We start from the raw sequence: 71789 nt of genomic DNA, 5'->3' as shown, positions 1-71789 counted from the left end.
CCGCAACTGCCGACGAGGATAGTATGTACATTGAAGTATAGTGTGGAGTTTGATTCTTTAGCCGAATATGCCCCTCTATTGTGCGGGGAAATGGAAGATAGGGGTTCAGCGTACGTGATGGGATTAGAGCCAGGGTTGCAGGAGGCTTGTATAGCAGTAGCGATGCAGTTAGGTATGGATATAGCTCGTATTTAGGCTTATGCTCAGGGGTCAGAGGATCGTAGGCGCCAGCGAGAGGCTATCTCGGAGCAGAGTAGTAGTCAGCCCAAGAGGGCTAGGTCAGAGGGTCAGTGTAGAGGTTCCCGCAGCGAGAAGCGATTGATATAGTGCACCTCTACGGTTTCGAGGATTTCGGCGGGGTAGGGAGACTTCCTTTAGGCGACGGTTCTTATGCATCGGGTTCTCGGCGGTGGGGTCGGGGCGGGAGGTGATGCCCCGCTCCTCGATGTGCGACTTGTGGAAAACGTCCTATGGGACGGTGTCGTCGGGGTGTATGCTTATACTTGTGGTGATCCGGGGCACTATGCTAGAGATTGCCACGAAAAGTGGGTAGTATTGTTCACCGAGTCGGTGGCAGCATCGTCACCCTCGGTGAGGGCCCCAGAGATAGGACCCCCGGACTTCTTCCCGCGAGGTAGGGGGCGAGAGGTGGAGCATCTGCTCCGGTTAAGGGCCGCATCGTATCTATGCTTTAGGTGGGAGACCGGGTCCAGAGACACCGCAGGATGCACCACCAGGTACACCCTTCTTCAGATTATTTATTGATGGATTTAAGCTATATACGAACTATCCGTTACCACTATGACATGATGTATTACAACATAAGCTAGAATACAAGTATAGGAGTTAATGGGGTAAATCGAGACAAAAGACTTAGTGAAAAACTTAGTTGAAACTTTAAGGGGGGAAGTGCCCATAGCATAGCAAGACCATAGCTATAAATCGGAACTAGGGTAAACGATTAGAAGACTACCCTTGATATGTAACCTTTTAGTTATTATAACATGATATTGGCGGTATTAGATACGATTAATTTGACTTTAAATAGTACCGTCATGCTTTACTCTATTGTTTAACTATCCATAAAACTTCTATAAGTTACATATTTCTAACATTCGAGGACGAATGTTCCTAAGGGGGGAAGGATGTAACACCCCGAAAAAATTTTGTGTTACCGAAACTGCAGACAACTTAGTATGGGCTCAGGGGAAAGTAAAGATATACAAGGATTAGGGATGAAGATTCTGTTATATATGTATAAGAATAACATATAGATGACAGTGAAGGTCATATGGTGTAAGTTGGTTAATACGTTACTTGACAAATAGCCCTCGTAACAGTAAGTTAAGGTGGGGCCCACATGTCGAGATTTTATAAAGGGCATGTGACAAGTTATATGAATAATACATAGGAAGTTTAGCAAGTCTTAAGAGGGATACTTAAGCCAAATATGAGCATAAGCACTCCAAAAGGATGATTTAAGGATACGTTTTCGGGTGATCTAGATTTATGAGGCCAACACACCATTATACGTTGAGAATTTGGGAAAGCACAAAAAATGAAAGTTGTAGATAATTGAAATACATTTCCAACCATAGGTCGTGGGCCTTCATGCGACATAGGGATAAAAATTTATGGACGTTTTAAGGCGGAAAGGTCAAACTAGCAATGGGCTCGGCCACCCGACTGTGTCGGTCGAGGCCCACTTCCTTGGCTATTTAAGGAAAATTTTCACCCATTATCTTCCCCATTTCATGCCAAAAGATCTAGAATATTTTAGAGAGAGAGTGAGGAGAGTTAGAGAGATAAAGCAAGGGTTCGATCAAGTTCGAGGCCCCGAATCCCGAAGCTCGTGAAGGATAAAGTGTAATACGAGTTGTCGTCGTCATTTCAAGCTAAATATTAAGCTTGGGGGATGATATTTTCGTGGTTGAGCTGCTGCTAAGGTATGTATTATTTTTCTCATCTTTGTTATTGAGATGATTACGTGGAGATTTAACGGATTAAAGTGTTAGAAATATAGTTATAATTATCGTATCCGAATATTAAGGCGTTGTGGTTTAGGGGTTTTTGGATAGAATTGTAAGATGAGTTTAGTCATATTATTGTTGTAAATTGTTAGATTTGTTGTTGTTGTTAGTTATTAGCTTAATTTGGAATTGTTGGGTTGGTAGGATTATAGAGGAGATGCTTTGTCCAAATCTAGTTAGGCGATGTAATAAATGATTAGTTAGAATAATCTTGTTGGCCTAGTCTTAATCCCTATATTGTTGATGGTATTTTAGTTGACTAAGCTCGGGAAGGGACTCGAGGATTAGCTTGAGGCGTAAATAAGGTATGTAAAGGCTAACCCTTCTTTCATACTTTGGCATGATCCCTTTTATATGACTCCTAAAGAACGTAAAACATAAGTACTCTATTCTTAGTTGGATTTGGAGTCGATATCCAATGTCTTGTTTCGTTCATGTTATACTCTTGTTGATAATTCGAAGGAAGCTTCTGCGACACATTATACTTACATGTTCACTACAAAGCAAATGGTTAATGAAGGAAACTTTAAAACTTGTTCTCAAAATCTCTCCAAAGGGAGTTGTAATAAAAACCACTCTGAAAGGGGTGTAACGTTTTGTAACTTCATTACATATTCATACTGTATATCATATGTATTGTTATTGTTCCACCCGATCGGCCGGATTATGATACTCTTAAATGAGCAGAAGCGACGCCGAAGGCGCCACCCTAGCTAAGCGAGCCGGTGCCCGAAGAACCATCATTATGCCGAAGCGCCGTCCGAAGGGACTATTGTGTATTAGCCGGAAGCGGCTACGAATAGGATATTCTATATTTATATTGTGTATGCTAGAATTTGTGTAAGGGACCATATGACATGGTTCAAAGTGTTGTTCCAGGTTACTCCCGTGCTTCTTTCTAAACTTGCTTTACCGTTACGCTCTTCCTTGTTTTATGATTCGGTATCGCCTTACATATTCGGTACATATTCCGTGCGACCCCCTTTCTTCGAGGGGTCGCGTTTCATGCCCGCGAGTTCGTGACGCGGTTAGACAATCCCGGCCACCTAGGAGGAGTCCGCATTAAGAGTCAGACAGCTCCACTTGCTTCAGAGATCGTTCCTGTTTTGGTATAATTTTATTTGTATACATTATGGGTACGACGGGGCCTTGTTCGTCACTTGTGCACGGTTATACTCTTCTAGTAGTACGCGACAGCGTGGGTGTCATGGGTCTTGTTTGTGCTTACGCCGGCCATTGTTTTGTTCTACGAAGTATCGGCGACCTCGTTGGCTTGCCTTGTGATATGTTACATATATATAAGTGTGTTTTGAGATGTTTTGAGTTACGGATGGACTTTGGTATTCTATTTACGGCTTTCAAACTTAGTTAAATAGACCTATTAATGCCATGTTTGAGTACAGGTAACATAAGTTGGGTTATCGGGCAAGTCAAGCTCGGTCACTCGTCATGGCCCTAGGTTGGGTCGTGACAACATCGATAGGGTGACATAGGCAAAAGCAACCTTGTCACTTGGCACAACCAAGACCACAGGGCCGTCCATGGCATTAGGCGCTGCGAGGCTTGCCATGGGGCCATGGGGCGCATCCAAGGGGTCATGGGGCATGGATGGAAAGCTGCCCATGATATTCTCCCCCACCTGAGTTAGCGACGTCCTCGGCGCCTTACTTGCAAGATGCTCATCAATCAGGTTTTTGTAGGCTTTGAGGCTGGTACCCCTCTCCCACGTATTCTCTTCTGCGTCATATCCCTGCAATTTCACCAGGAACTCTTGATGATCTTTCCTTGGCGCATGTATGACTCGATCATTGATGATAGCTTCTGCTACCCTTTTTTCAGTTGCTTGTGGGCCTCGAATACTGGGTATTGTGAGCTGGCTTCTTGATGAGTCCTTTGTGTCTTCACGAAAAGGCTTTAGAAGACTGACATGGAAAACAGGATGAATCTTCCACCAGGTCGGGATATCCACCCGGTATGCTACCTTTCCAATGAGCCTCTCAATGGACAGAGGTCCAATGTATGTTTGCAATAGGCATGGGTCATGGACCCCTGCAAACAGGTATCTCTTTGGGATCTTCACCATCACCTTGTCCCCAACCAGATATTCCACAAAGCGACGATTTTGATCTGCATGTCTCTTCATCCGCTCTTGCGCTTTCACAAGATAACTCCGCACTATCTCAAAATTCTGCTTTCATTCTTTTAAGAAGCTAGCCGCTCGTGGAGATTTTGACATATTAAGAGCATTCACAGTGTGTGGGATAGTGGTTGTTTCCCGATAACAATTTCAAAAGAGCTTTTGTTTATGCTAGAGATCTTTTGTGAATTGAGACACAGTTAAGCTGCATCCAGAAGCTTCACCCAATTCTTCTATGAGACGGTAACAAAATGCCAAAGATATTCCTCCAACATACCATTAAACCGCTCCGTCTGGCCATCGGAATGTGGCTGGAAACTTGAGCTGTGACTCAGCTTAGACTCGAGGCACTTGAAGAGCTGAGTCCAGAAGTTGCTAGTGAAGCGAGAGTCGTGATCACTAACGACGTCCTTGGGCAGACCCCAGTACTTGACAACATGGGTGAAGAAGAGTCGAACTGTATCTTCTGCTGATATATACTTTGGGGCCGCAATAAACATAGTATACTTAGAGAACCAATCGACCACAACCAAGATAGTCATGAGATATCCAATCTTAGGTAAGCCGGTGATGAAATCCAATGAAACGCTTTCCCAAGGCCTCCTTTGGACCAGTAATGGCTCTAAAATACGCCCTTGTGTTAAGCGGTCAGACTTGTCTTTCTAGCATACTAGGAAAGTCTTCATATACTGAGCAACATTAGCTGCCATCTGGGGCCAATAATAAGCACGGCGTAGCAATGCCATGGTGTTTTCCTCTCTTGGGTGGCCAGCCCATAAAGTATCGTGGCATTCCATCAAAAGAGTCCTTCGTAGAACCCTTCCTTTGGGAACATAAAGTCAGTTCCCTTTTGCCTTCAAGAACCCATCTTCCATATAGAATTGGCGAGTTTTTCCTTGACCTGCTAGGTCGACCAAATACTGTGCAGAAGGATCCTTGGTGAGGAGGTCTTGTATTTGATCTTTCATGGTGGTGGCCACCTCACTCCCCCTAAGGGTGGAAAGTAGGCACACCGATGCTAGATTAGCTTTTCGACTTAGTGCATCGGCAACTTGGTTGGTCTTCCCACTCTGGTATTTTAGGTTGAAGTGAAATTCCGCTAGGAGTTCTTGCCATCTGTCCTGACGACCATTTAGCTTTGGTTGGGTCATGAAATGGCTCACAGCAGTGTTGTTTGTCTTCACCACGAATAGGGTCCCCAGAAGGTAGTGCCTCCAAAGGCGTAAGCAGTGGACAATAGCCAACAATTCCTTTTCGTGGGCGGCATAGCATCGTTCCACATCCTTCAACTTCCAACTGTCGTATGCAACCGGGTGCCCCTTTTCTAATAAGACTATACCCAATGTATAGTCAGAGGCATCCATTTGTACTTCGAACGGTTTTGTCAAGTCAGGCAGAGCCAAGACAGGGTTACTAAACATAGCCATTTTTAGTGAGTTGAAGGCTTCTACTCTCGTTGGCGCCCAATCCTAAGGCGTGATCTTCTTTAGGAGTTCTTCAGCGGAAATGCAATTAGAGAGTAGTTCTTGACGAACCGTTGATAAAAGTTTCATAAACCAAGCCCTCAAAGCGTGGATATCCTTGGTTGGTGGCTAGTCTATGACAGCCTGGATCTTTTGTTGGTCTATCTTGATACGCCCTTCTTCGATAACGTATCCGAGAAAGTCAATCTGTTTTTGGGCAAAAGAGCATTTAGATAATTTTACATACAATTCATGCTCCTGCAACCGTGTTAGGACCTTCCTCAAGTGCTCCAGGAGTTCGTCCAGCAATTTGCTATACAGCACTATGTCATCTAGGTATACCACCATAAATTCATCAATGTATTCCCGAAAGACTAGGTTCATCAGAGTGCAAAACGTGGCTGGAGCATTGGTCAAGCCGAACTACATGACCAGGAAGTCGTATGACCCATATCTTGTAATACATATCGTCTTGGATTCGTCTCCCTCTGCAATGTGGACTTGCTAATAACCTAGCTTCAAGCCTATTTTGGTGAACACTGTAGCACCGCCCAATCTATCAAACAACTCTGCCACTAGTGGTATGGGGTACATGTTCTTCACGGTGATCTTGTTTAGAGCCCGATAGTCCACACAGAGCCTTAAGGTACCATCGTGCTTTTTTTGGAATAGCACTGGTGACCCGTAAGGTGACTTAGAGGGCACAATAATCCCCGTGTCTAGTATTTGCGTCAACTGTCTCCGAAGCTCGGTAAGTTTGGGTTGTCACTTCCTGTATGGCGCCTGGGCAGGTGGCTTCGCACTCGACACCAGTTCGATTTCATGATCCATCGTACGCCTCGGCAGAAGCCGCTTTTGCAGATCCTGCGGCTTGACATCTTCAAATTCTTTCATGAGCTCCTTCACAGGCATAGGAATGGGCCCTGAAGAACGCTCAATCTCTTTGATACAAAGGGTAGCCAGGAACGTGGGTTCATGTCTGTGGACTCCCTTCTTCAGCTGCAATGCAGAGATATTTCCTAAGGCCATCTTTACGGTTGTGCATGGGACAATTCAAGGTTTGGCCCCGTTTACTCCCATTATCAGTATCACATCCGTGTAGGGTGCGGAATGGTGTGAGTTTGCCTTATGAATTCCAACCCCACTATCAATTCAAAGTCATCAATGATTACCACCTGCAGGTTAAACTTGCCTTCATAAGGACCCATTTTTATCAACAATCCTCTAGCTAGTCTGCCCACCAATTGAGGTGGTGAGTTGATAGCCTTGACGCGAGCCTTTCCCTTTCCAACAACTAGGCCAAGGCGTTCTACCTCGGTGAAAGGCAGATAGTTGTGCGTAGCGCCTGTGTCTATCATGGCTTTAATAAGTTTTCCATTTACTCTCAAGTCGATAAACATCAGGGTCTTCTTCTTTTTAGGAGGAGGCCTCTTGCCTGCCTTTGTCTTTCTCTTCTTAAAAGTTGGGCCTGGGTCCTTCTTTTTGCATATATCTAAGACTGGTGCTCTCTAAGGCATCAGAAATGGAACAAACAAGTGTATTGAAGGCACGTATCGGTTCTGTCTTATCAGCATCATCCTCATCGGCGTCTGTCCCATCATCCAGAATTTGATGAGCATTTATATGTGCCTGTGGGCTTTCATTGTTCTAATGCGGTCCACCGCAATTGAGGCATCCTGAGGGGGGCTTCCTCCCCCAATCATTATTATGAGATGCAGCACTAGTGTTGCCTGAGGAGGGACTCTTGGATTTGGTTGCACTACGGTCTCCTCCACTTCTGTTGGGGCCAGCATTTCTAGATTGGCCCCCCTTAAATCCCCCACGAATAGGTTGTTGAGGTCTATCCTTTCGAGCTTCCACTTGGTAGTCACCAAGGCATTCCGCAGCTTGGATAACTTTGGGCAAGAAATCGACCCTCTGTCTTTGTATTTCCATACGGGTGTAGGATTTCAAGCCTTCCATGAACATGAAAAGCTTGTCTTTGCCACCCATGTCCCTTATGTTCAGCATGAGTGTAGAGAACTCGCGCACATAATCTTAGACAGACTTCATTTGCCGGAGTTCCTGAAGCTTCCTCTGTGCATTGTAATCCCGTTCTCAGGGAAGAACTGTAATCGTATGGCTGCTTTTAGTTCTTCCCATGTCTCAAGAGAATCCTCACCAGCCTTGATGGCTTCATACTTTACACGCCACCAGAGTTTGGCATCACCTTGTAAATACATGGCAGTAGTCGCTATCTTCTTGGCTAAACAATTCTCCCACAGCGTCGAAGTACTGCTTGATGTCAAAGATGAAGTTTTCTACTTCTTTGGCATTTTGAGCTCCCTGATAGGGCTTTGGCTTAGGAATCTTAAGTTTCTGGGGTGCCGGGACAAGGTTTGCCACTCCCCCAATAGGATTGCCTCCTCCTCGGAGTAGGCCTTGTAGTGCAACGTTGATAACATTAAGTTGATTAGTCAAGTTGTCAATGGTTTACTGCATGGCAGTCACCTTATCTGCCTCTTGTGCCCTGTAGGCTAGATCCTCAGTCTGTTGCGTGGCAGCCGTTTGGACGACTCCATCTGAGTCGCCAGTAATATGTACAATGTCTTGCTCGGCCTGCCGCATCCTGCAGTCTAGCGCGTCCAACCTTTCGGTCACGGATCGTAGTCTGTTAATCGCAGTTTCCAAAAGCAAGAGGCGGTCTCCATGGTTCACCATGGTCAGAAAATGATGACAATAGCAATGTGTTCCCTCATCCGATGTCGAGCCGAGGCTCTAATACCAACTGTTACGCGGTGCATTCCTGAGACTTTTTGGAAGGGTGACGTAAGGCTAAGCAACCGATGTTTCTTTAGTTACTATCCGCCAACTGGAGTCCCCTCCTTTCGCTAGACGAGAGTTTCAGTGATGTACGGGAAAACCAATGTCAAAAGCAATTGAGAGAACAGAAACGTGAGTGAGAATAAGAATGAAAGAAAGCTTGACTGCATTAATGAAAACTATTACAACGAGAGCAAGCGGTATCGAGGAGGAGAGACACCGATACAAATAATTGATTGCTTGCTTGAAAGTTTTTTGATTGCTTGATCCCCCTATATATGCTTTAAAAATAAAAACCAAAGTTACAGGACTAGATATAACTTTGCTAGAGAATCATAATGCAAGTACAAAGTAAACTACCTCACATTTACATCAAAAGGGACCCAAACCGTGAAAGTCCCACGGGCACCCCCGTCATGATAATGTCGTGCGGCAGGGCGCCGGCACGGGAACGCCCGGCGCCGTCGATGGGTACGCGTCAGTACGGCCGATAGTGGGATGCTAGCGAGGGACATATAAGACACAGTGACGTGCATAACCTTGTCACTGGGCGCAACCAGCACTATATTGCGCGCGCGCTTACGGGGCGCATCCGGCGGGCCGCGGGCCGGAAAGCCGCCCATGACAGGACTCATGGCATTCTCCTCTGACGTTCATTGTGTTTATATTAATTCGCTTAAACGAATTCCTCGTATGTTTATATCAAATCATGCAATTTAATCTAAAGAATTAAAAATTAAAGTAAAATTACATCACTTTTGATTAGATGATAAAAGTTTATACGCAGGATAAATGTCTTATATTGATTGACTAAGTGCAAACACAGGGTACGAGTGATTTTTGTTCCCTATTTTATACATCCAACACATAATTATGAAAGAAGTCAAGTACCGAACTGAAAAGAGAAATCAACTCAAGATTATTATACAATCTTTTGAATCCTGACACAATTGATGTGAAACATTGTATAGCTTTCTACTAACAAAAAGCACCCTATGTAGTAAATTTAAAGAAAATTATAACAAAAACGAGAGCATTGTAGAGAAAATTGAGACAAGATATAGAGCCATTCAACCTTGTGTATTTAACTTTGTACATGACCTCTATAGGTTATCTTCAATCCACCATAGTCCATACGTCACAATAACAAAAATAAAGAAGTATTAATATCCACCTAGATGCTACAAAATTAATCCTTTGGGTGCTATGTACAAGATTACACACACGTGAGTTATCACTTCTTTAGCTAGGAGTCATGGACATGAAGATTCACGAGTTATGGACAAGCGATTTATGGGTTATGGGCGTGAAGAGGGGAGTTGTGCTGTATGAACATTAACAAAATACTATATTTATAACACCCTACAAGTTTTATAAGTATTCTTTTTTTAAACCATATGATACCCACTGATCTTATTAATCCGGATTCGCGTCAGGTAGAGCCTATTAAAGGGAAAAGCAATCTCCATTCCCAATGTCGAACCTGAGATTTTTGGTTAAATATCCTGAGATTTTTGGTTAAATATTTCTGTACCCTTTAAACTTTTTTTGTTTTTTGCTCCCAAAGAAATTAATTAATTAATAGAAAGAGTAGAAGACACAACGTGTCGTAAACAAGCTATAGAGATTTTAGAAATGCAAAGGAAATGAACTAACCAGCAGAGAGAAACACATAAGCAAGGAAGAAACAGAAATGAATAAAACAAAGGATAGAGGAGTAAGAAAAGTTAGTTTGTCATTGGTTTAACATTGTCAATAGCGATGGTTTTCGAGGATTTTCAGTTTTTTTTTTTTCGTGCTAGCAACTCTTAGTTACCTAGCAGTTTTGAAAGGCACTTGGGGTTTTTTGGTATGGAGGAAAATATTTTTTGTTTCATTTTTTTTCCATGTTTGCTTGGTCACGAATTTTAGAAAATCTTTTCTAAAAATACAAGTCCCTTAAAAGTTAGGAAAATGGCTTCCACATTGAAAGTAGGAAAACAAGTTTCATTAATCGCCTTCAACAATAATTGCCTCCTCCCAACTCTCACTCCACCCCCACCCATGCACACCACCCACACCCCTAGCCCACCCTCACCCCCATAGTGTTTGCTTAGATAATATATAAATGCTTTTGGCACAATATTTTCTCTTTACTCACAAAACACAAGAACATAAATAAGAAAATCACTTATTTTTCAGAAAAATACTTTCCAAGAAAGCATTTTCTAAAATATATTCCGTCATACCAAACACAACTTTAGTTGAAAATTATACTAAAAACTATATACATAAGAACTTTCTAACAGCTCCTAAGCTCCTAACTTTCTCAACGTGCACCGAATAACTCCTTTTGCTCAATGTACTGACATTAGTTACACAAAGCACAGAAAGATCAGCTCCTAAAACATTAGCAGAAAAAATGGATAAAACAGAAATAGGATGCATAAAATGGAAAGTATATTCTGACATGCGGAATTTTAAAAAATAAAATAAAAAATACAACAGGTAAGTCCATTAATTTTGTTTCTCAAACAAATCCATAACCAATAAAGTATTACATATCCTTTTGTTTAGTTAAACGGAAAAGGACCAAATATATGCCTATACTATTGTTAGAGGGCCAAATATATCCCTCGTCATACTTTGGGTTCAAACCCTTGCCGTTATATTATTGGATCAAATATGCCCCTCCTCCGTTAAAGTTGTCCAAGGTGGACATCCAATCCTACGCGGGGGTAATCGACATTTGACGAGGCGGACGTTTACGATGCTACCGCAAAGACCCCTAACTCATTTTACCCCTCCCCACTATTTGTTCTTCCACTACTAAAAAATCCTTCCCCTCCAACACCATTACCACCACTGAATGAAATGTATTGTTGTCAGCAACAACAAACTCAACTGTTGTACAAATTATGAGGTTACAGGGGTGATTCTCTCATTTTAATCTTTCCACTATTAAGCAACCATAGAGTAAACTTTCTAATTTACTTTTAAAACAAATGGCTACTGATGAAAATGAATACAAGAAAGAAACCAATAGACCCATTTCCTTTTTTCTATTTTTTTTAAATCTAATGCGAGTGTAAAGAGGAAAGAGACGAATGTGATAGAGAAGAACTAAGAAAAGAAAGAATCAACTTGTTTATGAAACATGGGAGAGTCAACCAGTTTTACTGAAATGCATGTTTGCAACAGTGATAACAAAATCACTGGAATTCGATTGAATTCGAGCAATGCAAAAGCTAAAATAGGAATTCAACTAGACAGAATTGAGTAGAAAGCTTAATTGATGGGAAAGATAGAAAATGTAAAAAGAATATGAGAATTGTACTAAGAATCAAGTAATGTGAATGAATGAATATTACATCTCCTAATCTGGAATCTACTACTTATAGCTAACTATAAATTAAAAGTTCAACACAAGATCAACAACTAACTAACTGTAACTACTTTTCCCTGCTTTTCCTAACTAACTCCAGTTGTCAACTTTAACTCCCAATTCGTGTACCAGTACTCCCTCCATTAAAACATCCTTGACCTCAAGGATCAAAACTACAAAATCTTGTCTGCAGAACAATAGCATACTCCCAAGTAGCAAAGATCAGCAGGAAAAAATCCTTCAACTTAACCAAGGCCTGGGCAACTGCCTTGTTACCCTTCTTTACCATCCTCCTTAGTAATATAGAATCAGGCTCAGGACAGTAGGGACTAGCAATATCAATAACAGGAGGATAAGGAATTTGAGTAGGAACTTCATGAAACTTTTTCAATAAAGACACATGCACAGTAGGATGTATCTTGACAGAATCTGGAAACAACAGTGCCTTAGCAACATTCCCAACTCTCTGATTGTTTGAAAGGGCCCATAGTACTTGACAGCTAACTTATGGAATGGATGTTGTGCAATAGTAGCTTGTTTATAGGGTTGAACCTTGAAATAAACGCAATCACCAACCTGAAAAACTCTATCACTTCTGTGACTATCTGCTTGTTGTTTCATCCTCAATTGTGCCCTGAGTATATGATGACTCAATAGTTGCACCTTCATTTCCCTATTGAGCAATGTATTATCTTTCTCAATAGAATTAGATTCACCAGGCAAATAGGGTAAATGCAATGAGGGTGGCCTCCCATAAACTGCTTCATATGGTGTCATGCCAATAACAGAATGATGGCAAGTGTTATACCAATATTCAGCGATAGGGATACATGAAAACCATCCAATAGCATTCTCAAAGACAAAAACACCTTAGATATGTTTCCAAACACCTATTCAGTACCTCTGTTTGACCATCAAATTGAAGGTGATATACTGATGACGTGTTCAACTGTACTCCTTGTATTGAAAATAATCCCTACCAAAATGTGCTTAAGAATACTGCATCTCTATTACTGACAATAGAATCAGGTAGTCCATGTAATCTAACAATGACATCCATGAAATATTGAGCTACTGATTGAAGGATGTTTGAGAGGAATGAAATGGCCATACTTGCTGAGTCTATCAACTACAATCAATATGACTTCATCACCATGGGATTTGGGCAGTCCATCTATAAAGTCCATGCTGATTTGAGACCATATCACTTGAGGGATTGGTAGTGGTTGTAAAAGACTATGATATGCAGCCAAATCAGCCTTACTCTTTTGGCATACATCAGACTTTAGAACAAAAGTCTTAACATCATTTCTCAAACCTTTCCAGTAAAACAGTGTCATTATCCTTTTTAATGTAGCATCTACCCCAGAATGACCTCCAAGAGTAGTAGAGTGCCACAATGTCATGATAGTATGCTTCAACTGGTCATCCTTACCAATCACCAACTTGCCCTTTCTCCTTAGTTGATTATTGGTCCAAGTAAACTAGATTGTGTAGAAGAATTAGACTGCAACTGTGTAATCAAATATTTCAACTCTACATCTGAATTCCAACTAGCCTCAATGGCCTAGAGTAACTCTGAACTAATGTTGGTAATAACTAATGCAAGCAACTCTGAACTTGTTACCCTTGAAAATGCATCAACAACTTTATTCTCACATCCCTTTTTGTTCTTTATGGTATCATTAAATGGCATCAGTTTGGTTAACCACATCAATTGAGAGTTTGTGTGTAATTTTTATTCAACCAAGAACTTCAGATACTTCTGATCAATTCTTATGATGAACTTCTTACCAAGTACATATTGTGACCACTTAGTGACTGCATGATCCACAGCCAATAGTTCTCTATCATACACAGACATAACAGTATGTCTAGCTGATAGCCTTGCTTATAAAACCAATAGGATGACCTTATTCCATCAGTACAACACCTATGCCATAACCACTGAAATTCTTGTTAGCATCAAGTATTACTACCATGGGAGGCTTTACCATAGCAACTTTTAATTGTTGAAAAGCAGCATCCGCAGAAGAAGACCATTTGAAACTATCCTTCTTTAATAGATCTGTCAAAGGTTTCCTAATGATACCAAACCCTTGCACAAATCTCCTGTAGTAACCTGCCAGTCCAAGAAATCCTCTCAACTATTTGATTGTGGTAGGAGTTGGCCAATTCTGAACTGCTAGTATCTTTTAAGGATCTATAGATACTGCTTCATCAGTAATAACGTGTCCAAAGTACTCAATTCTTTGAACCCCAAAGAAACATTACTTTCCTGGGCCAAAAGCTGATGTTTCTTCATTTCTACAAACACAGTTCTAAGATGTTCTATATGTTCTTCTATTGACTTATTGTATATCAAAATGTCATCAAAGAAAAGCAACACATACTTCCTGAGAAATTCCTGAAACATAGCATTCATCAACCCTTGAAATGTTGCTGGTGCATTTGACAACCCAAATGGCATTACCAAGTACTCAAAATGACCAGAATAAGTCCTGAAAGCATTTTTTGGTATGTCATCTTTAGCCATTCTCAATTAATGGTAACCAGCTCTAAGGTCAATCTTAAAGAAGATTTTTTATCCTCCTAGTTCATCCAATAAATCTTCTACAATAGGTATAGGAAATTTGTTCTTAACAGTATACTTGTTAAGATCCCTATAATCTACACACAATCTCCAAGATCCATCTTTCTTGCCAATCAACACCACTGGTGAAGCAAATGGGCTACTGCTAGGTTGAACAATTCCTTATTCCAACATCTGTTTAACTAGCCCCTCAATAATGTCCTTATTGATCGAAGGATATCTGTATGGTCTTTTATTTATAGGCTTAGTTCCTTGATGTAGAACAATTCTGTGATCAAAGATTCCCCTAGAAGGTGAAAGTGTTGTTGGCTCAAAAAAAAGTTCAGCAAATTCCTTTATAAGTTTCAATAACTCAGGATTTTTTTCATGATTTTCCTTAGTTTTCAGTGTATGCCATTGTAGTTTATTACACATGGAAGGAACTACTTGAACCATACAAAGTTGGGATTGATACGTGAAAACTTCTCTAATTTACTAGCACCAGCAGTGGTAATTTGTTTTCCAGCTCCTCTCAGTAAGTGTTTCTAGCCCTTGTACCAGAATTCCATTGTAAGTTTGTTGAAATTCATCCTGATATCTCCCGATGTGAGTAACCATTGTACCTGTAACGACTAGTTTGGTCGTTTAGCACTTTTGGACTCTTTTCCGCTAAAATACCCTTTCCGTAGTTTTAAAAGATATTATTGACTTGCGGGAATTGGTGGCACAGTGATTTAATTGGCTGATACTTTTTGAAATATATTTATTTAATGTGTATGGATAGTTTATTTATAGGAATACGAGTTTCACTCATATAAGATACAAATTGGTAAATAAAGTATTTGACGGAATGACTATATTTTATATAAAGTGGTTAAGTGAATTGGTGAAACTATTGTGATAAATTATTATCGGGCGAGGCCCACCTTATATGTTATTACGTGCTAGTTACCCCAGGATTAGAACTAGTTCACAAACATTAGGTGCTTGAAAGGGAGAAACAAGTGTTTGGCATTTTTAGCTTCAGTGGCCGAACAAAGAGCATTTTGAGTTTAAGGTATTCTTTGTAACCTTCATTGTAGAGATTTTTGTGTTAAGTTTTACTATTTATGAGGATAATTATTGAGTAATGAGTTGGGCAATGATTAGAAAGTGATAATAAATGCTAAATATTGGACCATGGTGATTAGAGTGATGATGCATTCAATGATTAGTATAAGGCTTTAGTGATTTCCATTTCATATGTTGTCGTGTTGTAGGAATAGTTCAAGATTTCCTTTAATATTATATAAAATAATGTGATCTACCATTTTGGTTAGCTGATTATAATTAGATAAATTCTTGGTGAACCTGGATGTTTTGGCCAAAAATCTCTTACTATTCACTGTTTCGGTTCAATATTAAGCCTTCAGGTGCAAAAATCTTCTTAATTGCCGTGACGATCTTTATTTGGGATGAGCAATGATGCCTTATAAATGTAATTGATATAAATGTAACTGATTATTGGGTGGATACTAGGATAGCGACATAATTTCTTTCACTTTTTGGTTCAGGGTAATTGAGTCGTGGGAAGTGAAGTTTTAATCCTAAGTTAAAGAATTTGGGGTAAATGAAAGTTTTGAGATCTAGTCTTAAAAAGTGAGAATTTATGATTTGAGAGTCCATTTGTGAATTAACTAATTTTCAGAATATAGGACTCTTAGGTTATGGGTAAAATTATTTTTAAAGAAATTTCAGTTTTACCCTTATGGGCCCAGGGTCACTTTTCGGGGTGCGTTTTTGGGTTTCGAATATAACTATAGCAATATGGGTGTCCTTAGATTCGTATTCTAACGTAGATCGCATATTTGATAGATTTCGATCGTTCAGAGGCTCTATGCAAAGAAAAGGCATTAGTTTGCTTGTTCGTGACACCCGCTCATCATTGAGGTAGGTTATGGCTTACTTTATGTCTAGACTCCGGTTAGCGAAACGTACGTAGATAGTAGTGATTGATAGGGAAAGCATGATAGGCCTTGGGCATGGTGTGAAGGTGAATTCCATCTAGGTTGGCATTGTGAGCTGTTATGTGGGCTTGTCATCATTATTATGATACTGTTATGTGGCCTTGTCGCTATTATTGTGATACTGTTATGTAGGCTTGTCGCCAATATTGTGATATTGTTATGTGGGCTTGTTGCCATGGTTGTGATTTCATGCACTTGATATAACTCTCTCTCTCTCTCTCTCTCTCTCTCTCTCTCTCTCTCTCTCTCTCTCTCTCTCTCTCTCTCTCTCTCTCTAGTTATCTCACTTGTCATATGGAAGAGAAGCTTATCACTGAGAAATTGAATATTGAATTACATTTCATAGTATGAATCTGTGGAACCTATGATTGCAGTGATTATTGAGGTTGATTTCATGCGAGGAATGCATCCCATATTCCATGTGTTATTTGATGTGATTATCACCTAGTTGTATCTATGTCACATACTAGCTCACTCATCTCTTGAAAGGGAAGGGTAATATTGATGATTGAACCGTGGACAGCAACATGACTTGTACTTGTTGATTGCATATTGGTGATATTGTTGAGACTAATATCATGCATGACATGCTTCCATATTACTCTTATGTTGTCCTGATGGTGAGGTGAGTGATTAAGAGACTCTGAGGTTTTTACCGGAGATTGAGAGTGACAGAGAGACTCCGAGGTCATTACCGGAGATTGAGAGTAATTGATAGCCTCCGAGAGTTTTGCCGGAGAGCATAAGTGGTACATGGACTTTACGGGTCCCCCATGGGTCAGGACTATGAGGCATTGCCATAGCATGTGTGTATGAGAGTGGAGCGTGAGAGGTAACTACTACATTGCATAGCATTTTTGTATAGCACGACATTGCACTCCATTTGAATTGATTTTTATGTCATTGCATGGCACATTCTCTAATTGATTCTTGATTGGTGAATTATTGAGTTGTTGTTGTTTGTAAATATTTATTTTAGAGGCTTAATGGACTCGAGATTTAGAGATTTCCACCTAGGCTTATAACCTGAGCTATTGAAATCCCTTGCGACTATCGTTACCGCAAGACTTCCATATTTACTAGAGTTGTGATTGTGTTTGGTAACTTATCTGCTTACTTGTTACTTGCTTCTTGTTTATATGCGTGAACTAACCATTATCGGCCTATGATACCTACGAGCCTTGTGTTGTGCTCATACTACTCTTGCTACACTCCTTGTGGAGTGTAGAGCTGTTTTCAGGTGATGTTCGGAGTCTCGCGACTGTTTCGAGGCATTTGTCAGGGGCGTTTGGGTGAGCTATTTGAGATCTTGCAACTCAAAGTCTCTTCTTAGATTTCTGTTGTTCCTTATCCTTAAATGGAAGTCATATCCAGTTTGAGTCTGTTATTTACTTCACATTGTGAACTTCTTAGAAGCTCTTGTACAAGTCAGCCCAGGTTTTCGGAATTTCTTATAATAAAAGTATCTCTTCCGCATTGGTTTTAATTTTTAAACTGTTGGAGTGTGTTTACATATTGTTATTCCGCATGTTGTATCAAATTGAGGTAACTAGGGGAAGAGTTCGCCCACCGGGTGGGTTAGTAGGGGTGCCCGCATGACCCGTGATTTGGGTCGTGACAGTACCCCTAACACTACACCACAGGATCCTAATGGTAACAATAAGAACTCTACCGGAAACTCAGCACCTTTGTAACAGCCAAGTGATCATCAATCTTCATATCATTACCATTAGCTGCTGCAACCAATTGATCAAGTAGGACAACCCAACTGTTGCACTAATGTAGGGTCTATGAAGTTATGAGAACTGCCAGTATCAAATCAAAATGTATAGTGGATTTCTTGAACTTTAGCCCGTAACTCTCAAGGTTCTGAACCCAAGAGAACCATTCAAAATATGCACAGAAATCTGCATTTGCTCTAATGGTTAGCTTAGTTCTATCATTTCCATACTCTCTACTGCTTCCTCTTCCCCATAACAATGTTCCTCTACTACTTCCTCAACTTCGAACAAGTACAACTGCTTTAGGTTCTTACACTTATGCCCCCAACATATACTTTTCTGTGCAAAAATAGCATAAACGTTGGGCTCTCTTCTCATTCATTTCCTCTATACTTAATCTCCTTCTGATTACTCATTTACTGTTAGTAGTATTCTCACCTCCAGGGGTAGGTAACAAAGTTTTAGATTGAATTCTTTGTTCACTAGCCCTCTTATATCCATAGTTAGAACTTGTTGCCATTGATGTTTGTCTGTAAGACTTAGTGTCACGACCCAACCCACGGGTCGTGCGGGCACCTACCATATTACCAACCTAGTAGGCGAACCCCTACCAACTAAACCCAACATTTAAAACTATTACGATAGCCATCCTTAAAAAAAAATACAGTATTAAGGTAAAACTTCGTACAACTGTTTCAAAATACAATAAATCTGAAAAGAAATTTCCCGGGATCTAGTCTAGATAGGTATAAAAGCTCCTATAGTACATGAAGACAAAATAAATGACACAGCCTCTGCCTGGAGTGAGATGAGCGAGGTTGTAGGAGAATGCCTGATAAATCCACACGTCAAAACTTCACTAAAAAACATATCTACACCCAAAAAGGGCGTAGCAAGAGTAGTATCAGTACGACTAAGATTAGTTCACGCAACACAATATAAAGTCAATAAGATAAGCAGATACGTCAATGAAACTCAAGATGCTCAATAAAGGTTATTACATCCCCATAACTTGTCTTCCCACTCTATTCACTTCTTTTTATTCCAAGAATTACGGGTGTTCTACTTACTCACAATCGTTCCCTCCCTTCTATCCAACCTATTCCCTCATGTCTCCACGCTCATCGTATGCTTTAGCTTGTGCCCATTATGTTCGTAAAGTTCACCTACTCATATTACTTACTACAATCACGATTCATCTAAGGAAAATGGGTCACTATCTGACAATCGTTACTATACTTATCTGATATTAGTCTCCTCTCCACCCAGACTCTCGACGAGAACATAAAGATGAATATGCAATATCAACGACACGCTTGTATATCATAGAGTTATGAGATGTAATGAAATGCAAAATGCAATGCAAGGGCCCAAACACACTGTACACACATGCTATCTCATATCATTGCTCAGTAGTCATGACCTGCAGGGGACCCATGGTGTCCATGTACCACTCGTTCCGGAACACTCCTTGGACCCGAGCACCAACCTTCGCTCCGAAACGAACCTCGGACACGGATCCAAATCATATATATGTATATTCCACGTATTTAACTCCACGGCCACAAGAGCAGATAACACAATGCCCACACTGAGCCTTGCCTGCTACATGTATTTCCTCATAGAATCATGCAATGCAATGCAACGATGCAATACATATCAAACCAATCATAAATCCTGCCCTTGATGGGTGTAGTGCCAATCCACTCACTATAGTTCTTTCATTACAAAATCTCTTGTTTCCACGGAAGACAGCCATGCAAAAATTCAAACATAATCGGGTATAAAGACGGAAATCACCCACTTCTAGGGTTGCATAAATTAAACACGAAGTACCCCTCAATGATAACAGCACTTTCTATTAATAACAACTCATTATTAACCTAACTATCATCTACACAATATTTTAGTCATATTAACGAGTATATCCATCCCAACTCCATGTTCGAAGACCTAATCATGCATTCTCTCGTCAACTTTACAAGTATATGCGATTCGCTAATCAAAGTCTAACTCAAGTAAATGATAACCTACCTCGTTTGACGAACAGCTAATTGAATCTCCATGAATTTCTCGTCTTCCTAGCCTTCATCTGAATTCATGAGCGATAATATTCGTAGGGAATGGTGGGAAGGAAATTTAGAAAGGTTTCTTTTTTTTGGTGTCAAGGGTTTTTCTTTCATATGGAACCCTAGGAGCAGCTCTTGGGAGTTTCCTATAGGAAAAGGAGAGAAAATAAACTAAGTAACAAAAAAAGGGGCCGCTGCCCCAGTGGACCGCTGCGGCGGTCGATAGGCTGCTATAGCGGTACCGCTATGGCGGTCCAATGACCGCTATTCTTTTCCCTGGCTCGCAACTTCTAATTCTTTCCGAAATTGATTTTCCCCACTTTTAACCCTTAAATCACATCATAGAGCTTATTAGTTACGACCCTCGACCTAGATTGGGCACGGGTTCGCGGAATATTAAATAACGACCGGATGGGTCATTACACTTAGCTTGAGCATCAAAGAAGGATCCCTGCATTCTAACAGTCCTATACAGTTGAGAAAGAGTACTAGGACTTGTCAATTTAATAGCTCTATTAAACTCATCTTTAAGCCCACCAATGAAACAACTAATTGCATTTTCTTGAGAAAGATTGACTCTAGTTAACTTGCTTTCAAACATGGCCTGGTAATCTTTTACAGAACCAGTTTGTTTAATCTTCTTACTCTCCTCCATTGGATCATCATAATCAACTCCAAATCTCTCAACTAAGGTCATTACATATTCATTCCAAGTGGGAGGGGAAGTATACTGCCTATACCTCATAAATGATTGGTGCTATTGGTGTCCTTCAAGATGTATTGCAGCTAATCCCACCCTTTTATCCATGGTAATATTATCAAAGTCAAAGAATTGATCAACTTTGAACAACCATGACTTCAATTCCTCACCAGAAAATTTTGGAAATCTAGTTTTGAATAGCTAGATATTCCAGGATAATTCTGGTAATTTGCAATTTGTCTGTCCCTGTGTTCTTCATCAATTACTTGTTTATCCCTTGACAACTTTTCTCTTGAAGTTTCAGCGGCATTTAGCACAGGTGAGGTTTCACTTCTGGTTCCATCTATGTGCTCCTTCAATTGTGCCACTGTTTGATCCAATTTCTTTAATGAAGCTACTTCTCCTCTAAGGGTTCCAATATCAAAACCAGCTTTTGCAGTAATTCTCGAACATCAACACCTTCCATGGTGTTTTCAGTTGTTGGATCCCATTTGACCTAGTTCCCTTTGCCATCCTTGCCGAGGATCACAAGGCTCTGATACCAATGATAGCGGAATACAGGAATTCGATTGAACTCGAACAATTGACAAGCTAAAACAGGAATTCAACTAGACAGAATTCGCGTAGAAAGCTTAACTGATGGGAAAGATAGAAAATGTAAGAAGAATATGAGAATTGTATTAAGAATCAAGTAATGTGAATGAATGAATATTACATCTCTGGAATCTACCACTCATAACTAACTGTAAATAGAAAGTTCAACACAAGATTAACAACTAACTAACTAACTGTAACTACTTTTCCCTCCTTTTCCTAACTAATTACAACTGTCACTAACTAACTCCAGCTGTCAACTTTAACTCTCAATTCATGTATCAAACACTGATTTATCTTTTCTACTGCAATTCTCAATTAACATCAGCTATGATAAAATAAAATAAAAGTTCGATCTTGTCCGATTTGAGCTTCTACGAATGCCATAACAACCTCACGAAGATCAAAGTCATGGCGGCGGTGATGGTGGTGGAGGAGAAGAAAATTTCTTGGCGGAAGAACAAATAGAGGGGAGGGGCGTTGAGGTGGCATGCCACATGACATCCACCTCATCAAATATCAGTGCCACGTAGGAATCGATGTCCACCTTGGACAACTTTAATGGAGGAAGAATATACTTGATCCAATAGTATAACGGCAGGCGCATATTTGGACCCAAAGAATAATGAGGGGTATATTTGGCCCTTTTCCAGTTTTTAACTAATAAGTTCCTATATCGGACAAGACAACAGAATACAAAAAGATTAGTAAGAAAGAAAGTATTTGTTATTTGATCCCACAGCTGCTTTAGTACTTTAAGCAGAATAAAATAAATTCATATATCTCAAAATGCTATACAAGTTTGATTGGTCGTGAATGGTTATATTTCCATAATGATATTAAGGGTAATCCACATACTCGCTCGAAGATGAGATGAAACAGATCATAAGGCAGTTACATAACGCGTATAAGGAACTGCAGATCACATTGGCCCTTTCTGGCTTTCTCTGAAAATCAGATTCAGGTCATATACTGCCGCTGTGCTTAGAAGTTAGAAATCTAATAACTGCATAATAGCATAATACCATATGAAGACTACATCAAATGTTCATTCTTCAAAAAGCAAGTTGCAGGAAACCCCCATTCATTCAAAAGCATTACAAACGGGTTGGTGGATGGACAAAGATTTTGCCTGTAATTTTATTTTACATCATCTTCCATGGAAATATCACAATTTGCAGTACTCTTAACTGTGGAAGTAATGTATTTGAGTTATTCTTATACGTGTCACGTGTGTGTATGAAATATTGATTATAGCATGAAAGAAGAAAAGGAAATGTATAACAATTACAACAAAATAAAGAAGAAAAAAGGCAAAATCTGTAAACTCGCCGGATGAGAATGGGTTTGGGTTCCAGTAAGATTGGCAACAGAGGAGGTGGGAGGAATGGACTTTAATTTCAAGATTGGCGGTCTGACTCTAGATTTTTCACCAGAAAAGCAGGAAATATTGAACAAATAGCAAAACCTGGACTTGCAATTTTTGAACAAGATTTTTTTTTTTTTTTTGGAACAGGACCTGGACTGCAATTTGCCTTTTTGCTTTTCAGTTTTTCTTCCATGAAACAATCTACATTCTTGTGTACTTTTCTACAGCATATTCAACTTCTTCAATTCCTATCACTTGCTTCTGCAGGGTATCCGTTATGTCGACAACCTGCTCAAGCGAAAAATGGAGCCATAAATATGTTTCGAACAAATGGATATAGTGATACTTTTCAGTAAAATCAAAGGGTGGAAGAGAGAAAAATTGAGCGAGAGCAATCCCGTAATTAGGTAGAAAATAAAGTTGCAGGAAAGAGTATATCAATTCAGAAGAACCAAAAGAAATAATATACCAATGCAATGTTAAAAATGTGTCTCACGAAGTGGTAATAAAGCAATTGTTATGATCTTGATGCAAATACATACTTGGCAACATAGCAGCAGGAGAATGCAAAATATACCTCAATGAAATGAAAATTGGACGGAGTCGTTCAAATATCTCTTCCTGAGTTCCAGTACCATCAACCTGCATGATTTTGTTGGTGAAGAAAAAATTATATAAGTCAACAGAAACCACTAACAATTTAATAGCACCTTTTGTAAAATGAAAGGGGAACGAGAGGGAGAATAAAAAGGCATGTCGGGCAGAAATTTTGAACATTTTTGAACTAGTTGTCACCCTTGGAAAGAGTACCTTGTAAAGCTTTCCTTTCTTGGCATAGTGGTTGACTACTGGAAGAGTTATACCTTTATATACTTTTAGGCGCTCCTTGACTGTATGTTCATTATCATCAACTCGCCCCTGAAAAGAAACGTTATATTATTGAACGAAGCTAAAACATAAAAGCATATGCATTCCTTTTTATCACAAGTATTAACATCACCTCATTCCGGTTCAATACTCGTTTGACCATAACTTCTTCAGGGCAGTCAAAGAAAAGCACAAAGTTCGGTTCAGCACCAATCTGCATTCACATCTGAACTTCATAATCTTAACAATCAACCACAGGATCACTGGCAAAAAGTTCCTTTTAAATATTGCTAGAGACTATCTTAATAGATAATGCTCATTACAATAAAGATAAGGGAAGCATCCAATTAAAGAAACTTACAATCCTCTCATACGCCATTCGATTCTCTTCACTTCTTGGGAAACCATCTATTAGAAACTTACGATTTTCAGCTGATTCAATTGCCTTTTTAAGTAGCTTGACAGTCACCTCTGATGGAGCAATACTTCCTTCCTCCATTAACTTTTGAATCATGGCACTGAATTCAGACTGAAAGGTATTACAATTTTTTTCGGGAACTGAACTTAAAAATCCACAAGGGGAAACATGGAATTCATACCCATTCTCAGAGCCGGAATACATCTCTTTCCTCAATAGATCTCCTGCACCTATGTGTTCGAACCCAAAGGTTTCAGCAATCTTCAGACATTGAGTACCTTTACCGCTACCAGGACCTCCTAAAAGGACAGCAAAACTGTTCAGTAATCCCATCTGTTACCCAAATAATCTAGTAAAAGTACATGCAACAGCCATTTTTAGGGATGGCAAACAGTGCGGGGCGGTGCAGTTGCGGGGAAAACCTGCATAAACCTGCGAAGACTTTGCCCCGCCCCGCCCAGCATAGCATAATTTGATGCTTTGAACCTGCCTCGCCCCGCATAAACCCGCACCGCATAATTTTCTATCTTTTTTGAACAGTGCGGTTATGTTTCTTGCACCCACCACTCTAGCATTCTTAAAAAGAATTCTCAGTTCCCCTTACAGGTAGCGTTTTGTGTTAAATGTCTTGCTTTCAGGAAAATAAAATTATTTTCTCCCTAACTATAATAGGGGCAAATCATGTGATCCTCTTCAATGACAAAGTCAAACTTCTGATATTGTGTTGAATTAAGAGTGTTTTTACTTGCAACATAAAATTTTAAGAAACATATGATTACTGCAAAAGTTTCTAAAACTTCAGAATCTCAAAAACTCTAACGAAGAATAGGCCCTATTATGACTTAATCAACTCACAGACAGATTACCCACTGGTTAATCTGATACTTATTCGATTCATTTATTTATATATTTCGTCATTTGACTTCAGTTTATCTCTTAACGTTAGATCACCTACGTCAACTATATCATTTATTAGAGGGCGAAAACTAAAAAAGGAAGAGACTTAAGTGGATTATCCACTGGTTTATATGACTTAATCAACTATCAGATAGAGAAGAAATATAAGTGAAAGTTACTGCCAAAACAGCATTAATATAAGCTTAAATAAGAGATTAGCCTTTTTTTTTTTTTTTTTTTTTTTTTTTTTGGGATAAGGCAAAGTTTAAATAAGAGATTAGCCTTCAATCGTAGGCTAATAATTAAGCTGATGCAGAAGCGGGATTTTCGCATCCCCACCCACACCGCACCCGTACAAATTTAGTTTCTTGTGTTTTAGACTCTCCCCGCCCCACCCCCGCACCGCCCCGTTGCCATTCCTAACCATTTTGTCTATTCTCATGTATGATTAATCATGTGTCTTTAGCTGAAAAACTGCCATTAAGGGGGAAAGAATCAACTAGTGTCCTCATAGTCATTAAACAAGCCGATATCATAGGTTGTCTGCAAAGCAACCAATATTTATTCACCTGTTGTCTGCAAAGCAACCAATATTTATTCACTTTCCACTAAAAACTAGCAAAGAATGAGATGAATGCAGACTCTTTAGCAAACTCGACAATTTCTGCTCACGCGAGCAAGCGTAGGAAAGGTTGACAAAAGGTTGCAACATTTAGGCTTAAACACTGTTTTAAACAAACAAAAAAGTGAAATGAGCATAGGTAGCTCAACAACAGACACATAACAAGCAATATGACATGTTACTTCTAGACTTATTCTCTTCATTCCAACTAGAGTGTCCTAATCAGTATCATCAAACTATTCACTTTGTCATAAAGAAGTCTTTGTTCCTCGTTATCTTTTGCTTAATGTCATAAATGAGAACCACTATCAAAATTCTCAGGGAAAAGCTTGTAATGTTCCATTCCCTCTCACCTCTACCTCCATCCCCCACCCCACCCCCCCCCCCCCACAACACAACACAAAAAAAAAAAAAAAAAAAAAAAGAGAAAGTTCACTTACCCCATATGAGCTACAATCAAAAAGGATTTAACCGGGATCATAAATGTTGAAAATTGCTTCTGTTACTACTAATTTGAATAATAAGTAGTTTAGTTGCAAGAGGAGTAAAAAGAAAAAGAAAAAAAAAAATGTACTGCGGCACTAAGCCCCTACGCGCGCGCGGTCCAGTGAAGGGCCAGGCCACACGAGGAGTCTTTGTTAAAATTTGAATTCAATTTTAGTTAGATAAGATTAGTTGAGATATATTAAGCTTTATGAATTTTAAAATATGCAAATTCTCTTACTTCAAGTTGGCTATTTAAAGGCCCCAATGCTTATAGAGAAATTTTCAATCAATACTTTCAACCATTTTGCTGAACCCTCATTTAGAAAACCAAGAATAGAAGAGATAAATAAATCAAATTTCAAGGAGATAAAATGAGTGTCTGAATAGTGCAGGGTGAATAGAGTAAAAAGGTTACCCAAAACAAAAGCGACAAAAGGGTGGCTATTTCTTCTGGAATAGCTGTCACCTTCTACCTACACGGGTATAAAGGGAGATTTCGTAGGAAAAATAATCAAGTGTAAAGAAAACAAAAACAAAAGGAAGATATTGAGAGGGAGAAAATGAAATACCGGTTTGATGATTTCAGTACAAAATGCTTGACAAATCTTGAGCTCTTCAGCTCTTCTCACCTAGATAATATCCAGAGAAATTGACAACACAATATTAAGAGCTTCGATTGGATCAATAAGTAGTAATAAAAAGAATACCTGATGAGAAAAGAAGAGAGGGAGTGACGTGAAACGCCTCCACATCTTTGATCCCTATTCCTTTTTTCCGGGAAAATTCTGTCTACTCTGCTGGGTTTAGATTTCAATGCCTTTTGTATTATTAAGCACCCATCACATCACATGGAGTGAGTGAGGTGAGTGTGAGTCACTTAAACAATTCCGCTCTGCACGTTGTCCCCTAAACTCTGCAACACTTAGGTCGGGTTGGGTCTAATTCCACTTCTTCAATCATCTTTTCGCGCCGATTGTCCTTCTTTTGGGGTGGTCTTTAATTTTTGACCCTCAAATTGGTGGTAATAGCCAAAGGTCATGGTTCGAACAACAAATTCGGGCTTTTTTTTAAAAAAAGTGTCCACCTTTTACCCAAAATTAGGCCTTAAGGCCTAACTTTGGCTCAAAGTTAGGCCTTAAGAAAAAGATTTGCAAAATTCCAGTAATTTTTTTTTTTTTACCTTAAAGCAGAGTTTGAAACCCAACTTATGTCATACGAAATTTGTCTTAGTTTAACTTGGCATGGAGATTAAGAAATAAATGAAGATTTTTAAAATGTGTGGTCCAAACAAGCCTTAAATATTTGGGTGGTCGTAAATCATCTCACAGAGTTAAATTGTTCTAAATATAAAAATATTTCAATCTTTTTGGGACAAACTAATAAGGAAAGTAAGACAATCCTTTTGGGACGTAAAGAGTATTAGTTATGACGAAATTTATGTATTATTTTATGCATGGTTTAATTGTTCATGTTTTAGTTATTACATCTTCTATCCTACATAAAATAATACATAAATTCTCTCATAGCTTATAAATGTTAATAGATATGCTGGGTTCTAAGTTGCAAATCAAACACCGTATTAATTTTATACATGAATACATACCTCCTAACCAGCTACAAAATATGATATTACTTATGCAAGATTTAATACATAAATAACTTGTTCCTAACTAGCTACCAAACGACCCCTAAGGCCCTAGGTGGATTAAACTCAGCCGTAAGATGTCTACAATACTGAAAAGACGAAAAAAGAAATGTTTAAGTTGGGTTCATTTTTAACGTTTCAACAAAATTATTTCACTGAAGTTAATAAAACTATTTGACAAAAGACTATTTGACATTGAGTTGAAAAAAAGTATTTATGATTTTGCAAATAATATTTCGAATATGAAAATAATATGTATGGATAAATGGTTTGGCATTTGGATAATATTTGGTTAAATTGTGAATTTCACTATGAAAACAAATAAATATTTTGTGACTGAATTCAGTATTCTAACAAAATATTCCTCAAATAAATTTTTTAACTTCAATTTCTCTATTTCAAAGTTTAAGTTCGTACTCAACTATGCTTGATTCAAGATTTTAAATTATGTATGTATATAATTTATGAGGAGAATAAAAAGGAGCAAACTAGACGTTATATTGATTGATGCTATTTTTTATGTGAAGATTAAATGTCCTAAAATTCTGACCAACCCTTATATACAGATTTTATACGGATTAGCTCTTCTAAACTCAAAATCAAAAAATCAAAAAAAATCAAACGACCCCTTAATCCGTTTATTGGAGCAATTACTCCCTCCGTTCACTTTTACTTGTCTACTTTGAACTTTTCACGCTGTTTTAGAAATAATAAATGACGTGCATAATTTACTAATGTATCCAAATTAATTAGTGTATATTTTTATTGGATTTGAAAAATACTTTGAAGTGAGTATTTAATAGAATGGGTAAAATAAAACAAAAAAAAAATTTATCTTTTCTTGATATGCTAAAAGTGAAAATTTATTTTTACAGTAACGGATGAGTAAAAGTGAACAGAGGGAGTACTTAATCATACTTTACTTAAATGAGCACCTTGTATTTCATTTTCGTTCTAGATTTTCATTTATCTGAAACGTCTCTATTTTCGTTATTTCCCCTTTTATGTACTGACAGGACCCTTTCACTTTCCAATTATGGTATGTTTTGTCAGTTGATGTTTCCTCGTGGCAAACTTCCATTCAATGCAAGTTTAGTCATTTCATTGGTTGTCACCTCCTTCCTTCATAGCTAAGAAAATGCTATAGCTATTCGTTCAGTCTACCCCCAATTCAATAGTCCCCTCTCTCATATCATTTGACACCCAAAAGAAAATAAAGTGAAATTGGTTTTCTAATAAAGTGAAATTGAGCCTTTTGCCTTTTACATAAAGTCTTACTACTGTATTTCTTTTCCAAGTTGTGCATGTGAAGAAATAAAATTGATCTTTTGGAACTATAAAAAGTTTTAGTTATTTAATAGAGCTTTTAGCCAATTCACGGAGCTTTCTTCCTTTACAAAATTTTCCTTTCATAATTTCCTCTTCTTTAGTTGAAATTTTCAACCTTAATTATGATTTTGTTAATCACTTTTGCGAAGGTGGGAGTTGCAAAGCTCATTTTTCTCTTCTTTTCCGGTAGTTAAATAGTTCGGTATGCTTCTGGGAGTGAAAGTCCGAGATCACTATATTTTTTTTTTTTTTTTTTTTTTTTTTTTTTTTTTTGAGATTGGTAACAGAAGACCACCACTGTATTCGTCACAACTATTTCTTCTTCTTTTTTCCCTGTCTGATCTAATTCGGTCTTTGGAGTTAGTGAGATAAGGAGAAGACCGAAAACGAAAGAAAAAATTATTTTCGCTTGGAAAGAAAATTAGATGGTAGCCACCTTGCGACAACTCCCGAAGGCTTTACATGTTTACTCAAATATAAGGCAAACAGAGAGCTCCTTTGGTCTTTTTGGTTGAATTGTCTATCACGTTCTCTTAGTTGCATATAGATACGAAATATTATGTATGAATAATAAAGAAGAAAACATCCAGGAAGAACGATAAATGACACGAGTTACTATTGGATCACCCACATTCTAGGAGAAGGAAAAATAATATCAAGATGAGTATTGATCCGATGGTTAAACTGTTAGATAACTAATTTCAGCAAATGTCTTATGCTGCAGTAACAATCAGAAATCAGATGATTCAAGTTTGGAAGATTTGGAGATCACATTGAATCTAGATTGCTCCCTTTCCGTTCCAGTGAAACTTGCAGCTTCCATCAAGATACATTCTTCGTTAGGGAGGAGCAACTTTAATGGCCTGCCAAGATTTGATTTGGTTATGCCTTTTTTTCCCCCGAAATTCAGGTTTACTATTCAAATTTTGTGAATCTAGGCTTGGGCTTCCCAAAAACTGGGACAAACTCAAGAACACCGACGATGTCTACTATTTGGACTGCCACAAGCATAGTCAGTGGTTCAACAGCCATTTCACCCTGAAACACTGATAAACTGCAAAATTTTACGACATTGAGGACCACTTATGTACAATCCCTGACAAAAGGGGATGAGGAGAAGAGAAGGGTGCAATTTAATGGTATCTACATATTTTCCACAGCGTTTGACGTCTCTCAGGTCCTCCTTGAAATACATCATTGAATGTCAAGGCAGTATCATCTGCTGCACAATCCTCAAATTGGCAGGATGCAGAGCTTTTAAACCAAATAAGCAACATCTCTTCACCTGAGGCCTTAGCTGGGGTGGAGGATAGATCCTATTCCACTTGATGCCATCACATTTTTGTCTTGGAAAATGTCTCTGAAGCACTTCGAAACAAAGTGAGGCAGCATGTAACTGCAGAAGCAGCAATCTCTTCTTCTCAGGGAACAGATGGATTTGCAGCTTCTACTGATTCTTTAGTAGTCTTTCCGATTAAATCATAATTAATAGAAGCCAACTGCGACAAGTTCTGGAAACATCCAAAGAACAAAGATGGAAGGCAAATGAGATAGAAAGGAGGTGAGTTAGCACATTTGATTAGAAAGATATTTGAGTAGTAATTAAATCCATCGTGCCCGCTAGTTCCTCTCAAACAGCACCAAGAATATCAGGTCAAATGAGTTTGTCAATACTCAAAAGACATGTAAAAACAAAAAAAAAGAGATGGCATCATGTTCATGTACATTACTCAAACAATAGGGTAATAGCAAGGCAGCATTTCTCACCTTAAACGAAAAATTGCTGAAGGAGTAGTTCACATTCAGGGAAGGGGTACTAAAGTCGGCTAGATTACCGCATTCATCTCCCTGTTATGACAAATTATGGGTTAGAACAGTGATAACAACAATATATACCAGCAGTCGTGGGTATAGAGCAAAGTCTTTTGAGTTATTTAAATATCAGAGGATCAAAGGCAGGCAGGTATAAACCGGTAGTCCTTCTCTGTTAGAAAGCCAGGTCGTAATCAAATTTTAGTCTTTGAAATGCTATGCAAATCTGAGAAACTTATACCTCTTCATCCTGTAGATTGCTGTATGAACTGCTGCTACATGTAGCACTGCCACTCTCACTCAACTCATAAAAATCGCTACCTCCATTTACATTCTCATCTTCTGGACTCCAAATGTAACGGCTCATAAAATAGCTAGTGTCATGTGCATCAGCAGATGGGACAAACGTAGCCTGTAGAAAGTTAATTACAGCGTTATTATTTACTCCACTGACCAAATCCTTTTTCTTGGAGAAGTGGAGAGAAGACAGGAAGAGAAAGAAAAACCTTTTGCCTTGCAAGTGTGTCCCAGTTGATATGCCTAAAGAAAGGATGTCGCTTTACCTGTTAATATAAGGAGGTAATAAGAAATAAACTTGAATTTTCTTTTACATTTCATATTTATAGAAGTGGCTGGACTACAGCGTGACTTGCGAATGGGAGATTCTTACCTCTCCTGCCCCTGTTGCACCTAACCTTTGAACTGGATTTTCATGCAGCAACCTAAAGAAAGCAAAAATAAAGTTAAGCACAGAAGCAGGTACCTTCCCGATCACATGCCAAGTATCTTCTTGATACAAGCTACTGAGACGTTTATGAGTAGTATAGATTTATTTAGACATGTGAAAGAAACTGGTAGATATCAACCTTTAATTTTGTACTTTTCCTAGCAAGCATATAAAGCCTGTTTGGATTGACTAATTTTAGGTGCTTTTAAGCCAAAATAGTTTTTAGGCACTTTTGTAGTGTTTTGGCAAAATAAAAAAAATGCTTTTAAGCACTTGTTTTTAAGCCAAAACAACAAAAATAACCAAAAGGCCATAAGCTAGAATTCCTAATTTATGGCTTATGGCTTAGCGTATAAGTCAAAGCCATAAGCCCATCCAAACGGGCTCATTATAACTCCAACAGTACGATGACATGGGTTTCATTGGCCTTGCCAATTCAGAACCACAAGCATTTCTGATAATCAACTGAAACCAAGACCTTTGTAGCAAGACTTACTTGTTAATCAAGTCATACGCTTCCAAGCTCATTTCCTCTGGTATCTTGGGCCAAGGTATGTCCCTGTTAATAATATTGTCAAAAATTTGCTGCAACAAAATAGGAGCTTGAGATTAGATTCTGCCACATGGCTATACATGTCAAGCAAAATGAAAACACTATGAACTAACAACTCACTAACAAACTTCCTCAAAAGTCAAAGATAAAATGAACATAGAGAATTTGGCCAATTGGAGCCAAGAACAATTTACTATCCACAGAAAAGTCCTTTTTGAAAAACTCAAATAACACGCAGAATAATAAAATAAAGTTAGAAAGCATCTCAGGTCTTAAATAGGTTCATACAATTAATATAGCAGCATCAATAGAACATAAAGAAACCCAAGCTCTCCTCAAGAAGAATCTGATTTCGAAACAAGAGGTCATAGATCTATCAATTAAAAGCACCCCAAAAGAAATCTCCGTATCAATCATTCTTCACAACCAACATACCTTCTGAACATTCAAGATCAATTGTATTGCACTCGAGAATGTATGACAAAATTAGCACAATGTAGTCGGTGCAACCAATTATATAACTACATAATTACAGAACCCCAAAGAACTGTCAACTGAACAAAATAAGAAAGCAGGATACTCAACTATAAAGAAAAATACTCGACGTGGATAACTGGAGCAGCTCATTCATTCTTATTAGCAATGCACTCTTGAAGGGAGAAATTAATCACATTATGTCCTCCCAGAATCATAAACCTTATCACTAGTGTGTTACAATCATGGAACACACTCTCATGCATCTCTAACATGTTTCTCCATTTATTCAACTATATTTTTTAGTGAAGCTAGATAGGAGGTTCAGCATAAAGGTTGAAAAAAGATTCACACAATCGTCCAATTTCATGCTTCAAGTCAACCTATCTATCAGTCTACAATGAGGATTAGTGATCTTGCTGAACTACAAATCTGTCATATCCATCCTAGTGGAAAAAGCAGGCTAGAGCCAGCTGTTAGCCTGAAAGTTGCAAAAGAGAAACAGAATCCTAATTTAAAGGAGTTGCTTTCCATTTGCTGTTCTGAGGATTTGAAAAGCATTCAACATTGATATAATCCGCATCAAAAATCGACTTTAGTATACTAATCAACACTAAAATATTCAAAATAGAAGTAACACGTAAGAGAAGAGTAAACTCTATAAAAGAAAAAACTGCTGAGTTGTCTCAAGGCATGCCGAGGCCAGCTCTCCTTGTCTAGTAATCTGAAAATTATCAGATACAGAAAGCATACCTGAGGATGTTCTGCATTAAAAGGAGGAACACCGACAAGCAGCTCAAACAAAATGACACCCACTGACCACCAATCAGCCGTGGCACCTAGAAAAAAATAGATTTATTATAGCAGAAATCACAATAAAATAACTTGTATGAAATGTATGCACTCCATCTCCGACTGATCAGAAGTGTCTTGGATTAGGCATGGATATTACCTTGTTGGTTTTACTTACAAATGTTATAGGTGAAAGTAGAAAGAACTTTCAAAATAGTTCTCAAAAGTTGGTTTGATTTGAAACGTGATGTGCTTAAATGTGAGCTCTTGACAATAGTGATGGAGATATAAGAGTCTTAGAAGTTCGTCAAGCTCTTTCTGATGTTCCAGCAGGAAATTGTGCTGCATAAACTGGGAAGAGGGAGTAGTTTGTGACTATGAAAGATCAATCATCAGATGGGTCCATACCATGTCCCATGCCGAGAAGTATCTCAGGTGCTAGATAATCAGGGGTGCCAACAACTGAATTCTTCTGCCTCTGTTCTCTTTTGAATGAATGCTCGTCCATCTTAGATCTATCTTCCCCAAGAAAGGCAGCACTAGGCACTGATGGTCCTGCTAAGTCGTCAGTGCTATTGATGAGACCAACCTTTGAGAGCCCAAAATCTGTTAACTGTAATTATGAGGATTAGATTGTGAGAACTCGAAAACTAAAAGAAAATATAAGTACATGTGTAAAGCTCTTTAAACAATGCCTGAAATTCAGCTCTACTTAACAACAATAGTTCCGACACACAAGCTTTTGGATCTTTCAACAACTAAAAACAGTACTAGTCTGCATAAAAGTATTTTTGACCTTGAGGTGACCGCTTGAACCAATCAACAAGTTATCTGGCTTCAGATCTCTATGAATGATATTTAGAGAATGGAGATACTCCAATGCAAGAACCTGAAAAGGACAAATAAGATCTATAATACCATTTCTGAGAAATGTAGAAGAGTTGGTAGCATGCCAAAGTTTAGCAAGCCTATTAAATTAGTCCGTACTAGTTCTGCAATGTATATACGTGCCATATCTTCCTCTAAGCAGCCCAGATTTCTCAGCAATGAAAAAAGATCCCCACCATTTAGGTACTCCATGACCAGATAAAGATTATCCCTGCATGTGAAGGAGTAAAAAAAGCGGACCTGTTCACCCACCAGATAACCATTAGTTTGGTCTCTTGGAAGTGCTTTGTTTCTTATTTTAACAGTGTTATATCTGTTAATTTCCATTAACCTAAACTTGGTTCACAAAAGAAAAGAATATTTGCTATCGACTTACCACAAAAGGATTGCGGACTGATATTAAAATATCTCTCTCGGCCAATATATTTTCTACTGCATTTTTGCGTATCATGTCAGCCTTTTTTAAAACCTGTGAAAAATATGGTCGTTAAAATTCAGGAAATGAATGGAACTACAACCTAAAATCGGCATGGAACAAAAGGCAAACAATGCAAAATCAAAACAACTGATAGGTTTGACAGAAAGACAACAAGAACAAACAGCAGAAATTGTATAGGCAATGAGAAAGCTAAGCAACTAACAGGTAATTATTTTTTGATAAATAAGACATGATAGATTCAGGAGAAGGAAGCTTCCAGACTTTAAATTTGAATAAAGTAGTGGATGGAACCATGGATGTATATAGGTGTGTATGTTAGTTTCAGCTAGTTTTCAACATCTAACACAAATAGAGAATGATAAGAATATCTCCTGCAAATTACTTGAAATTATTATCCCTCAATGGGATACAGCTTTTACCTTAATTGCAAATAAGTCCCCTGTTGCCCTTTTCCTGGCGAGGAAAACTCTCCCAAAAGCTCCCCTGCTGATTGGTTTTAGAATTTCAAAATCTTCAATAGATGTTCGATCCTTGGACAATGTATTTATAGGGCTTGCACGTACACTGCGGCTTGTATCATCTTCTGTTGAACTGTCCTCGTCACCTAAGGTATTGGATGGTTCCACTTTTTCATCTTCAATGTGTCCACAAAGTAATACATATTTCTCCCTGTAGAGTTTGAGAAAACATGCAAAGTAGAAGTAGAAAGACATCTGAAGTCAAGATGAATTAAAGTTAAAACATAACCTATTCTTAATTTCTGTGAACAGTTTTTACCACTTGTACAAGAATTTACAAGAATAATAGAACTCACTGCAATAATTTCTCAATTCGTCTCCCAAAGGTCTCAACAACAAGAGCATCCACCTTCCTATCCTCAATTGCATATTTTAGGTCTTCAAGTCGGTCAAGCAAGTATTCCAATGTACCGTAATCATTGTTGTTTGCATTGGCAACTGATCGAGCAATATCCAATAGCTTATTTATCTGCCATGTTTCTCCACAATATAATTAACAAACTTAATCAATGTCCAATTGATAAAATAAACAAGGAGCCTATAGTATTTAAACACCAATTGGGTGGTACTAGGAATACAAACATCAAAACTACGACACCCAGAATATGAAAATAATGATCAATAATTTATGCTACTAATAAAAATGCAACCCCAAGTAGTAGCTTAGTTGGTGGTTCAATACTCCTCAATGGGAACCTAAGGTTCATCCTCAAGTTCCTGCTACTAACTTCGAACATCATGGGGCTAAATTGGTCCAATTATTGTACTGCATCCCATTGTCTTTTATGCCCACCATCTAGTGTTTTTTTATTTTTTCTTGAGAACACTCCTAATTACATTATTTCATGTTAAGTATTTGAAAATAATTTCAAAATACAAAAGTAAAGAATTTTTAAAATATGAGCACGCAGCACAAGTTTGCCACAGTTTATAATAATGATAATACGGTAGTGCTGCATGTTTGATTCATTGGGCTATAGGGATATACAAGTAATAATAATACATAATGTAAAGGAAGTAGCAGGAAGAGAGAGAGGATGAAGTTAGGAAAAGGCAAATTTACAAGGGGATTCTTTTGAAGGCCTCATTAACCATGTTGCAGACCAAAAAAGATTTGGAGCGAGAGAGAGATTTGACAGAAAGAGCAGAAACATGTAGTTGATTCTTCTGAAAGGGGCATCAACTATATACATTAACCAAAAAGGACATGGCGCTTAGAAAGCCTTTGGCTCGTTTGTTCTAAAAATCCCTTTGTATTACTGCCACACTTCATTGATGCTTTTTTTTATTGAACTCCAGCTACCAGCACTGGTGTCTCATAATTGCTAGATATCAGCTCTTTTACCATTTTTTTAGATTTTTCCTTCAAACCAACTATTATATTCTGCGATAGTCCTCTCACACATTTTCTTCCAAATTCATAACTCCAATAGAACTACTAAAGTACCCAAATCTAAAAAATAACTTATGAATGGAGAACTACAAACACGATGTGCAATGATATATAGCAGAATTACATTAACTGTCAATTATACAGAACCAGATGAAGTCTCAACAATCTCAATCATAGAAAACCTTTTACTTGAACATCTGTCACTATATGAATTTGCTGAACTACCAATCAAGAATATTAAATATGATTGAGCAACAACTAGGAAGCAAAAACAGTTGAAAATATATGATAGGTAACTTAGATGCATGATTTCAAGTACCTTAACAGATAAAACAATGTATACCACAAAAAGCCTAAAAGATCTATAACTGATGAAAAGAGTAAAAAACACCAAACCCTGTAAATGTCAGTAAGAAGAAACCAACTTTGTAATAATTATCAGATTGGCAAGTCCTACTCTCCATTGCAAAAATAATTGAATTTTGGGCTAAAAATTATAGTTCAAACAAAATAAATCTTCTATGGTTTGGATGCTTTAGACACTATATATTTCTTAACAGTTGTCCAAAAGTAAAACAAGCTGAAATATGTAAAGGTTTGATTAAAATGATTTTAGCTGTATGTGGTAGATTGCAAATGTAAAGTTCAGACTAAAATGAGAAACCAAGGAAAACATCAAGAACTGAGAGGACAGTACCATAAATTTCCTATCATTTTCTATACCTGCTGATAATTTTCATGTTCAGATACCATTAAACGTCCACTCAGCATCAGCTCAATCTGGCCAGTTCGTGGAGTCACTAAAGGTGACCGAGGTGTTAAGCTCCCAGCTAATGACTGTTTCTTAGATATGTCAGTCAAGCTGTTGACATTTTCCAGAAGACATCTACTATCAGACTCAGGAAGACAATCTAGCACGTCTTCAGAGCATTGTTGAGACAAGCCATTCTGCTTGACTAACAAGGCATCCAACTCTTCAGGCATATTCAATGTAGACCCTCTTGATACATCAGGACTTCCTGCCCCTGTGTCTGTGCTCTTCGGTGTCCATGATTCAAGTATTCTCTCAAGAGTATCTACAACTCTTTCTAGTCGTTCATTTACTGTCCACCCCTTTAAATCACATCTATCAGCAATTGTACATATTCTCGAGTGCTGTTCTACGTACACAGTTGGTATTTCAACTTCGCATATTCGGCAAATAAATGAATCTTCATATGACAAGCAAGGTTGATCCCACATTCCCCAATTTACCTTCTTAATCTTTGAAGTTTCCTCAGAATGCTCAGGGGGGCATAATGGAGTGTTTCCAAAATGATCCATCTCCTCTTTGTGTTGCAGACCATCAGTTTTGCCCTTGGACGGGGTGGTTTCAACAGAGTCATTGCCCCTACGGCCTCTGTCAGCTGCAGAAGGAAGCTTCTTCCAAGACGACATTCTGTAGCAGCTTGCAGCGGAAGAAGCAACACTTTTTGCTGTGCTAACCTCCACGACATCACCAACTTCATTTGTGGGGTCATGTTTAGCAGGCAGATTACTTTGCTCATATACTGGGAACTTTTGACCTCTTCTTGCACTTAAGTCCTGGCTTTTTGACCCACTAAGTCGTTCCGGATAAAATCCAAGGTCACTAAGTTGGTGAAAAGCCAAAATGTGGTCTTCTTCATAACCACTCTCCTTTTGGAACTGCACAAGTCTAGTGCAACGAGTGAGAATAAACAGAAGGTGTGTGTGCGCTTGTTTAAGGGTTCCCACAGGTAGCTCTTGACGGTGATCATCTAGATTCTGAACAATGCCTTCACACTTTGACCAGAATTCACTTGGTGGCATCTTAGTGCAACGCCTAGCTGTAACCAACAAATCTTCCAAACTCTCTCTCCATTCAGGATGAGATTCTGAAGTCTTCTCCAGTATGCCAACCAAATCTCCTGCAAAGATGCCTAGGTCAGAATTGACCTCTTCCTTTAACTTGTCAAATTTTGCCCTAACCATCACCATAATTTCCTGTAAAAGCCATACATAGAAACTGCTATATCATCAAGTACCAGACAGTAAAAAAAAAAAAAAAAAATAGATAAGCATGTTCAGGGCGTCAAGCAGCACATTTATGTGAGCATAATGGGAGCTAAGAGAAGCCAACATACTTCCATACGACCAAGAGCACGAGACTTCCAAAATGGAAGTGGGCGAACTCCTTTTGAATTTAGTTCATGAGAGAAGCTCTTGATGTCTGGAACTCTCTTTCTACGACCACTGGTAACTCGCAGTATAGCCTGAAAACGTGGAGATTGCATTTCCTTGGAAAAAGCTGTATGGCTTCCCTATTATAAGGAAATTACAACAAATTTGCTTCACCAAATGTATTGAATAAACCATTTCCAAAAGGAATATAAAATCACGAAACAAAAGCAAATAAAGTACGATATGTTCACCTCTGCACTTAAAATACTTGGTGAAGGCACTTTCAAAGGTTTTGACTGACTCCATTGAACTTTTTTACCTGAAAAATTAACGCTCTATTCAAAGTGGCAATCATATGTTTCAATTCTTCAGTGATTTCTCATGTTCAATTCTAAAATTCTCAAACAATCTTCCACAACAACCACATTAGTAAATAACTGGTTTTTCTTAAGTACAAAGACAACGGATCGTAGCTTGTTCATAATTCTCTTATGACCTATTTGGATGGTGATATTTCAGTTTAATTAAGACACAAATTCAAATTTATAAGCTACAAAGTTTTTTGAGATTTCAGATGAGATGCGTATAAGGATTGAACTTGGGCATGTAATCCAGATCTAAAATTCTCAAGGGGTCGTTTGGTTCGCAGACTCATAGTCGTGTCATTATAATCTTGGATTAATTTATCCCATTCATCCCACCCGAGAGGTGGGATAAAATAATGCCAAGTTTGATGGGATAAGGTGAGATATCAGGATTAAGTTTGGACAAAATTTAAACTCTGTTTGGCTGAGATAAATTTATACATTCAACCAAATAAAGTATATATTTAATCCCAAACTTTATCCTGGGATGTCCCACCGTACCAAATGAACCCTTAAGTATATCCATGGAGGTGGAAATAATTTGAGGTTTTGAATTGAGATACATAAATCCAAACTAGTCCATCGAAACAAGCCAGAGGGAACGGAAAATGGACCTTGTTCGGAAGAATGTTGAACGCTGGACGATGATTTAGAGGATAAGGTGTGGCTATATTCAACATCCAATGGACTATTAACGATAGAATTGCAAATCCTAAGAGGTGATGGAGCGGAACGCGTCCTTATATGGTTTAGCCCCAGAATTGAAGCCTCTGATGACGTTGCACTTCCTCCGCTTTCATCCTCCTCCTCATCATCATCATCATCGACTCGATGTCGTACAGGTATTGGAGGTATCTTCCTTAGCTTCACAACGGATGGTGAATGTGAACCGGTGGCGATTGAATTTAGGGTTTTTTCAGGCTCCACATTATTGTCCGAGCTCAAAGATATTTTCGACATTGTAGTTGTTGATTGTGGATTTAACGATCCTGTTCATAATTGCATGGTGATCTTGATAAATGGTAATTAAATTTGGGAGGAGTGAGAGAAATGTGATAGATAAACAGAGAAGGATGAAAATGGAGATTAAAATGGGATTGGCAAATCCAGATTATTGGATAATGGGAGAGAAGATTAAAGAGTTTGAAGAAACGGGAGATTTTCGCGGGAAAAAAGGGGAAGTTAGAGGGCGACACGCATGCAGGGGAAATGGACAGAGTTGGTTAATTCACTATTACGTGCTTCCAACTACTGGGGCCAAAAGGTGGTTAACCTAGGCAAGTACCTTGACAAGGCCAAGATTCAAATCTTTTTTTTTTCTTTGCTGTCTTACTACTTTACTGTGACTGGTTAAATAATTTCTCTCTCAATTGGTTAAATAAAGACAATTAATATGGAGAAATTTCGGAAATATGCAATTTGCTCACTTATATTGTAAAAAAATAGCTCAAAACTTACATTGCAAAGCTTTAGCCCAAAAACACTTTTATACAGTGTTATACACTTATATGTAAAAGATAAGTATATTATGTATATAAGTGTTTGAAGGTATTTAATGTGTAGGTATGTACACTAAAAAATTAAATTGCACAACATTATACAAGAATATACACACTTATACATATTTATACACAATTATACAATATTTTATAAGTGGGTATAAACATAGATTTGGACTAGTTTTGAATAAGACTTATACATATTTATAGACCTATATACATAAGTATACAAGACAGATACATTATGTACACAGGTGTATAAAAATGTATAATAGTGTATACACCCGATACACTGTAACATTATACACCCATACACCCACTACCCTGCACCTACGATTTCTCCATCGCCGACCTCAACCACCTCCGGCGACCCCCACCGCTGGTAATTTCATCTCCGCCACCTGCGCTCCACCACTACCTCGATGAGTTTTCTGATAGAACTAGATCTAGCAAGGATAGATCTAGATCTAGGTAATTTCTAGCCAGATCTAACTCAAGCGGTCGGTGGTGAAATAAGTTGACTCGCTGCACCGGCACAACGACAGTGGCAAAGGTTGGGAAGCGCAGCAGGGAAGGGTATGGTACTCAGGCGGTCGGTGGTGGAAGAAGTTGACTCACCGACGATTGGGGAAGATGGTGAACACGATGGCGGAAGTTGGGAAGCGCAGCAGGGAGGGGTACGATGCTCAGGCGGTCGGAGAAAAAGTTTGAGTCAATTTTTGTAAGATTTAAGAAAATGGGTCAATTTTGATAGCATTGTTACCCTAATTAACGTAGGGTGTAATTATCTCTTAACATAAGCCCATAAAAGAGTTGCTCCTTCTGTCCCAAATTATTGAATATTTTTCCCTTTTCGAGATTCGAACGACATGAATTTTGACCAACATTTTAAGAAGTATTTTTTAATTAAATTGATATGAGAAAAGTTGCAACTTATAGTTCTTGACATGTAGTTTTCAAATATATAAATTTTAATCTTGAGGTAAGTTTAGCTTTAAATTTTAGTCAAATTGACTCTCAAAAAATGAAAAGTATCAGATAAATTTTGCACTCGCTTTTAAGATTTTTCTCCAATCCTACCAAGTTATGACTCGTAAAATTACCATTCGGGTATCTGAGTAATTTACTATTTTGTGCTAGAACTGCCGGTGAAAACTAGGGCAGATGGTCAATTTTTGGACGGTAATATTTAGTGCCATTTGACATTTGATTGAGCAATAGTCATTTTTTAGGTGAAAATAAAATTTGAGCACAAATTTAAATTTCCCTAGTTAAAACATGGAAGGAGGGTGCTAAAGTTTGAAACTTTGGCAAGTATAACTTCAACACAATCCTGAAGTTTCAAACACGCAATTCAATGTCCGAAAAGAACTTAGGAATTTGAATCCATTTCAGTTCACTTTTAGATAACTACCAGTCATGAAATTACCTCATTATTATCTCAAGTGCCACCTGTATATGAAATTTTCCCATGAGTAGGGATTAGGTTTGCGTACATCCTGCTCTCCCCAGACTTATTTGTGAGATTACACTGCATAAGTTGTTGTTGCATTTGGCACCACCATGAAATTACCCCTTATTTTTTCAGATACCATCCATAAAATTATTCCATTATAATTTTCTTTGTATATTTGGACCGTACAATTGTATATTCTATATATCCATAAAATTTTACTTGCGTTTGCGAGAGAAACACCATGGATTTTTCAAAATGGCATAACTGGAGCTCTAGAAAATTTTGTTAAAATAAAAAATGAAACTCCAGGAAATTATCTTTGAGTTTGAAATGGTGCAAAACGGAAGGATAGATTTTTTTTTTCTTGAGTTTAAAATGATGCAGGTGAAACTCCAGAAAAATTTCAAAATGATGCAAGTGAAACTCCAAGAAAATTTCATGACAATGTCTTGAAGTTTGATTATGTTTGAGTTTCACATGTAAAAAATTCGAACTCCAACATCATTTTGTGTTTTTGTGCAAATTTTATTTTTGTATTAAAATTATCAAAATATTGCATAATTTTGAAACAGTGATTAAATGTTAATTAGCGGTCTGAAAAACGACTATGTCCTTTCGTTGATTTTCTTAAATACAATACTTGCATTAGGAAAACAAAAATTGTTCACTAATTTTCTCAAATGCCTTTTGTCTTTGTGAGGCAACCGTTATTTTGTACTTTTTTTTTTCCAAATTTGATTGAAGTGCTATATAACCAGAAGAATGGGAACTACTGCTTTCGAACTACTTTACATCGTGGTCTAACATTTGGATATAATTTCTTCTATAAATTTTCTAAAGTTTTCAATTGAACCTGTATGGATTCAACTTACATACAACTTTCGACTGTGATCTAAAGATTATTAATAATTTTTTTTTACAGATAGTCCAATTTCTTCTATAACTTTAGCCATCGTAAAGTTCCACATCTAGCTTGTGTTAATTCAATTTTAGAGACAACTTTAGACGCGATCTAAAATTTGCTCATAAATATTTTACTTACCTATTTGTGTTTGGAGTAGGTTTAAAATAGTCTCTTGAATATACTCATGAGTAGTTTTTGTCCTTTAAAATGTCAAAAGTAAGTATTTTTTTGTCTCCGTCAAATATTTATCAACCTCTTGCTATTATTCTATATATTTAAAGAAAAATATGAAAAAGAAAATATTAAAGTTTCAACATCTATATTCCTACATGTTAATTCAATTTTACATGAGACAACGATGATAAGGATAGCATTGAAGGCGATCTAAAATGGCTTGCTCAAGAAATATTTTACCAAATGCTTAAACCAAATATTTGTGTTTGGAGTAGGTTTAAAATAATGTGGCTCTCTTGAATATACTTACTTTTAGTCTTGGGGTATAAATACTAGATTTAGTTTTTCAGTCCTTTATGAATTGTCAAAAGTAAGTATTTTTTTTTTTATCTAATCTAGTTAAATATTTATCAACTTCTTTTTTCCATTGCTATTGATTCTATATATTGACTCTTAAAGAAAAATAGTATAGAAAAAGAAAATAATATAACTATAATTCCTTTATACTAATTGGCATCCCTCTTCTTCTCAGGAAAGTTTCAGCATCCCTTGATTTCTTCGTATCTTTATTTCCTCAACACTCTTAAAATTCATCCTAAACACCTAAAATAGATAAAAATAGTAAAAATTACACCTTAAGCAATAGCATAAACTACACCTATACTAGTGTTGTCATTAAATCTTATTTTTCACATTTTCTGTTAAAATCCACCAATCAAAGTGTACCTAGATAATTAAGGAGTGCAAAAGTGCTAACTTTGATAAACTTAAGGGATCAAAATAAATGTAGATACAAGGACCAATTTTAAACCTATCCTAAATACAAGGACCAATTTTAGTCATTTCCTGGTCAGAATTGACCTCCTTCTAGAAGTGGAAAAGCGCCATTGGAGTTTTTTTTCTGGTTTCCAGTTTCTACCTCTTGGAAAGGAGAAGGAGCTCCAGCTTCTGCAGATTGCTCGTTGTGACTGTTAATCACCATGCACGCTCTAATTCGCAAGTCCGCTGCTCAGCTACGAGCAAACTCCCAATTCATCCACATTTCAACATCTACAGCTCCGTCCATCAAAGAGACCGGACTTTACGGCTATCATCATTTGAAAACTCCCAAAGGCTTTCAACGATTCGTTGACGATGCTATTGACAGGTAAAGCATTAAGTAGTAGATAGCATTTTATTTTTGGCTCGGTCAATTCGATTGCTTCGCTTTGTAAACGAAATTGCAATGTTCCAGAAAGGGCGGGCTTTTGAGTTGAATGATTTTCTGTTTCAAGTGTTTGATTGGAAAAATATTCACATGCTTAATAGGTCAGAAGAACTTGTGAAGTATATATCTGGCATGCCGTCATCTCCTGAAATTATCCGAGCAATGGATGAGGTTTCTGATACTGTAAGTTTCGGTTTTTGTGGTCTAATTGAACAAGACAAGTACTAGTTGAACTTGCACAGGTGGACTTGGTTAAAACGCGACGCAATAACTGACCTATTTGATTTAATAGGTGTGCTCAGTAATTGATTCAGCTGAATTGTGCAGACATACTCATCCAGACAGGTAGGTGAACTATAGATCAATATCTACAGTTTCCCATCTTATTTTCAATTGCTTTGACTACTTACATAAAAATTATCACTTTTTAGGCAGTTTGTTGATGAGGCAGGCAAGGCATCTCTAAGAGTAAATGAGTTTTTACACGTAAGGTTCCTGAAATTTGATTGGTTTTATTAGTTTGTTTTCGCCTGGCTCGTTATATCAATACTTGTGTTTACACCGACTGTTGTGTTGGACCTAAACTGCTTCAATGCCAGAAATTAAATAGTTGAAGTTATTTAATGGTAATTAGGATTTTACATTTTTATGTCACCTGACTGTCTCATTTGGTGTATGCTCCTTGATACACTTTATGATCTTTGTCTCTTCTCACACTTGATGGTTGCCAATAATTAGAACAAAACTTTAGTAGACTCCTCAAGTTTGAGTTAATGTGGATTCGGTTATTTATGGATAGTAATCTATTCATATCCAGTAAGCATCATTATGATGTATTAGCTAAACTTCATGTAAATTTTTTTTACCTCTCTATGTGTGGTATTGCACTGATTATCTTTTGCAGACGTGATGAAACTGTAAAGATAACTTGTCTTTGCCAAATTAGCAACAAAAGCCATGAATTTAAGAATTAGGTTAATGTCGAGTGGACCCACAAGGGTGGCTCAGTTGGTTGATCATGGGGCTTTCATAATGGAGGTCTCAGGTTCGAAACCCCTTGCCTACAATAGCAGGGGGTTTGCCTCCTGAGTCGAGCTCGTCGCACCAGGCTTGCCTAGTACGGGTTATCTCTTCTGTGTGGTTTGCGGGCTATTGCACAGGAGCGGGGTTTACCTGTCGTACGCACCCGAAGGGTGGCGGCTGCTGGTTCCCTTGTCATAAAAAAAAAAAAAAAAAAAATATTAATACCGAGTGGAAAAAGAAGGTAAAAGTATATCCACCGTCATGTAGAATCAGTTCACTAGATTAATGAAATACTTTTATAAAGGTAGTCTTATATTCTGGCCAGAGGGACTGGGAGGGGGAATCAAAATTGTCTCCAAGTTGGCTTTCTTCACTTGATTAATGAAAATACTTTTATACGTTAGTAACTTGCCACTAATGGATTTACTTCAAGATGCAGTTGCTTTGGAAGATTCTCAGTGCAATGGTTTATTGACTCTTTTGCTCCTTGGCATGTAGTACCTTAATACAAACCATAGTATATACAAGGCAGTAATAAAAGCAGAAAAAGACAGCAATTCACTCACACATGAAGCGAAAAGGGCAGCCCGCTTTCTACGAATGGACTTGGAGAAGGGTGGAATCCATCTTTGCTCTGGTATTTGACTTCGTACAACTGTTGTTTTTCTTGGTAAATCATTTCTGTTGCATTAATTTAAGAACCTTGGTGGCTTCACAGAAAAACGGGATCGAGCTAATGAGCTTTCCATTGACATTATTCAGTTGTGTAGAGAGTAAGTGATAACCATCTCCTTGTTAGTTTTCCTGGAATTTTGTTAAATGATGGAACTTTTTGATGTTTTCTATAATTTTCGTGTTGTTTTTAAAAGAGATCACATGATCATTGTAGGTCTAGAAGCTGGTTTTGTATTTGAAATAGGATTTACCCACTATTTCTTGTCCTTTTGTGTACTGTTCTTTTTATATCAATTATTATATGAATCATGGCTTTATCCTTCAAATTAAGTGGACTTACACCATGGAACATTTAAATTGTGACTATATGTTCGATTCAGTCTACTGAAGGTAGAAAATGACCATCTTCTTCTTTAGAAATTAAATTTAATTTTCGGGGATGATTGTTAAATTAACTCATAATCCTTAGGAAAGGATTATATTCAGTTCTTCACAGGTCCATAGTTGAGTTTAAGTAAGCACCCATGTAGATCAAATGCAATTTTTTTTCCGAGATGATTCACAGAAGCAGCATTTGGAGAAGTTAAAGATTGGTGTTTGACTGAGATTTGTTTTGTTTCTTTTTAATTAATGTTTTCTTCAATTCGTTTGTAAAAAGCCTTGTTTCTTTTGGGCTGAGTCTATGCATCTAAATGCTGAAATTCTGCTTAAATTTGCATAAGTAGAATTGAGAAATAGGTTTTCAGTATTTTGCTTGTCAACTATGAACTCTTGAGTAATATCTTTGAGGGCCTCTAGCTCGTGCAGGGTTAGAAGGAGCTGTTCATATCCTCCCTTAATTTCCTCTTCCTTAACGACTGTCCAGTTTTTCTTCTATGTTCATCTTAAGTCGCAGTTATGGGACCAATGATGTAGTCTTTGCAATCTCACCTTCGGGCTATCTACATTTTTTGCAAGATGGAACTGGACTCTACTCAGTTCTTAATTTCACTTTGACTATTGTTTATAGCATAATGTATCAAGTTGCCTTCAATGTTTCTAGTTCCACATAACTGGATGAATGCTCATTTTTTCCTTTTTTTGTCAGGTATAATGAAAATATCATTACTGACCCAGGCCATGTGAATATATTTCCAGCGTCTAAGATCCCTAAAAGATTGCACCACCTTGTCAGCCCTATCTATCGTAACCTGTCAGGTGCATCTAAGGGATCTCTGGGGTCAAGAGATAACATGAAAGAACAAGGATTTCGCTTAGCAACTGAGTCAAGTACTCTGCAAGGCTTTCTTCAATGTGTACCAGATGCTGGGGTAACATTGAGCAACCTCTGATTTCTTTTAGTTATAACTTAACCCTGTTCAGAAAATTTCCAAATGGTCTTCAGAGTAATCAATATTATGCTTATTGTATCAGTGTAGCAACAACTTCTTCCCTATTCACTCGCTCTCCTAGTGTTAGGAAACTAAAGCATTAGAAGCTCAAGGTAAACTTCTTACATTGACATAGATAAGCATAGACGAGAGTGCAAGCCTAGTAAACATAATATCTATTACAATCATTTAATGGATTTATGTATGGGAGGTCTTGACTACTGAATATAAGGTTTAGGGTTAGGGCAAGGGAAAGAGAAGACCACCAAATAAAAGAAAACAAATGATTATGGCACCAATTCATGAATTGTGCATCATTTTTTGGACTTGGAAAATTGGAGAACTGAAAACAAGTGGATGATCCTTTGCTTCATCAATCACGAATACTTCAAGAATCACAAATTCTGTCCCTCTGTTTCTACTAAGTACAAGTACCTAGTTATTTGCTCACATAAACACCTTTTTATGTCCAAAAGATTCCATCTAAATCTCTCTAAACTTTACCTTATCAAAAAAATTCTCTTTATGCATTGACAAGTCAAGAAGAGACTTAAACATTTTATATTTCTATCAAGTGTTTTTACTTTATTTGTTGTCTTCATAAGGTTTTGGACAACTATGGATGGAAAAAAGAAAAGAGCTTTTATCGTTCAATGACCGAATGATTTAGTGTATTTTTCTCATGATCTTCTCCAGGTCAGGAAGGTGGCATATGTCCAAGGAAATTCTGTTCCACATGCAAACCTCGAGGTTCTTGATAAACTTATTGCAACTAGACACGAGTTTGCACAGGTTGTTATGTGAACACTTTTGGTCTAGCATTGTATTTTGTTTTTGTTGAATTATGATGTTCCTATCAAAAGAATTGTATGGTGTTCTCATCAAAAAGTTCAAACTATTAAAGAAGTGGCACTTCTAATTACTTAGTTCTACAACACGCCTTCCCATTTGTAGCATGATTCTATTTTTTGGGGTCAAGCATGTGGAAATATTTTTGTTTATCGATAGCAACAAGGCTCCTACACAGAACCTCTGCATGTTTTCTGTGTTAAATTTGTGACCATATTTAAAAGTTAAATTTGTTAGAGAAGGGACACTTTTCATTATCTATTTAGTTCTGAGACATTGTGTGAAATAAGAGAGCAAAGTTGATTTGATGACAGTGATATACAGGATACACTTATTTATCGGTGTGAGATACGTTACAAAAAAGATGATCTGATGATAATGAAATACAAGACACACCTATTTAATGGTTCGAGATACATTCTACATACCTGCATTGTATATTTAATCGATGGGCGGCTAACTTAATCTTAACACGTAATGTTGCTGCATTCGAACACGCCCCTCAACTCATGGTAGAGAAAATCAAGTTGAGTTGATTATTTTGCAAACATGTAAAACAAGTAGTCCAAATTGTTGTTGAAAAGTTTGCAGCGAAATCGGTAAAAAATTCATCATCGCAGAATCTCGTTGGAAAAGTTTTTAGTCGTTGGAATCTAACTGGAAAGCTACGGCCGGAATAGTGGCTGAAAAGAGGTGCACCACTGGCAAACTCACTGGAAAAGAGATATAGTGCTGTTGAACCAGTCACTCCAAAGAGGCATGGTGTTGCTGGGGCAGCCAAACTGGCAGTATAAGGTTGTCCGCTAGTAGACAGAAGCTCCTTTAGTCTCTACCAAGATCGTAGAGGTTCTGATGCCATGTGAGAAATAAGAAAATAAAGAAGATGACCTAACGATAATGGAATACAAGACACACCAATTTATAGATGTGAGATACAATCCACATCTTATATTCAGTTCATTTAAAACTAACTTTTACCAAAAATATTCTAACATGTATCAGTTTCATCACACACTCTGTAGTTTTGCATTTTTGTGAATACAGTTGATCTGGACTTCAAAATAGAATCTCAAATTATGCTGAGCGGTGATGGATGGTCCTTTAACCTCACCTTTTCCAAGTACAGGGGTTAAGTCAGGGATATTATTTTCACTTGTTGTATCTGTGAGTTGGTATGTACATAGGTAAAGGCCTTTATGGATATTTCATCATAATTCTAGAAAAAAGAAGACCATGGGAACATGGTGCACAAAAGTACTATTGGAGTAGAAGATATCTGGACCTTTCTTCTATAGTTTCCCTAGAAGCATAAGAAGATATGTGGTAAAACATCTTGTCAGAATCTAAATAAGAAAGTACGAAAACTATTTCGGACAGAGATTGTAACTTTTGATTGGTATATGCTGAATTTATACTTTCCTGATTTGGTCAATCATTATTCAGTACTTTTTCTCCTTCTCATTATTCACTATTACTTCCACTTGTGCATGTATCCCCCCCCCCCCAAAACACCCCCCCACCCCAAAAAAAAACAAAAATATATATATATATATATATATATATATATATATATATATATATATATATATATAAAGAGAGAGATGTTGTCAATACTAATATGCTTTATCCTCTTAACTTGCAGCTTATGGGGTATAAGTCTTATGCTGAATTTGCTCTACATTCTACTATGGCTGCATCTCCTGAAGTGGTCTTATCCTTTTTGCTTGAGATGAGCAAAGTGGTCAGACCCAAGGCCGATCAGGTATGTTCTGGAAGTAGATTTTACTTATATGAATGAGACACTGATTATGTTACTCTGCTGGGGCTCTTTCAAGCTCTTCTAAATGTTCATATTCTTAAATAGGAGTTTGAGGCGATTCAGAATTTCAAGAGAGAGAATAGTGGTGATCCCAGAGGGGAGTTGGAGCCCTGGGATGAGGCATACTTCACGTGGCTGATGAAGTCTGCAACATACAAGTTGGACTCCTCGGTAATGAGTGAAGCCTAACCGTTTTTCTATTATCTTTGCTTCTTCTTTGAACTTTTATGATCAAGTTGTAGCGGATGCTCTTTCTTACTCTGGATTCTTGTGTTCGCGTCTTCATAGATACAACAACATACTCAGTGAAATCCCACAAAGTTGGGTCTAAGGATAACTTATTATTTATTTGCTGATAACTAATCAGGGGCGCAAAGTCATTGATTAAATTGAACTAAAGATGAAATAATAAACATGTTTTCCCGGGCGTTGAGGTAGTTACATAGCCTTTAAAAAGGACGTTTCTCCATCGTTGTATTTGGGGCTTGGTTTACTGGAGTCCTGTTTTGTTTGTTGGAACAATCCTTTGGATTGATGATGTGAGTTCAGAGAAAACATGAAATTTTTAATGGCTGTGAAATACATAGACAATTTGAAGTTGACCTTTCTATCAGCAATTTACTTTTTCAACTGAATTCTACAACCTATCCCATAGCTGTTTGCCTTTTGAACTTCTCATCCACCTGTTCTGTCATATCGACAACAAGAAGTGATTATTGCAATTCACTGCACTGGCAGAATTTCTATACACTATGAAAAGAGCCTTGATAAGCCTTCATGCTATACCAAGGAAAAGAAAAACAAAAAAGTGAAGAATTTCTACCAGTGTACCCATGTAAACCTTTCCTATTTATAAGTACTCAAAGAATTCTGATTCAACTAATATATGAATTGCTGAATGCTGCTCTCATGAAGGCTTTTACATGCTCTTAAGGTTTTTTCCATTTTTGACAGAACTGTTCTTGTCTATCATTGCAGGTTATTGCATCATATTTCCCTTTACCGCAGTGTATTGAGGGTTTGAAGGTTTTGGTTGAGTCGCTCTTTGGTGTGACATTTCACAAAGTACCCCTTGCACCTGGTGAATCATGGCATCCTGATGTGATGAAGATAGTGCTACATCATCCTACTGAGGCAAGTCTAATATTCTAGAAATAGTGGCTGTCTCTTGTTATATGGTAGACATGTCATCTCAACTATGAGATTACTGGATTCCCAGTTCCCACCTCTTGTAAAGAATTCTTTTTCATTTTCTTTCTTTCTTTATTTTAGCTTTTCCCTTTTGAGTTGATAAATTAGGTGTGCAAAGGGGAACTATCATTCTTGATTGTTATTTTCTAATGCTATTTCTTTACTGACCAACCTCTCAGTACATTGACATGAATCATTTTCATTCTTTCCGGTATTGACCTTTGGACGGCAAAAATGGACTAGTGGTAAAAAATTGGAATGTTGGCAGATTTAACATAATCTTACTTTTCTTGTTTATGTTGAGTTGATCCATTCTAATTTCCTGGTGTGCATTTGGCTCTTCCATTAATACCCATTTAGTGGTAGTCTTAACATCCATCCACTTGAACTAGTTTATAATGCGTGTTTTCAGGGAGACCTGGGGTACTTATACCTCGATTTAAAATCAAGAAAAGGTAAATATCCCATTTGTGCTCATTTCGCTATCCGAGGAGGGCGTCGAGTTTCTGAGACAGAATACCAACTTCCTGTATGTAAGAGCATTATTCTCTTTTTCTTCATTTCAGTTTTTCATAAAATGCTATGCCTTTTGTTTCTTGTGTCTCTATTTAGCAACTGGTGATAGTAACTTGTAAGTTTCAGGAATACAGAACCACCAGGAAATGTTCTGTTGATCAGTCATCCTGTATTAACATTGACTTTTTAAACTACCTGTTTAGATTGGGTATGATGTGGGCATTGGTACTAATCTTTCACAGTTCCCTGGAAATTGATCAAACTTAAGTCTGCTTACACCTAGCTAGCTTAAATCTGGACAATAATTTTGAAGGTCACCCCAATAAGTTTATTATAGTTCTTCATCAAATTAAGTTTATTATAGTTTATGGCTTTATGCTAATAGACCTAAAAAATTTCTTAAAATTAAATGCTTACTTATACTTGCAAGTTGTAGATTCTGTGATTTACGCCTTCTGTCCCAATTTATATGATTAGTCTGCCCCAAAAAAGAATGATACCTTTATGTATTTACTAACAATTCAGCTATAAATTTCCCCTTTTACTCTTAGAGATGATTTATAGCCGCACAAATATCTATGACTTGTTTTAGACCACAAGTTCTAAAAGTATTTCTTTCTTTCTTTCTTAAACTCTGTACCCAGTCAAACCGCATCACATAAAATGGGACGGAGGGAATATTATTTAAATGTGTTTTTAAAGGTCATCCGGAGAAGTTTTTAGTTTATGCTAATAAAAACTTGTCCCAAATAAAATTTTTGTTCATACTTGTAAGTTTTTAGGTTTCTATGATCTCAGGGTAGACATATTATTTTTTGAAATGGTTAAGATATCATTAATAAAAGGTACCAAGATGGTACAGAAAGTACAGGACTCAAGACAGATAAGAAGCTACTGGACTACACCAAAGATGCAACTACTATCTTCCTTCTAACATTTCTAAAAAATCTATATGCTGCTCCATACTTCCAATTGGCCTGCTATTACACCAGGTAAAAAGATTTTGCAAACAATTGTTCTTAATTCTAAGATAAAGGCTTTTTTGTCCTTCAAAACAAGCTCTATGCCGTTCCAACCATAGGGTCCAAAAAATGCATAGAGGAATAGTGATCCAGATTTTTTTTCAAGTTTTTTGAATTCCTATCCCTGCCAGCACTCCAGCAGACCCCTTATGCTATCAGGCATTGCCCAAGAAACACTACCAGATACTTAGGAATAAATCCCAGCATTGCCTGGACCATTTACATTGGAGAAATAAGGTTCTATTGATTCCTGATCTCTTCACACAAATAACACCTGCTAACAAGAGAGGAACCTCTTTTGTGGAGATTATCCTGAGCCAAGCAAGCTTCCCAGGCTGCAATCCAAGCAAGCATGCCACTTTGATGGGAACTTTAGTCTTCCAATTTATTTTCCATGGCCAATTAAGTTCCCAACAGCCTGATTACCTCATCAAAATTCTGGAACAGTTATTAACTGAGAACTTTTTATCCTTGCTAGCTGCCCATATCAAGGAGTACCTTCTGTTCTGATCAGAAACTGAATCTGGCTGCTGCAACATCTGACAGAAACCATCCAGTGCCCTGTCATTCAGGTTTCTTCTAAAATATACTTGCCAGCCTGAAGTTGAATGCAATTCAGCTATATTACCACCCTTTTTGATGGAGCAACCGTATAATACTGGATATTTGATCTTTAGGCTTTCATTCCCTGTCCAGATTTGGCCAGAACCTAATTGTTTCACCTTTTCCCACGTCCATTTTAGTATGTGAGTGACACATCCCACAACCTGCTAATGTTTATCCAAATCCATCCTTTCGAATGTGAGTTTATGGGGCCAGGCCTCCAACCTTCTCTTTTACCATAGACAGCTTCAATTATCTTCTTCCAGAATGCTTCATCTTCTGAATTATATTTCCACAACCACTTGAAAAGCAAACTCTTTTTGTGCAGCTTCAGATTTCTTACTCCCAATCCTCCCCCATTCTGTCCCTCCTAACCTTCTCCCATTTAACCAGATGAAACTTTCTGTTTTTGGCATTCCCTTCCCATAAGAACTGATTCCTTAAATGCATAATATCATGCTAGAGTTTAGTTTAAGCTCACTGCTTCATGGATATCCTGTGGATTGTTGCAGTATTTCCATTTTATTTTACCTAGTTATTGACAATTATCTGTGCTTGTTAACTCATAGGTCGTAGCGCTTGTTTGCAATTTCTCTGGGTCAAGTTTGGCTCCGGTGAGGCTTAACCACTTTGAAGTAGAAACACTTTTCCATGAGTTTGGGCATGCTCTACATTCGTTGCTTTCAAGAACGGTACTAGTTTTATTCTGCTTCTATTTGCTAGTGGTTTTTACTTTTGCTTTGAAATCGTTATCGAGTTCACTTGATGGCTGGCTATCTGCGCAGGAATACCAACACTTTTCTGGTACGAGGGTGGTTCTTGATTTTGCTGAAACTCCTTCAAACCTATTTGAGTGAGCCAAATGCAGAATCTTTGATCCATACTTTTAATCAGTGATATGAAGAGAAATGTTTAGACACACACTGCTCATATGATTATCTGCTGTTTAGTTACCTTTTTCTTTCTTGTAATATCGTCGTCATTAGATTTGGCACAAAATGGAAAAGTCTTACAATCCTAGTTTCAGGTTCAATTCACCACTATACGTGATGTACACACTATTTATTCTAGGTTCAGGATGAATGCTGCATGCGCATGTTAGTTCTGTCTTATCAGTTATTACTAAAGTTTTGGCACTGTTGTTGATCCATAGGTCCTATGCCTGGGATTATCGAGTGTTAAAGACATTTGCTAAACACTACTCAACCGGTGATATCATTCCCAAAGAACTTGTAGAATCAATGGTGGGAGCTAAAAAGATGTTTGCTGCAACTGAATTGCAACGGCAGGTATGTTTTATGGACCCCTTCCTAGTTAACTCTGTTGATAAGCATTTCTTCAGTTCAACTTTTAGAAAACTTGAGGCAAGAACTTTGACCTATGCAGCCTTTCCATTTATTCAGATCTTCTATGCAATAGTTGACCAAATACTCTTCGGAGAGCAGCCATCCACAGGGAGAGATACAATAGCAATTGTTGCAGATTTAAAAAGACAACATACAAGTTGGACGCATGTGGAGGGAACACATTGGCATACCCGATTCAGTCACCTTACAAACTATGGTGCAGGTATCAGAGCGCTATATGACTATAGTTAATTGACTCATGTTTGTGATAGTTGCCTCTATATGTGAGAGAATGTTGCACTATTATTTATCTGATATACCATCTTCACGCCTACTGTTTGGCAATTCGGACATAATTCAATAGAAATGCATGATTCATAGTTGGTGGTCCAATCTGGACTTTTTCTTTATCAACTTTATACTAAGATCTCAAGTGTCTTTCTTGACAAGTGAATTAAGTGATAGTTTTTTGCTTGTTAGATGTGCCCTTCCTCTATAATCTGTTATACGATTCTCAGAACTTGATGGTAGTGAGAGACGGTGACGCCAGTGGAAATTTTGGCAAGATGGTATGGTGGGTGTTATTTCTGTTTCTGCCTGTTCTTCTTAGTGAGGGGTTAGATCATGTATTCTCCTTTTTTTTTTTTTTTTTTTTTTTTTTTTAATATTTTTTTTTTGTAATTTTATGTCAATTCTTCATTCGTAGTTTCTTAAGAGACTTCTGCAATCATATCGAAAAGGGGATCATCGATGAACCTAATTATTGAGATGCCACAACGACTACGAATATAATTTGTTTTGTAGTCAAATGATGTGTCTTAGCGAGTGGTTAGATCATGCATTCTCCTTTTTTTATGTCAATTCTTCACTCTTAGTTTCTTAGAGACTTCTGCAATCATATCGAAAAGGGGATTCATCGATGAACCAAAATCTTGAGATGCCACGATGACTAAGAATATAATTTGTTTTGAGGTCAAATGATGTGTCTTAGTGAGTGCTTAGATCATGCATTCTCCTTTTTTTATGTCAATTCTTCATTCTTAGTTTCTTAGAGACTTCTGCAATCATATCGAAAAGGGGATTCATCGATGAACCAAAATATTGAGATGCCACGACGACTACGAATATAATTTGTTTTGTAGTCAAATGATGTGTCATAAAGGTTCTTTATCCTCGTAAAGGCGATATTTGACGTAGATGTAATGGCAGATGCAAGAAATATCTATTCCATTACAGCCGACCTTTTTATTTTCAACTTGTTCTAGTTGTAGAGTTCTGTTCTTAAAGCTGTACATGTAGAAGGTTTGAGTTTTAGAGAGTAATAGATAATGACATTTTTCAGAAGATAGAGCAACATTTGTATTAGATACTTGTGAAGATTTTCTGTCTACATGGTTATTTGGTTTATTTCTTTTTCTTTTTGATAGATATTGTTATTTGGAATGTTTGGTTCTGAATCTCTGGGTTTTGTCAGTTCTTTTGTGAGAATGATAACAGTAGGATTTTGTCAGTTCTAGCGTAACTTAGATCCATTGTATATTAAATTCTGCACATTGCTCTTGCTAAGAAGTGGAGCAATATCTTTTCCCTTACTTGCGCAGGTTATTATAGCTACCTGTATGCGAAATGCTTTGCCACGAGTATCTGGCAAAGGATGTGCCAAGAGGATCCTTTGTCATTGGACACTGGTTCGGCTTTAAGAACAAAATTCTTGCAGCATGGAGGAGCCAAAGATCCAGCTGATATATTAAATGATCTTGTGGGGAGTGGCATTGTAAGGAGCTGCAATGGGGGTATAATACCGGACATTACAAGCCTTTGTGAGGAAATGGAACTCTTGAAATGCTAGCAAAAGGAGTTCTAACCCCGCATTGAGAGTTCTAACCCCGCATTGAGAAAAAGTATTCTCTCCCCTGCTAAATCATGGCGAGGCCAAGTATCTGTGCACGCAGATTGCGGCCCACCATTGAAGAGTTGGAATTGATTTAAGATGAGGCTTCCCATCATAACAGCAACTAAATAGTGCTGATCTGAAGAGATTTCATCACGGCCAAGCAAGCAAATTAAAGTATTTTCGAGCACATCATTCTTAAGTTAGCGTTCAGAGAAAACATCTCATGGCCAGGCTATTTATTGAGCAATTCTTCAAAGAAACTAATTGTGTTCATCATTTTTTTTCTTAATTTGAATAATGTATATTCCAATAAAACAGAAGAGATGTAATGGTTCTAGGAATATATCAATGTGTGAAATGAATTTTGACCGAGGAAAGGTTGTTTGGTTGATAGCAAACTTGAGTTTTCCTCTTACATTTCGCACCATCTCCTGTAATATCAGTAGATAAAATACCGCTACTGATTTCCCGTAGCTGAATAGGAGAGAGCCAGAATGTCAAACAAATTGCTTCCAGGAGTTTTTGTTTCTTTTGGTCTGAAACTTTCAAAGATTGCTTTTATAACTCTGAACTCTCCTTGTTTGTGATAGTACGTTGACATTTGTTATTTTGATTTTTTAACAAGTATGTGAATGATAGGAGTAAAAGTTTTATCGTTTTCCTTATCTTGTAATCACCAACGAATATACATTTTAGATATTTTCTTTTTGCGGGGTAAGAAAGGAAATGGGTCAACTATAAAAGCCAATTGACGGGAAAGTTATGGCCTTACCTATGAGTGGATAATTGGTAAAAATGAAAGAAGAATAACAAACAAAACAGAAAATGGCGCTGCTAGTGAACTCACCACATACTAAAAAACCTCATCTTCTTCTCCACTGCCACCCCCATCAACACCCCCCCACCCTAGGAAATTTCTCCATTAAATTCCAGGACCTTTCTTCTTCAGATAAATCTACAGAGGGCACCTCATCATCATCGAAGAAGGGCACCAGCTCGAGTTCCTTAGGTTTTGGGTCATCCGTTTCGAGCACAGTAACATCATCAAAGAAGAAACAGCAGAAGGGGAAAAAAGAGAGGGATTCAATTATCCGAAGAGAACCCATACAAAAGCCCAGTTTTGCTACTCAACCGGAGGAAACCAGTGGTTCAAAGGAATTTCAGAAAAATGAGAGTGCTTTTGTTCTTGCTTGGTTAGGACTTGGTGCTATTATCCTTGTCCAGGGTATTCTCCTTGCTGCCTCAGGTAAAAATTATGGCCCACCCTTTAATTGTATTTGTAATTTGCCCTTTTTTTCTTCATTCATAGTGTGATTCTGTAGTGATTCCAATTGCACTAAACTAAAGTAGCTTCTTTTCTTTTGACAAGTGACTAGTGAGTGATTATCTGATCCATGCTTGAAAAGTACCTAGTATTCAATTAGGATTTGGACACACTCAATTATTTGTGTAAGGGGCTAGTCCGAATTTGTTCTTGGTTAAATCTTTTGACAAGTGAGTCAATATATTACAGAGACGTGATCTTTTATTCCCGGAGTAATTTCTGAAATCACTATTAATGTACATTGCATCTATAAAACTAGTGATATGCATATGGTCTATATGAATTGGCCGTGCCTTAAAATAAGTGTATCAAACAGATATTAAATCATACTCTCTCTGTTTCAATTTATGTGAACCCATTTGACTGGACACAAAATTTAAGAAAGAAGAGATACTTTTAAAGTTATGGTGTTAGATGACTCACACATATTTTTTGTGGCTTTAAATCATTGCACAAAGGTAAATTCATTCCAAATATAGAAAGAGGTCATTCTTTTTGACACGGACTAATAAGGAAATAGGTTCACATAAATTGAAACGCAGGGAGTATTTAAGTTCAGAAGAAGATAACAATGTAATGTAATAAAGTTTATTTGAGTATGACACATGAATTACCTCATTTGCCTCTGGTATAAATGTCCCAAGTACCAAGAGAGTAAATACACACAATATCCCCTTGGTGACCTGTCCAGGATTTGCTGCAGTTTCCTTGTCAATAACAAACAGGCCCTAAAAGATATTAAATTTAGAATCTGCCGTAAAACATGTGTAACACAGTGTTGATAATATCAATTCTGCGAGGCTCACTCCAAGTTCAAAAAATAGAAATCTCCATTTGGAAGTTTTCTATGTTTGGTCTGCTCATTGCCTACTCTTTTCTCCAGTTCTCCGCAAGAGAGCAAAGTGGTGTTCAGTCTCCATTCCTCAAGTTGGTCTGTGAGCTGTACTCATTATGGAGAATGTTCTTAGAACCAAACATGGTTTTCCAGCTTGAAACTGAGATTGAAATTCTTAGTAAGGAAATATTTTTAAAACTACTACCTAATGGTGCTTGATAGGGTGGTACTGGTGGTACGTTTAAGAATATAAAAATTAGGAGACACGTATGACTTGGTCTCTCAGAAGAGCCTCTGTGGTATTCTATTAGTGTTGATGTTGGACTCAACACAGTTTAAATAGGCAGCATAACGTTTGATGTTCATGTTTCCTACAAGTTCTCCTTAATAACATTGGCTTGGAACGACTATGAAGAATGACTTGGACATAAAGGACCATGCACTTCCTGCAATATGATGATGTTTGAAAATATCAACTTAGGAAGCTTGACTAAGCATTAGTGTACAGTCTATGATCATAATTTCTCACAACTGTTTTTGCATCGAAGATTGAACATTTATTCTTGTAACTATCAGATTACAGTTTCAGAGCAACTTACAATAAGTAGTTTGACATGAGTTGTGTTGTCATAAGACACTTGATAAATCTTTCTCGCTTTAAATATCTCCATAGATAAAAATGTATGGATTTGATTAATTAGTTTGACATTACAGCTGAATCTATGAGCATTTACTTTGCATAATGTATATCTCCACGTGGTGATTTTCTAACTCTTCTGTTGCATCTAGGCTTTTTACCGGAGGCATGGGACAATTTTTTTGTGAAGTATCTTTATCCATCCTTTACTCCGACAGTCTTCCTGTTTGTTGCCGGAACAGTTGCCTATGGAGTGTTGAAGTACCTGCAGAATGAGAAATCTAATATTGAAAACTGATAATTTTTGCATGTTATATATCAAGTATTTAGGTAACTTTAGTTAGTTTGTTCAGTCTTGTAAACTACAGATGTGAGAAACTGTGACAATTGAATTCCTTTAAATACTTTTGAAAGTGGATTATACCAAGTTAAAAATTGTAATTTCTCACTTGCCGTTTCCCTATTCTTCCTTCATTTTTGTATTAGGCATTGAATTTTTATAGCTTGAGGGTCGCAGTGTGGCTTAATTTAATATATTAAAGCGAATCAACTGAAGTTTAATTTTGTTTCTATACTGTCATCTTTGCTGTAGTGGACTGTCTTTGACATGGATGTATGGGTAAGACAAATATTGCAAGTCATTTGGTTTCTCTAGCACTTCGGTATAAGCGCACACCATTTGAGAAAGGTTATACTGGCTTCAACTAGAAGTACCTGGTGTACAAATGGTGAAATGAATAACAGATGCTTTTACAGGTGTGCCATTGGCCATGGTATCTTAGCTAGTTGCACAAATAAACGATAAGTAATATCAAGGGCAGTTAGAGTTCTAGTTACCGGTTCGGTAGAACTCAGTAGTTTTGGCCAAAATTGGATTTGTAACAAGAAATCCGCTCAGTATGTGTAAATTTATCCAGTACCATTAAACTGATTTTTTTAGAATTCTAGAACTCATAAACTCAAAATTCTGGATCCACATCTGTCGATGTGTGCTAATGTCAAGTGCCATCCAGTTTCTAAATAGGGGTCCAATTCAGCAAACTTTGAGCTTGAGTATCTTTTTTGCAGCCAATATTTGGTAGACCTTTATTTTTCTTCTATAGTCTTAAGTTCGTTGTGGCAGGTAAACAATCTGCACTTTGCGCATCTGTCTTGACATGATATAAAAAGGAATAGCGGAAAAAATGCCAAGGTTGATGATCAGGGATATATTGTTTGACATTGGTCTTTACAAGTACCTTTTTAAGTAATCATGGTTAATTAATACATACTCTCACCTCAATTTATCGCTAACTATAGTTAACTTTCGTCGTTGCCTGGAGATATCAATTTGCAGGTTTCACAAATTGATAGGATCTGAAACTCATTGGACATTCCCCTTTACTTCCTCAACTTTTCACTCTCTTATGGACGAAATTTATACGAGTATATCTTTTGTTTCTTCTCGCTCACTTTGTCATTATGAGTAATACCTCGTACTGAAGCCACAATCAAAGCCATAAAAGTGCTACATTATATTTATACTGACACAGTGCTTATACAAAAGGGCATTGAGTAATGTGCTGGATATTAGTAGTAATAGACTAAATACTGCTAATTCGACAACTTATTTAATTTAAAGCTTTATTTAGATATCTACATCCAATGGACTGCGATATTTTTGTTTCAACAAAGTGCAAGCTAAAAACAGTCCTTGTACCTTCATGAGTAGAGCATAAATTCGAAGTTTTTTCTCTTTTCGTGGCCACTAGTAATAATTCTTAATGTCAAATGCTTCGGCCGGTGCACTCCCCGGACCCCACGTATAGCTGCAGCTTAATAAACCGTACAACCCTTTTAAATGCTTCGCTTAGAAAAGGAATATATAGTTCTTTCTGTCATGCTACAAGACTTGTTCTGCGGGACGGCAGGATATTCAGTTAACTAAACTTCAAAAGCTAACTCATGAGCCGAGGAATAATCAAAGACCATAGTAGGAGATTAATTTCACAAACCCACAACATTAATTTCACATCCCACAACCCATACGGACAACTTAACAATCCTCCGCACGTCCAAACTTTCCAACCGGAGTGCGAACAACATAATATGAGGGACTAATATTAGGTAAATCAAGAATTAGGATGATTCTAACTTGATATCATGTTAAAACTAGAGAGATTTGTACTGAGAGATTGATTATTTCCCTCAAACTTGGTTGGGATTTATAGTAATTACAGTATGTACAAGTTTAGTAAGTGTATAATTACACAATTAAATCCCTAATCATATCAAATAATTCACATTTAGTGAAAACTAAAATCTTAATAGGACGAAACAACCAATAATCATATTTGATATAGAAAAAGAATTATCTATTGCAACTATTAATGATAATCGAATTTATCAAAAAGAAGAGGAAAATAAGAAAGAAAGAGATTTACATTTTATATTGAATATCTATATGATAAAATGCTAGTAGCTTTTTTTCCACAAAGTTGCGCAAAGAACACAAGATTTCCAATCAAAGCTGACAACCTTGCTTTAAAGGAATGCCAAAGAAATGACACTTGATTCAACACATCTATATAAATAAGCAATTATTTTATTTATAAAATTGATGTCAACACTTGATTCTTATAAAGTACCTTCAGCAGAACAGAACGAGCTCTTAATCAAGGATAAAAAGTTGTTCCAAAGTCCCAAGTTGTGAGGGGACTAAAAGTTATAATTTTTGTCGTAACAAATGTTGAGGCAAAGTGATGAGAGGAGTCATGCATCTAAAGGATTCAAAGTATGGTGCTAGCATGTTGGATTATTTAATACTCATGTAGTAATATAATAGCAATAGATGAACTACTACTAGATAGGTATTTAAAGTGGGACTACGTTGTGACTTCCAACTTCCGACTGAGTGCCATGTTTTAAGGATTGGTTCTTAATTATTTCATTTACTGCAATGGTAAATGAATTGCTACCATCCATTATTCATTGGTCTCACGTAGTGGTGTTCACGGTTTGGTTAAAAACAGGTCCAAATCAAAACCAAAACCAAACTGATTGAAGAAACCGATATTTACTTGGGTTAGGTTTGGTTTGGTTTTGAATTTTTAAAAACCGATAATATTTGGTTTGGTTTTGGTTTTACTAAAAGCAAACCGAAGAAAAAATCGAATCGAACCGACAAATTTTATACATGATTTTTATAATTATAAATATATACAATATATTAATTTTTATAAATACTTTTAATTTATATATTTTTAAGCAAAAGTTTATTTTATCTCTAATAAAAATAATGAACTTTATACCTTAAGCCGATTTTAAAAAGAAATACATTAATTCAAACTCATTTATTCAAAGAAACAACTATATGAGATTTACCTAGATTTATTTTTTGTATTTCTGACAAACTTTATTCACTTAATTTAAATCATAAATCCTAAGACATTTTCTCCGTAATGCAAGAAACTATAGCTACCACAATAAAAGGGTAATAATAGATTATAAGTTGAAAAAAGAGAGAAAATTCTCTCCTAATTGTAGGAAAAAAACATGAAAGAGAGAAATACCGTTAATTTTCTTAAAAACCGAAAAACCGAACCAAACCGCCTACAATCAAACCGATGGATATGTATTATTTGGTTTGGTTTTAATAATTTTAAAACTGACTAGCTTGGTTTGATTTTGATTTTAACCCAAAACCGGCAAAGAACACCCTAGTCTCGCGCCCGGCGTGGCTTCATCAATTTTTATATTATGTTTTTTTTCTTATTCATACCGGTATCCGCATTGAGCCACGACTTACCATTCGGCCCACGTAAAAGTTAAAACTCATTTAAGGAGGAAACACTCCCTAACGGGATTTTTGGTACCCATATTTGAACCCAAAATCCTCTGATTAAGGATGCTACGTTAACAAACCCAACAAATTTATAATTCATCTACATCTTGAATCCACATGCATATATACAGCTTGCAGATGGCCACCTTTATTAGTCAGCTAGCCAGTGCCTGCACTCATAATATTTCATCCACCCATTATATTTAATGCCTATCTATATAGTAGTATTATTTATGAAATTGATGATCGAAACTAAACTCATGTTGATGTTATTAAGAGTCTTAATTCATATATGTGTTCAGTTTGGATTGGAGCATAAGTGGTCAAACCAACATTATGTCGCTTTTTTGATTTTTAGGTGTTTAAGAAAGCACTTATAAAGTAAAAAAAGTCGACAAAATAAGTAAAAAAAAATAAGATTGGGTGGGCTAACTTATTTTTTGAGCATGAGCTTTTTTAATTAAATCGAACATAATTTCCACTTTTTTTTTTAAAAAATTTGCGTAACCGTAGTTCCAAAGTAATACTGGATTTGTACTAGAGGAATTTTTAAGGACAACTAGGATTATGAGCTGATAGCTGCATATCTAAAAACCCAGGAAGCTGGCTTTGATATCGCTGTCATTTTGTGGACAAAATGGAGAAAGAAAAGGGTTTGTCTAACAAAGTAACAATGAAAGGGCTGAGAGGTCCCTAATTGTTGTCATTCTTTGCGTCACTTTGCCCTTTTAAAGCCAAACAAGTAGCATCAGTGCCCATTAGGACTTTGTCCTTTCCCTTATTCTCTTCTCCAGTTCTCCTTACCCACTAAACGAACTGACCACAATATAATTTCTTGCTGAATCAAAGGGGAAAAAAAAAACTAATTTCTTGCTGAATCAAAGGAAAAAAAAAAAAAAAAAAAAAGTTTGCCTTCCCTTCCCTGCCACATTGTCTATAAAAGGGGTGATAAATAGGTGACTTGGGTTGAATTTGAACGGTTTAAAATAAGTTAAATTAATAAATGAGCGATTGTACGATCCCGCTCAAAAGGCTGAAGTGCACAAATATCTTTTTTTTTTTTTTTTGCGCGGATTGCCCTTCATTTGGGGTGGTCATTAATTTTTGCCTTTCAAATTGATGGTCTTTAAGTTTTACCCCTTACCTAACATCCCGAGGTTGTGAGTTCAAACCCCAGCTCAGTTTAAAAAAAAAAACAAAAAAAATCCCAAGGAAAAATTTTGCAAATCTGTCTGGCAAATTGTACCGAGCGAACTTCACTGAAGAATGAATTTAAAGACCACCATTTTGAGGGATAAAAATTAAAGACCACCCCCAGCGAAGGGCAATCCTGCAAATTGCCCCACAAATATTCAATTTTGAGACCGATATTTAAGTTGTGGCCGAACTTGATTATTTTTGCAAATATATCCACGTTGGGATCGTTTCAAACATATGCGACTGAAGTTGTAAAAAATCATATATGAAATTTAGTAAATTTTGGACATTTTTTTATTCAAAGTTATGGTCTTGGAAAGGCCAAACTTCTAATATTTTTATACTGAAGTTGTGACCTTTGTAATGCCAAACTTCAGACATATAATAACTCAACTGCAGACATCTATGGCTTACCAAGGACAACTTTCGATATTTTTGACTGAAGTTGTGGCCTTTGGTAAGGTCAAACTTCGAACATTCTTTATGAAGTTGCGTCTTTGGCAAAGCCAAACTTCAAACTTATAATGGTTGCACTTTATACTTTTTGGAATGAAGTTTAGGCATATATATGACTGCACTTTAGACTTTTGGAATGAAGTTTAAGCATGTGTATGACTGCACTTAAGACTGTTTGTCGTGAAGTTCACGGAGCAAAGTTTTACCTAGAGACAATATCTTTTTTTTTGAATTTCACAATTTTAAACATGATGCAACACCCAAATCTATCTCAGAAAAGCTCAAATTTAAAACATAATTTTCAAATACCATAACAAACCTCAATCATCAATTTGGCAAAACAACAACAAATCTAACAAATGTATTTTGCAACAATGATGAACTGCCACTATTTTCAAACCTTTTCAATATCACCCATTTGATTTAAGAAGAAGAAGGAGGAGGAGGAGGAGAGGAGAAGAACTAGTTGTAGTAGTTTTGTCCGGCGTTAACTATACTTTGGGTACTAGCTAAACTTAAAAAATAAATAGGTACAAATTAAATGTGGGCGACCAAATTGGGTGTCTAATGAAATTTTTACTGCTCAAAAGCTAATTGATCTTAGATAGGTTGAATCAAGATGAGATAAACAGTTCATAACGCAATACATCCAACCCCTATAAACTTTTGATTTCTTTGTTTGTTTCTTATTATTTGTTCAATTTCCAGTCAAAACTAATAGAACTTTTTTTTCTTCATTATTTTAGTTATATATAATATACAAATTAAAAGGAGATTTTAATTTAAATATTTTGATAAAATTTCTCATGGATTAATTTGAACAACATAGTTAGCCTAAATCAATTGACTTTTTAGAATCAATTGACTTTTTAGATGACTGAATTTAAGTGGGTCAATTGATCCGCCCAAACTTGAGCTAATGGGAAAGAATATATTGTCATAAGTTAATTTTGTCATTCCTAAAATTGCTCACATTGTAGCCCTTAAAGTTCAAATAAAGGAGGTATTTACCCTAAAAAGAGAACAATTAAATTTGTTTGTGGTTTAAAGATAAATGATTTGATTTGTTATAAATAGTGAATAAATAGCCTATGAAAATTATAGAAATCATTATGAAATAAAGAAGCAGTAATGAAATAATTAAGCATGGGCTTCTTTGATCCTTAGAATGAATTCTCAGATGGGAATCCCTCCGGTGGAACAATAATGAGCTTTGGCCTTACAAAGTATTCCAGTGCAAAAAAGAATGACTAAGTAAACAAATTGTTAAGGCTGAGCTATGTAAATGAGTGTAAGTAATTGATATTAGTAAGTGTTATTCGATGATCCTTTCAAGTGTTGTTAGGCTTCTTTTATAGTACAGAACATCAGCTCTTAAGTTGTGATTAAATTCTAATAATGAATAATCATAGATAATAAATGTCGCTTTAATTCTGAATCGTAACGCTTGCCTCGAATCTGGACCGGTCACACAACGTTATTCTTCCATTAATGACCCGATATAATTGCCTCGGTGAGCTTGCTCCGGATGTATCCGGGATTTCTCATTCTAATTAAATGAAACGACTAGCAACGTTCCACCTTCAACTGCCATTTGTTCCCTTACTAACTTGCCACATGTCGAGCTATAGCTTGCCATGTATACAGATAGTCCCTCTACTATCCGGTGGAAAATAAGTGACACCGGGGAGTGGACTTGAAACGTCATCGGACCTCTCCCCACTTAATGGCGGGAAAAAGTTCCGTCTGACACTTGATGTGATGTACGTCTATTCGATTCTGGCACTTCCGTACATGTGTTCCGCCCGAATTGGCCAAACTAGGCAGTTTGAATTTTTGAATCATTTCGTAATTATGACAGTCCGTGTGATAAAACTCAAGAAATACATCCTAATCTCATTTATCCTTTCCTTAAGTCTCTCTCATTCATTCATCATCCTAAAAATTCTTCTTGCCTTCACGCTAAAACTTCTTCATCTTCCAACTTACTTGAATCAATACATTAATCATCAAGAAATATGGCCAAAACAAGACCTCATCCACGTCTGCTCCTTCTTCTTCATCTGGTTCACTGCTGCCGACCGGCGGCAACGATCCCCAATCTTTGGCCAAAGAATCTTTTTACCCATTCATCCCTAGTTCCTTTAATTTTAATGATGATTTTACTCCAAACAAAGTACTTACTCAAAGCGATAGGGGTGAAATGGTTAATAATTACCCTTCCTCCATCACTGTTGCCACTCGTCAAGCAGTTCGTAAGGACCATAAATGGGGACGCCTCTCCAGCATCATCATCCCTGATCCCGAAGATGACATCACTAAACATAGACTAGGCTTTTCCAACGTTTACACATACTCATTCACATTTGGTTTAGAACCAGCAATTGACCCAATGATCATTGAGATGTGCAAACGCTGCAACGTTTGCCTCGATCAAATTGGTCCGTCTGTCTGGAGGGCAGTAGCTTGCATCCGGTTTTTGGCCAACAAAGAAAATTGACCTTTTACTTTGGATGACATCATCAGAGTTTACACCCCCAAAATATTTAAGGGTGGAGTCATCTCTATGTCCAAGCATGGTAAATCTTCTCTTATTACCAGCTTGGATGATGACAATGATCACGGCTGGATGGAAAGTTTCGTTGCTATTTCAACAGCTAAGATTGTTGTTGAGGCAGACATGTCAATCCCAGACATATGGAATCCAACACGTAAGTATTCACCTTTTTAACTCCCATTTTAGCTTCGTGTTTACTTACATTTTTTCATGTTTGTGAAGCCAACGAAATCAAGCCTCCCACTGACCTGCACTTCCCTAAATGGGTGGAAGAACTTCTTCATGCTTCGAGCTGTGGCTCCCCGACGTGGAAAGAGATTTCTCATAACCGGTGGAAACCTAAGAATCATGGTAATTCAAAAAATATATGCTCTAATTTCCCTTTTTTTTTTAATGTAATCCCTCGCCCTCTTAATGAATTCTCTTCAGCTCTACCCAAAGGAACCGTCCAACCACGAATTGTCACGATAGACTCTGTTTTAGACCCAACGGATTCCGCTCAGAAAACTGCCTAGGCTACTGTGGTCGTGCGTTCATCTTCCATCAAGAAGACTTAGAAAAAGAAAACTTCCGGGTCTTCTAAGAAACCAACAACAAATGCTTCTGCACCAGCTTCTTCCACTTCTCTCAAAAGAAAGAGGAACTCCAGGGAAGGAATTTGCTTTCGGAACAAACGCTGCCCCCAAGGCCGTAAAAAACTTTGACTTTGCCACCCCCCCTCAGATCCTGATACTGTCATTGTTGATGACGAAGAAAAAACTGAGGGTGACAATATATTGTCCAAGAGGGTCAGGACGGATCTTACACCGGAGACTCATCTTGCTAGTCCACCTTCCTCCCACACTTTGATGGGGGAAAACCTTGATCATATCTTTTCCAAGGCTGATACTTCTGTTGGTGGGAACCCTTTCACCAGAAGTCCCCAGAGCAGCTTCTCGTGCGCTAAGGGATCATGCCTTTTCTCAGGCTTGAATAGTTGACATCTTTCCTGCTCCAACTGTCAACCCGGATTGAGTTAAAATCGTTACCATAATGGTTCTCGAGGTTACCAACCTTTTTTTGAGGCCCGTTGGCATGGCTAACTACTTGAATGCTCTGGTCTCAGAGTCTGATAAAGACAAAATGGACGGCGTATCCTAGAAGTGCCTTTTTAATGAAGGCTTGCATGCTTCCTCCCGGGTAAGACTTTTCCTATCTTACTTATCTACCGTATTAGTTTCCTTTTAATGAAAATTGCTGACCCCTTGTTTTTTTCTTTATTCAGTCCGAGGTCCTGCGTGGTGAGGGTTTGAAACGCTCATCGAGGAATTTGACAGGTTAACTGCCGACCTGGAGGACAAGAATCGCGAGATTGAATTCTACAAATCTGAGCTCAACAGAAGGGACTCTCAACTGACTAGTGACATCCCAACCTTAAAAGTTGAGCTTGATATCGACGGAGAACAAATAAAGGATGACAAAGAAGCTTTCAGCCAGCAAGCCATCAGGCTCTAGGAACACCTTGCCAAGCTCCAATTTGAATTTGATTCTCAAGATAAAGCCCTGATCGAGATATTAAATGCTGAGCTTTCAGCCATTGATGATCAAAGGATTGCGATGGAAAATGAACATAGTCATCAACTTGCTTTATGTAAAGAGCAAAACTATCAGTAATCGCTAGAGATTTGAAAGCTGGAAGCTGAACAAGATATTTGAATCAAAGAAAATAATGTTCTCCAAGACGAGCATGATGAAGCTCTTATTCAACGGGATGAGGATCGTGTTTTTGTCAAAGTGTAACGATCCGTTTCATCGTTACTGTGAATTCCGAAACATTCGTGGCATTAACTCTTTGAGACATGCTTGGTCCATCTTGCATTTCTGAAACCATTAGCTTAATAGGGAAATCGTTCGAGTTTCGTGTAAACAAATCGGATCTGGGCCACCTGGGCCCAATTGTGCCCCTGCAGCGTCCTCCATGCCACCCTAGCGGTGGCGCAGCAGCAGATGATTTACCGCAAAAGCGGTATAGACAAATTCCTTCAAGGACCTCCCTAGCGGTGCCACAGCCATAGAAGTGGTACAGCTGGAGCGGTGACTTAGACCGCCCCAGTGGTTACGAGCAGTGATTTCCCTTATTTAAGTGACATTTCGGGAATTGACCTCATTTTTCAAAACCCTAAAGAGTCCAGCCGCCCTTGGAGCATTTTTGGAGCAAAAATTGATATTCTCTTGGAAGAGGTAATGCTTCTAACTTCTTCCATTCATCCTTCCCATTAGTGATTCCTATTAAAAAACCCTCATCTAGAAACCACAAGAATGGGTATCTCAATCTCCTAAGACTTAAAAAGATGATTGGTTAGTTGTTCTTAATATGGATTCATTGAGTTATTTCCCTCTTGTTCATCACCTTAGAATGGTTACTAACTTAGTTTCTCATTTCCCTACTAGATTATAAATGGGTCTCTTCTATGAATCTTGAAAATGGGTTTCTAAAAAATAGATAAAAATGGCAATTTGACCTAGCTAGTGGTTTGAATATTGACATTGTCAATAATGGAGGTTGATAAATAACCTAGTGTTTCTATAAATGAAATCTAGAGGTGGGATAAATTCCCATATCCACCTTATCAATTCGAAGTCTTTTATAGGAGTTCTAACGGTGATTCCTGTTGTGGGTCTCATGATGGTATCGAGTTCCTTCGTGCAGATTAATACGTGGTGAATGAATTGAAGAATCAACGGATGTTCGTGGCACCTGCTCGACTTTAAGGTAGGTTACGGCTTCCCTTTCGGTAGACTCTGATTAGTTTCCCATATTCATGTATTAGAAGGAACGGAGAATACATGTGTAGTAATTGGAGATTTGGGACGGAATCTTAGGATGGTATGTTTTGCGACTTGTATGTTCGGTCTTGTGGCCTGTAGATTCCTTAGGATGTTGAATTAAGTGCCTTGAGTATTGGTGGTTTCTCTGTAACTTGTCTCTGTAACTTGGAAGAAATGGTGATTCATGTTTTCCTATGATTTTTAGTGAGAATTTATGTAAAACGTGCTTCAGATCGCGTTATGCTATTATAAAGGATCCGTTTTTACATCGGGCGCATAAAATGTATCGATCGTGAATTAGCTCTCAGTGAGCGGTAGTGAATATCTTGCAGTAGTAGTGCGGATTTATCGGGTAGTTAATAAAGCCAACGAAGGGTTAGCGTAACGTGTCGGGGATTTCGATTGTTCTACGGTGTCGTCGATGCCACGTGTTGTTGAGTAGATATCGAAATTTGTTTTCCATCTCGATTTTGATGTTGTTGGCGTACCCACTGGCGGTACTTGTGACTCTGATGTATTGTTAGCGTACCCATTGTTGGTACTTGCGATATTGAGTATGATTATTGATGTTGATACATGCATTGCACGCACTCTCATTCTTCATGATACACTGTTGATACCTTGATAATACTTGATGAAACACTGTGATGAGCTGGGCTTGGTTTTTACTTGAGTGACGTCAGAGTCTGATATCCGATGTTCGTCCTGCAATAGTGGATTGAGTGAATTGATATTAATGAAATCTCTTTTACGAGTGACGCGAGAGTCCGATATCCGATGTTCATTCGAATCGCGGATCGAGCGAGTGCATGGACCTGCGGTCCCTGTGGTGGCGCTGCGAGAACCCTCCGTGGACAAAGATTCGGGTCCCATCTTTCTCAAAGATCCACATTTGGCACTTAGACTTCGCAAGTCACCTTGGGTTGTGCTACCGAGATGTCAATATTTTCGTCCGGAGTATATGTGTACACAACATTTGCATGGCATTGCATTGCATTCATATATCTTGCATTGCATTGCATCATGACTTGTATTGAGACGACTCGGTGTTCGCTCGGATGTTGGTCCCGGACGGACATACGGAGACTTGGTACAATTGAGTTAGATGCTTTTAGTTAGGCAACGACGTGCGTGGTTCAATATGGATGCCTTATACTTGTTGATTTATCTCAGAGACTGGCCGTCGTAAGATCAATTATATGTTTGGCTTCTCTACGACGGTTTAAAAAAGATAATGAATGCGAGTTGACTTCTAGACTAAAAAACGAATGGCATAATGATATATGATTCTCAGATACCGTCAGGAATTGACTTGTGGTTATTAGAGAAAAGGTAATGATTTTAAGGGTCTTTGTGTTATATTGAGCGATA

General features: G+C 37.5%; 4 protein-coding genes and 1 long non-coding RNA gene across 9 annotated transcripts; 3 read left to right on the top strand and 2 right to left on the bottom strand.

The window, feature by feature from the left end:
* Positions 1-22574: 22574 nt before the first annotated feature.
* Positions 22575-27081, bottom strand: LOC132056671 (UMP-CMP kinase). The gene is made up of 9 exons (XM_059448962.1): positions 26825-27081; positions 26687-26746; positions 26533-26590; positions 24294-24411; positions 24056-24212; positions 23828-23908; positions 23638-23745; positions 23405-23469; positions 22575-23115 (listed from the first exon to the last, which is right to left on the bottom strand). Exons 1-9 carry the CDS (start codon positions 26867-26869, stop codon positions 23103-23105), a joined length of 705 nt encoding a protein of 234 aa, XP_059304945.1. The 5' UTR covers positions 26870-27081; the 3' UTR covers positions 22575-23102.
* A 2626-nt stretch (positions 27082-29707) lies between these two features.
* Positions 29708-40447, bottom strand: LOC132056670 (probable serine/threonine protein kinase IRE). 2 transcript variants are annotated; one of them, XM_059448961.1, is made up of 17 exons: positions 39848-40446; positions 39120-39187; positions 38832-39008; positions 37411-38691; positions 35591-35763; positions 35196-35445; positions 34714-34806; positions 34437-34577; positions 34246-34338; positions 33858-34062; positions 33411-33496; positions 32127-32215; positions 31574-31625; positions 31410-31466; positions 31145-31315; positions 30859-30939; positions 29708-30602 (listed from the first exon to the last, which is right to left on the bottom strand). In XM_059448961.1, the coding sequence occupies exons 1-17, from the start codon at positions 40191-40193 to the stop codon at positions 30513-30515; spliced, it is 3453 nt and encodes a 1150-aa protein (XP_059304944.1). In that variant the 5' UTR covers positions 40194-40446; the 3' UTR covers positions 29708-30512. The 2 variants fall into 2 exon arrangements, with proteins under 2 accessions (XP_059304944.1, XP_059304943.1); XM_059448960.1 differs by lacking the exon at positions 29708-30602 and having other exon boundaries at positions 30725-30939; positions 39848-40447.
* A 3783-nt stretch (positions 40448-44230) lies between these two features.
* On the top strand, positions 44231-57179 carry LOC132056667 (mitochondrial intermediate peptidase, mitochondrial). 4 transcript variants are annotated; one of them, XM_059448954.1, is made up of 17 exons: positions 44231-44413; positions 44575-44656; positions 44766-44822; positions 44909-44959; positions 45995-46133; positions 46215-46269; positions 47259-47481; positions 48238-48333; positions 50033-50152; positions 50255-50380; positions 51188-51343; positions 51813-51929; positions 54111-54233; positions 54327-54394; positions 54695-54830; positions 54945-55110; positions 56489-57179. In XM_059448954.1, exons 5-17 carry the CDS (start codon positions 46097-46099, stop codon positions 56734-56736), a joined length of 1671 nt encoding a protein of 556 aa, XP_059304937.1. In that variant the 5' UTR covers positions 44231-44413; positions 44575-44656; positions 44766-44822; positions 44909-44959; positions 45995-46096; the 3' UTR covers positions 56737-57179. The 4 variants fall into 4 exon arrangements, with proteins under 4 accessions (XP_059304937.1, XP_059304938.1, XP_059304939.1 ...); XM_059448955.1 differs by having other exon boundaries at positions 51188-51347; positions 51817-51929; XM_059448956.1 differs by having other exon boundaries at positions 45936-46133.
* A 363-nt stretch (positions 57180-57542) lies between these two features.
* On the top strand, positions 57543-60023 carry LOC132056668 (protein LPA2). The gene is made up of 2 exons (XM_059448958.1): positions 57543-58027; positions 59730-60023. Exons 1-2 carry the CDS (start codon positions 57607-57609, stop codon positions 59873-59875), a joined length of 567 nt encoding a protein of 188 aa, XP_059304941.1. The 5' UTR covers positions 57543-57606; the 3' UTR covers positions 59876-60023.
* Positions 58034-59659, top strand: LOC132056669 (uncharacterized). The gene is made up of 2 exons (XR_009414886.1): positions 58034-58454; positions 58668-59659. It is a non-coding gene; the product is annotated as an uncharacterized LOC132056669 (long non-coding RNA).
* Positions 60024-71789: the final 11766 nt, after the last annotated feature.

Source organism: Lycium ferocissimum, chromosome 5, assembly GCF_029784015.1.
Source record: "Lycium ferocissimum isolate CSIRO_LF1 chromosome 5, AGI_CSIRO_Lferr_CH_V1, whole genome shotgun sequence".
NCBI classification, from domain to species: Eukaryota; Viridiplantae; Streptophyta; class Magnoliopsida; order Solanales; family Solanaceae; genus Lycium; species Lycium ferocissimum.
The sequence above is the reverse complement of the archived record's forward strand: the minus strand, read 5'-3'. Positions and strand labels throughout refer to the sequence as shown.

Excerpts from the sequence above, each read along its gene's own strand:
- LOC132056670 (XM_059448960.1), bottom strand. The coding sequence starts at position 40,193 with ATGTCGAAAATATCTTTGAGCTCGGACAATAATGTGGAGCCTGAAAAA. Across the intron at positions 31,626-32,126 it reads GCGTATGACTTGATTAACAA|GTTGCTGCATGAAAATCCAG; the intron begins GTAAGTCTTGCT and ends TGCTTTCTTTAG. Across the intron at positions 31,316-31,409 it reads ACACACTTGCAAGGCAAAAG|GCTACGTTTGTCCCATCTGC; the intron begins GTTTTTCTTTCT and ends AACTTTCTACAG.
- LOC132056671 (XM_059448962.1), bottom strand. The coding sequence starts at position 26,869 with ATGTGGAGGCGTTTCACGTCACTCCCTCTCTTCTTTTCTCATCAG. Across the intron at positions 24,412-26,532 it reads TTTTGTCGCTTTTGTTTTGG|GAGGTCCTGGTAGCGGTAAA; the intron begins GTAACCTTTTTA and ends CTGTCCTTTTAG. Across the intron at positions 23,470-23,637 it reads AGAAAGGAAAGCTTTACAAG|GTTGATGGTACTGGAACTCA; the intron begins GTACTCTTTCCA and ends AAAATCATGCAG.
- LOC132056667 (XM_059448954.1), top strand. The coding sequence starts at position 46,097 with ATGGACTTGGAGAAGGGTGGAATCCATCTTTGCTCTG. Across the intron at positions 50,381-51,187 it reads CATACAAGTTGGACTCCTCG|GTTATTGCATCATATTTCCC; the intron begins GTAATGAGTGAA and ends CTATCATTGCAG. Across the intron at positions 54,395-54,694 it reads ACTCCTTCAAACCTATTTGA|GTCCTATGCCTGGGATTATC; the intron begins GTGAGCCAAATG and ends GTTGATCCATAG.
- LOC132056668 (XM_059448958.1), top strand. The coding sequence starts at position 57,607 with ATGGCGCTGCTAGTGAACTCACCACATACTAAAAAACCTCATCTTCTT. Across the intron at positions 58,028-59,729 it reads TATTCTCCTTGCTGCCTCAG|GCTTTTTACCGGAGGCATGG; the intron begins GTAAAAATTATG and ends TGTTGCATCTAG.